Source organism: Akebia trifoliata, chromosome 13 (assembly GCF_017979445.1).
Source record: "Akebia trifoliata isolate Shusen 1 chromosome 13, ASM1797944v1, whole genome shotgun sequence".
NCBI classification, from domain to species: domain Eukaryota; kingdom Viridiplantae; phylum Streptophyta; class Magnoliopsida; order Ranunculales; family Lardizabalaceae; genus Akebia; species Akebia trifoliata.
Genome location: NC_141387.1, coordinates 22931565 through 23003653, shown reverse-complemented (window position 1 = coordinate 23003653; position 72089 = coordinate 22931565). Strand labels below are relative to the sequence as shown.

The window sequence follows — 72089 nt, the reverse complement described above, 5'->3', positions numbered from 1 at the left end:
TTTCTAGACTTTTGAGGTTATATTTTCCTAGCGTAGTGTGGTTTCTATAGTTTTGTTAGTTTGAGATACTTCATCTGAATTTTTGAAACATATCTAGTAACAAATAAAGCATTGAAATAATCATCCATCATTGGGAATCGTCGCGATCAGGTTGACGAGTTGATTAATGAGACGAGTGCAAAAATGGGGTGTCTACACCTGGTTAATCTGAGTTTGATTTTGATGGATTTGCTGTTTAGTTTGGATGAACTGTTGTTATTGCCTCATCAACTCGGTAATCATAGATTCTAAGAACTACTATTGTTGGGCAAGCTGCTGGTAATTGGCCATAGGATCTGGTATGATGGCTCTACAATCTGTAGATTTTTGGGATTGATAAGGAACTTGAGGAACAATGGCCTAGTTTGTGGAAGATTCAGATTGCCTAGGAAAACTCATATTATAACCTGACGGACCACTAGATTGAATAGGTTCGTTCTATCTATATGAGAAATTATGATGGAACCTATTATCTGGGTGATACGTTTGGCTAAAAAAATTCGGAGTTGACTTCCTAAAAGTACTATAGCCATTAATCGCATTTGCTTGTTCAGCTTTGATTTGAGGTAAGTTGGGACAACACTCGATCAAATAATCGTTGCCATCGCATATGATACACAAAGAACTCGGTTTGATAGTCATTTGTAAAACTATACGAGGGTCTAGGTGAGGTTTAGATACTGAGATGGTAAAGGCATCTAACTTCTTCGTGAGACTGTTTATCCCACTCACTAGACTAGACATGACATTTTTGAGATCAGGATCTGCCTTCATCTCATACATGCATGTCTTTCTAACCGGATCATCTTTATCAAACTCTTCCTGGTTAGTGTTTCAATTTTGAGCACTTTCAGCTAATTCTACGAGGAAATCGTACGCTTGGTTGGGAGTTTGGTTTCTAAACTGACCCTTATGCATAGACTTGACTAAGGTATGTTGATTTATTGTTAATCTTCTATAAAAACTTTGCACCAACTATGCTTTGTCAATGCCATGGTGTGGGCATTTGACCAATAAATCATTGAATCTTTTCCAAGTTTGAAAAAATTCATCATCAAGACGGGCTCTAAAATTTCTAATGAAGTATTTCATTTTCTCAATTTTGGCCACGGGGTAAAATTTGGCCATAAATTTATTAGATAGAACATTCTAATTGGCTATGGAATTGGGTGCTAGGGAGTTCAACCATGCAGTGGTGTGGTCTTCCAAGGATAACGGGAACATAATAAGCTTGATACTCTCCTCATCTATATTTTGATTTCTAAAAGTTTGACATATAGTCAAAAATCAATTAAGGTGGGTGTAAGGTTGTTTAAACTCTAAACTGTAGAACTTATGAAGTATATTGATGGTGGCAACCCCAATTTCAACCTGAGGTGCATTGTTCAATGGTAACACAATGCATGCAGGACGAGATACATAAGCTGGAGCGAAAAGTTCATTGAGAGTTCACTCTCGATCATCCATCATAACTACTGATGGTGTCTTGCGTATCCTACTAATGGTACGTTTGATCTCAGGATTAAATGATTCTAAAATGTTATTCTGTGAACATCTACCAAGTATGCAAATCACATAGTCGGTCAAACAATCATGAAAAGAAAAAACTAGACCTAGATAGGTTGCTTAAAGCTAGACAGCTCCTAACTGGGTAGAAATAACGCAATTAGCCTTCCAACTCGGTTCTATGAAGTCAATTTTGAATCATTTGGATCTCCAGATCGGAGGTGACGCACAATGCATAAGCAAGGACACTATTAAATCACCTTCCTTTTTTGAATAGACTGAGTTTATCCCCTCAAAGGGTATGATCTTACTAGATACAAAAGATGACCAAGAAGTACAATTGGCACAACTTGAAATGAAATTTCTCCTATTGAACTCCTAGGTCCTATAGTCAAGTCTAATTGATTTTATTTAATTTGATTGGATGACTAGTGAGTTGATTATCCTAATTAGAGCAAGGAATTGTTAATGACTTCCAATCCTTATCTTATTATGCCATCCCTTGGAGAGGGGTGCTCTTTACTACTTAATTAACTATTTCACATGTGTGCAAATTGAAAAAATAACACACAAAGGCAAGGAGTAACCCACTAGCATAAAGAGGCATGGGTACTTCGAGATTACCTCTCGTGCTAGACAGAGTGAAGACGATTTGAGTTGAATTAGGCCACCAATTCAAATTTTGGTGTGCGAACCTAAGGAGCCATGACGGTATTTTCCACCCGTCATCCTTCATTTCTTATCTGTTACAATCCAAGCCTTGTTGGATAATTAAAAAAAAATAATAAGGAATCCTATATAAGAGTTTCTAAAACAAAAAAAATAAACCTAACTAAATATTAAAAAAAATTGAAAGAAAAGAAAAAAAATATATACCTCAATGAACAGAACAGAAATGTTAGCAGAAATTATAGTAACGGACTCAAAAATAAATTATGACTTATAAAAATCTTGCTGACTTTGTCACATTTTATAAAAAATTTCGTTCTACCCCAAATCGATACACTATAATAGTTAATCGGAGATCAGAACAAAAAGTTAAAATTAGTTTAAGTTCTGTTGTCTGGGGTAAAAAACAAACGGGAATGACTTTTTTTTCAATTTTTTTCTTCTATCTTCTCTCTTAAACCCTCTAAAACACTTGAACTTATAGAAAGAAACCAAAAGAAAAAATAAAATAAAATAAAAATGAAATAAATAAATTTTAAATCAAAACTTACCACTACTACCTTTACTTTTCCCCAGTAGCAACGCCAAAATTCTGGTGGTAATATTGTTGTTCTTTCCACTAAAGTTAATATTAATATTACTTTTACCTTACTTATGGGACAAGTAGGAAATCGAACCCAAGAGAGAGGGGGAGTAGAGTTAAGCTAAGAGGATAAAATTTGAATTAATCAAAAGAAATTAAAATTATTTTTCTTTGTATTTTTGAACTTATTAAGAAGATTTAAAGTTGCTAGAAAATGAACCAAAGTAAATGAAGTTAAAAGCAAGTAAACTTATGAAATTAAAGCATCATTAGATATGGGTCTACCTGGAATATGTTGATGAGCAATTCCTAGTCTCTAGCCTTTTTATAACTCAATCGTAAGGGCTTGGTGTTAGCTCCTTAGATCGAAAAGTTTAACAAATGAAATTAAATAAGGGAACATAAGCAAAGCAGAATTCCTTGAACTTTCTACTACCAATTATCTAGTTTAAGTATATTTTATCTTAATCTAATCTGAGCATAAAGTATCTATATTAAGAATAAAATGCGCAAGAAATCTTAAAGAAAACTCATGAGCATTTTAGATAAAAAAAAGGCATGAAACTAGAAACAACATAAGAACTTGCTCTAGGCTTTTCCACTCTTTTAATGGAGGGGAGCTTAGCCTAATGTTATTGCAAGAGAGGGAAGATAAGAGATGAAATAACTTTTCTTCATTTCATGGAGAAACTTACAACTTCTTCTTCTTCTACTTCTTACAAGACTATTTAGTCAAAAGAAAATAACTAGAAAATGAATATATAAAAAATAAGAAAATAGGCTAAGAGCCTTAGATTAAAAGAATCTTGGATGAGAGAACCAAGATGGAGGATTTCTCTAGAGATTGAAGTTCTATTTATAGAGAAAAATGTGTATAAAAGAGTCCCAAAAGTAGTCTCCACTTTTCTTTGTATAAAAAGATAAAAGAGGAGAACATGAGTTAAGAATTAGGATATTCCAAAGGATTAGATCATTCCAATATGGGCCCAATACTTTTGCCTTGAGATTCTGATTCCAAAATGTTAATTTTCTGCATAAAAAATATACGTAATTAGATTTATCTAGTAAATAAATTTATTTATGTATAATTAGGCCTAATTAACATGCAACATGATGTTTCGAGGCTTATCATGATTATTACCTTAATACGAAGAAATAGGGACAAAAATCAAAATAATGTTCGGAAAACCTACATATAATTTAGTATTTTGAGACACTCATCACTTTCGACAGCTAGTTCGGTCGGCTTATGATGATATAAGTATGTTATCAACCTTATTAACATCTGATGGCCTTATTATTTTTTGAATTTTCCCATCTAACATCTTTTTGAGTTTATATTTTTAATCAGTTAACGTCGACCCGAACATTACTCCCTTTTATGTTCCAACTTACCCCATTCGTAACATGCCACTACTCTTTTTTTTAACTGATTTAGTAGTATATGTTGTTTATTGTAAAACTCTTTCATTTCTTGAATGGGTATTTCTATAGTCTCGCTTCCTATGTATGGTTGTTTTCCCCTTGACTTTGATAGTTTCGTAATTGTTAGCCTCTTATTGGGTCCTAACTGTCTTTCTTCAACTGGGCGAGGCGATAATTGTACTATCCATATTTCTTCTCGTAGTCTTCCCTGTGGTAGGATATTTACTTCTTATTCCTTTTGGGATTTATCCTTAAGATCGTGGTCGATCATTTCTTCCATCCTCTTAAATCTTTTAGTTTGTTGACCCATCATGATCATTTGAGCCTCAAACATCTCCGATTGTCTCATTTTCATGCGAGCCTAACTCTGGGATAACTTAGAGACTGCTTCTATCAACCGTTCTATCTTAATAAATTTACTAGACCTAAGTAGATCCTCCCCACCAGTTTGACTTCTTATCATAGGTCCAATTGCACATCTATTTTCTAGCATCTTTTCTAACCTACAAGTTTAGTGATTTACTATTTATAAAAAATAAGGTACTTCTCAGAACCACACCAACATCATTCTCATAGAAGCATTAACTACTATTATAATAAGGAATCTAGTAATGAACATCATTTTCATTACTGACAAAATGAACCTAGAATCTTATCTTAAGCTTATTAGGCTCTATGGACTTCTAGACATAGACGAGCTCACAATCCCAATACAGAACTACTAATGAGCTCGGATATCAGATTCCTAGTGACACTCTATGATTATCTCTACTGTTTGTGGTATCAACCTATTCTCCAAAACATGACAGATCTATATCCCATATGGATCTAATGCTATGCTCTAATACCATCTATGGTGTCCTGTCGAACGTTAACACAAATCCCAAGGTCAAACCTCGAGGTATATTAGGTGGCACCTCCAAATTTTGACATGGTTTCCTCTATTTATGTTAGCATTCCACGGAACTCAAAAACTTGAAAAGCCAATATACCACAAATCCTATATATAAAAATGTGCCAAAAATATATATAAGATGCGAAAGACGATAAATTTCAACAACATAAAGTTAGATCAGAGTTATGCAAGAAGTGAAATATACAGGATACACAAAATTTATCCTCATTCTAGCATAGTTCTAGCACTCGTCCCAAAATCTATATACATCCTAGACAAAATTGACAATACTAAAGGGTGTAGCCCTAGTGCTCACCATGCAACAGGCTCTGGTCGTCAATGTAACCAACGAGATACTCCTTACTTATAGACTCCGCGCTTGCCTTAGTAACTGCAAATTCTGAAGCTAAAAAAATATGAAGGAAATGATAAGTAACAATGGTTACCTAGAAAGTCCACAACTAATTCCTATTAATAACCTCTCCTAGATATGATCGGTTATGCATACTAAACATTTCAATACATGTAACGTTTTATAATGTAAACTATGATTAACTAGTATATATAGCCAATGATGAGCAACTTAACATTTTAAAAAATTCACATTACATCAACTGTCAGTACTCATTAAACATTTTCATTTTTATACAAATCTAAAGGTTAACATTGAAATAATAGACATGTTTTTTATTTTATAAATCAAAATAAAATAATAGATACATAATACACAATGGTGGAGTAGTGAAATTAGAGAATTGGGATTCACGACTATAAGCAATGGCTAGCCATAATATACTTACAGGATCATTTATTCGACTTAGACTAGCAATTTGACGTGATCGAAAGCAATGACTCTCTTTTCGACGTGTCAAAACATTTGATTACTCTAGATTGTTAGTAATCACTGACTAATCATCTTCATTTATGTCTATCAAGTATACATGTGATTCCCAAAATATACAACTCCATTCATATACGATCACCTTTACAATACAAGTTTACTGGTAAAGATAGAGAGGAATGGAATCAGATTATAGTTGTAACTCCACTTTCATACGCATCCTATACTACGTATGAGCTTAGTTGTCCCTACCATATATCTTAAGATAGTACAATACTCCGAATGATACGACGCATTATCCCTTCAGGCATTTACAAACTCTTTAACAACTCACAAAATAACTACATATATATTATTTTTCTTTAAAAACAAAAGAGAAAATTAACAGTACAAGGTTGATAATGGATATCCAGTTTCCTACCATACAACTGTGGTCATACGGCTTAAAATAAATAATAATGCGGAAACATAAACTGCACATTTCGCTACAAAAAGTAAATAAACATGCAACCAATATCATTATCCCTAGATATCTGTTCACCAACCTACACACAACACAACAATGTAAAATGCAAACATCACCCTTCGAGCATTATTTTTATATTTTATCATTTCAATTCTTTTCCTATTTTTTAGTATTTTTATTTTTCATCTTTTCGAGCACAACATCCCTTTCTCAATCTTTCAAATTCATTTTTGATTATTCACTCAACTACCAAAGTTTACTCAAAATGGGGTCCCAACGATGCATGAAATCAAACTATCAAAACGGTGAAAGCTGGTGAAATTTTGACTAAGTATTGAAAACTTAACTTTTTAAAGTTCTTGAAATTGAAAATGAATTTTTGGAAATGAAAGCCTTGAACACGAGATTTGACATTATATAATTTTAATAGTTCACTTTAAAGTAATGCAAAAGATATTCAATTTTAAAAATCTGACGAAAACATTGAAATTTACGTTTTGTTCTTGAAACCAAAAATTAGATTTTGATCCCTTGAGATTTAGATCTTGAAACGATTCACATTGTTCCGAAATAGGGTGTTAAATCTTAATTTAATTAAGAACTTAAAGTAAATGAAAAGTAAAAAAAATTGTTTCTGTCAACATTTTTCAAAGGACGGTAAGACCGTGGTCTTTGGACAGTAATATCGTCAAGAAGGTTGTTTGAGATGAATTTTGGATTTTTGTCAGTTTTTTTCGAGTTTTTTCATTCGTTCTTAGATCCTTTAACCCACCCACGTATAATTGTTAAAATAAAATGAAAACACATCAAACATAGAGGGCCTTGACGTGCATTTAAAATAAATGAAACAACATTCTACGATTTAAAAACATACCACAAGTTTTGTTAAAAATCTAAATGCAAGATTTTCAAAATCTATGACTACTAATGAGAATTTAGAGTCTTTTACCAAAATTTATAGTTGTTAGACATGATGAGCTAGCTCGAAAATCAAGGATTGATAGTGAAGAACTCGAGGTTGGGAAGACTTGGGGGCTAAGATTGGGTTAGTTGCGCAACCTTCGATGAAGGTGTTTTTCCTCTTTCTACGACGAAGAACGACAATTCCTCTACCTGGATGAATATCTGAATGGGTGTTAACAAAATCCACTTGCTAGTTTTTTTCTAGAGATGGAAGAAGCAGAAGAGAAATGAGGATCGAAGGTGATAGAAATGTAGCACTTGTCGATGCCGATAACTTCTTCTTCGTCGAGACTCAACGATTTCTCGTTCTCAACGAATCTTCAGGGGAAGAGAGTGGAAACCCTTGGGTTGAGAATCAGTTGGGTTTGGATTTTTTGGAGAAGGAGAGAATGAGTTAAAAAAAAATCAACTTTCTTTTATAAAAGGGACTGTGGGTATTTTTAGTATTTTTCACTTGTTTCTATTTTCGATGGTAACTTGACTATTCGGACTCCGAAAATGAAAAATGAATATTCCATTTTGAATAATATTTTGTTGTGGACTTAATGGTATGATCGAATTTTTCTGATTATTTCTTTAATAGAAATTCACCCTTTTTAGGTCCCACTCGACACGATATTCGAGGATTTTATAACTTTTTCATCCGAACTCGAATTCGAGCATGCTTACAGGATAAAGTATGTTTTCCGACCATTTTGAATCTAATGGCGGGGTTAATTTCTGTTAGAAATGAACATAACCATATCCAAGTATTTTACTCTAAGTCCCTCTTTCATAATTTTTATTAAAATATCACCATTTGATTTTTTCGAGATAAGAATTAAAAAACTCGGGGTATTAAAGAAAGTCCCTTGGAGATTAGAGCAATGGTGCACAAAGTAAGGTTGCTAATATCAAATCTGGAATGCAAGGTGTTTCATGTATGGAGAGAAACAAATGCGTCTACCGCTGCTGCAGTTCATTACTCCTCTTTTATGAGCTTTAAAGAAGTCCCAAGATTGTCTTTCATTGTCAAAAATGAGCTTATTTTGGTGATAAGCTTGATCTATCTCAGTTTTGAATAAATCATTAGGGAAATTACTCCTATGTACAATTTTTTCTCTATATTAATACAATCTTCTTGGTTACTTAGCAAAAAAAAAAGTTGAGATGAATGTGCTATTTTAATGTTATTGAACATTAAGCTAATCAGTACCCACTCTTTTTTGTGATCCATTTTCAATTTAGTCTCAAAACTCAATGCTAATTCTTAATCATTGGGTTGATAACTGTAGACACCCCATTTTTGCATTCGCCTGATTAATCAACTCGTCAACCCGATCGCAACGGTTCCTAATGATGGATGATTATTCCATTGTTATATTTTGTTGCTAGATATGTTTCAGAAATTTGGATAAGGTATCTCAAACTAACAAAACTGTAGAAACCATGCCATACTAGGAAAATATAACCCAAAAATATAGAAATCATTATTTTTCAAACAAAAAGAAGTTTCACGATAAAAATCACTAAAAAATAACCAAATTATCAAAATACCCATAATCTCAAAACATCCCTAGAGCCTACATTACGCTTAGGAAAACCCTTTCAAGCACATAAAATAACAAATCAAAATCACATAAATCATTTCGTCAATTTTCACAGAATTTGACAAAATTACGAAAATGACCCTCATAAAGTCCACGATCATTTCGCACAAAAAAATTTCATAAATGACACAAACCAATACTCCCATTGAATTCCTTACGAAAAATCGATTCTAAAACATCCTGGAACATCAAAACCCAACTTGAAACGCAAAAGTTCTCTTTAGGGATAAAACGATAATTTTTTAATTAAAAAATTTTAAAATTTTGAAATTAATAAATAAAATATTAAATAATGTAAAGTGAAACATTAATAAAATTAATTTAAAATTTTGAACAAAAAAAATCGATCAATCAGACTCTCAGGCAAAATTATTGATGGTTGCCTGAATATTTATTAACGGACCCCTCCAAAAAATTAAAGTCAATCAAATGAGACTAAAAGTCAAAACCCTAGGTAAAACCCTAATCAAGTCAATCTCATAAGACTAAAGTCAAAATCCTAATTAAAACCCTAATAAGACTAAGTCAATCTCATAAGACTAAAGTTAAAACCCTAATTAAAACCGTAAAGGAAGCCTAATTAAACACTAACTCTACCAAAAAAAATTTATAAATAGGAGCCTCCACACCCTATTTTCGTATCAAATAATAAACCCTAAGAGAAGCAGGTCAAAAAGCTTCCCTAGCCTCCCATAAACCTTAATTTTGAAGCCCTAACTCCTTACCTAACACCCATACCTCAATTTTAACTCGAAAAATACCTAGAAGCCCTTCAAAAATACCCAGAAATCCATAAACAAATTCAAAGAATCCAGATCTAAGAAAGAGATACATTGCCTCGGAGATTAGAAATCAGATCCGGAGATAGAACGAAGCGAGGAATACTGTACAAGAAATTACTCTATCAGATCTGAGGGAACAAGACCGTTGTCTTCAGAAAGGTATCTATTTCTTATTATTATTTTTATTACTTAGGTCTTTTAGCAATGTAGTTTATTTGGGAATTAGTAGAGACCGACGTTTGTCGGGTGGGGTTGGTGCCTAACACCTTCCAACTCTGTAATGTAATCCCCAGACTCAATATTTTCTGTAGTAAATTAGTTGATTTATTCGTTTAGAGTCCAAGTTCGGTTCCTAGATCGTAATAACTAGGTGGCGACTCCCAAACCTCAAAGGTCAAAAGCGGATCTGCGCACCCCGCAGATCGAGGGCGCTTTCAATAACAATATTTTTAGTCCAAATCCATTAACTATTAAGATCATCGTTTTGTTTTACCTTGTCATGGCATAGATTTCTGCTTTCCTTTTAAAGTCTTGTATTTGAAGGACAGATGCTAGTGCCAAAGTTATTCACTATGATGGAAGACCCAAGCCCCAAGCCCCAAGCCCCATGGTTATTTTGGTAAAAAAAAAATATGAATTATTGTTACTACTATTGCCACACCAACTTTTGCTAATGCCACACCAATTGTGTGCAATTCTTTAGTGATTTACATAGGAATTGGTGTGGCATTTGCAAAAGTTTGTATGGTAATAGCAGCTCTCTAAAAAAAATGGAGTATCAATTCAATCATTTTATTAAAGGGTTTGCACATTTTCTTATTTGGTGTGCCAATTTAACTAATTGGCGTGTTATTAATAAAACTTGATGTGCCAATACCAACTTTTTAACTATATCTACCTTGCAATTTTATTATATTAGGAAATCAAATATTGAAATTGAAAATTTTTCCAACTCTCATAAGCAACAAAATACGGAAGAAGAAAATTTTCGCAACTCTCACATGCAACCAAATAGTGAAGTTACAATTGATTTTCATTCCCAACTTTCAAGAGTTAAACTTTCAAAAGTCCATCTGTCAGAACTAACAGTTATCAAACACACCCAATGTGTATGATGATTGGCGACAACAAATTTCGTGATCCTTCCTTGAGTTCATGAACCAAGAATGGCAAATAAATTAATTTATTAGAGGGGTTGTTGATGGTCTTAGTAGTTAAATTATAAACTATGATACATCTTTCCTATAATACTCCTCAATTTTATTTTCTTTCCTCTTTTTCCATTTTTTCGATAGTACCATTCTAAGTTTATTGTTATTACTATTCTACTCCTTTTCTAATAATAACCTTATAATATTATTGTCTTTCCTTTTTTACCTTCTTAACCCCAAAGAAGATGAGCAAACTCTAGTATATCTAATAAAACATGATGGTGATCCCCCCTTCCTTTATAACCCATATAAAGAGAGATTGGGATTTATTGTCGATATGATTCTCGATGACAACTTTTAAATTTACTACCTTTACCTTTCTCTTCCTTTCCAATAAGGGAGTTATTATTGCCACACCAATTTAAAATCTTTAATAAACATTATGTAGTGTGAGAAGTAACTCCAAAAAAGTTGGAGCACCCTAGCTTCTTCATTATCAAGGGGGAGTGGCTTCTCAGACAATGGTAGATTTCAGATGGGTTTTAGAAACATCATCTCTCTTTCTTTCTCTACAACCATGGTCTCACCCTTTTCCTTTTCCTCTTCTCTTTATTTCTCTCCATTCTAATCAAGAGTCACCACAAATAATTACTACAACAAATCATAAAAGAGACCATCATAAACAAACAAATCACCAACTTCATCACCTTTGTTTCTTATTCCACGAATGTATGATTTCAGGCTAAGATGCATCCGTCGTCATCACCTTCCAAGTTTCAACACCTTCAACAAGTGAAACACTTGTAGACATCAACCTCTATCTACCAAGCGACGCCTTCAATGTAGTTGTTCGCACTAAAACCTCTTGAACTCGTCTCTCTCTCTTTCTCTCCATGTGTGTGTGTTGCATTATTACGATTTGGTGATTAGGTTACCTAGAGCTAAAAAGATTTTTTTTACAATTTTTTTATTTTTTATTTCCAATTCTCATTCCAATCACTAGAGATTCAAGTAATCTTTACTTGAATCTATGGGTAATTTCCAACAAAGAAGGTTTTATGGGTAAGTTTTTACTTTAATTTGTGTTGATTTAGTAGGCATCAAATGTATTCGATGAAATGGATGCAACTTGAAAATCCAAGAAGATGCATAAATAGACTGATTAACACATTTCTTTGTTGTTTGTCTACCTACTATTGTTATGTTTTTAGTCAAAATACTAATTGATTTTAGTTGTGGGAGATACTCTATTGAGCAAATGTTTGTGGTGATGCATTGGTAATGGAGATACTGGCCTGAATCTCATATAAATGTTGTGAGACATCAGTGATGGATTTAGATGTTGAGGTGATGCATTGATGATGGATCTATGATCCTACTCTGAATCTCATTTGCTTTGTTTTGCCTTAAAAAATTGGTGTATAGTAAAATAAAATGGTATGTAAATTTATTTTTTCAATAAATGGAGTGCACATTTCCTTTTTGGTGTGACAATTATAATTTAATTAATTGGTGTGGCACTAGTAGCTCTCTTCCAATAATAATATTTCAACTTTATTATTTTTCCTCTTCTATCCCCCTTTCCAAGATATCCCTACAACATTATTGCTTTTTTCCTCTTCTACCCTCTTTAACGCAAACAAGATGCCTGCCTATGCTAGGAGGATGGTTGTCCTTCTCTTTTATCTCAATCTTTATCCCCAGTAAAAAGCGGTTGAGATTTAATATCATCACAAATCTCAAGGATAACTCTCAATTTTATTGTCTTTTCTCTTCTCCCTTTTTTTATTTATAAAGAATATTCCTTCAAGTTTATTATATTTTATCTTCTACTCTCCTATATTATCTTTGTTATTATCCCATTTTTCGATAATACCCCCTCTAAAGTTATTATCATTTCTCTTCACCCTCCCTACTTTATTATCTGCCATCTTTTAGTCCTAAACCTTCAGATATCTCTACGCACGAGCAAACTACAGTTAAATTATAAACTTAGATATAAAATTAGAATATCACATTGGCAATCAACACAAACTTCTAGATTTCATGGAGAAATACAGCTTACAAAAAAATTCTATTCGGATCTTCATCCAAGGTGATGAAGATGGATGATTAACAAATTCCCAATTAAGATTAAAATTCAATTATGAAAATTAATTTTATTTCTTTCGATTTTTTTTTTCGAATTTCTTAAAATTTTGTCCTCAATACATCTCTATGTATCGGATCATGTTAGCGAGCACGACCTTAGTAAGATTTGAAATCTTACAAAGTTAGTCAGACTAGCCTGATTCATTACTCTTGTATAATTAGGGGTGTTTGCAATTTCGCATGCTATTCACTGGTATATAAAAAAAAGGCTGCCACACTAAGAAGAAACTGAGGAGAAAGAGAGAGACATGAGTTCGATATGCTTACCACGTGCCATCCGCTCCACGGTTTCATCTTTCTCCCTCTTCAAGCGCCCAAATCTAACCATGTCAACTCATCTCAATCTACCCATTTGTTCTTCTTCGAATTCATCGATACTCACTTCACCAAACCTTCAAATTCCTCTCTTTCTCAAGCCAGCAATCTACTCTGCCACTTCATCAGACCTCAAAAAATGGCAAGACTGGGCAAAAAAACTCGCCCTTTCTGTTGGCTCTAAGTTCTTAGACACAGATAACGGTCCAGACACCAATCACTTATGCAAAGAACTCAAATGGCTAATAGAAGACGCAGTTGAGGATTTCTCAGTTTCCTCCACAATGGGTTCATCTGAAAATGGCAGATTAGTGAAGTTGAGGAAAGATTTAGGTGAGCTTTACATTCTGTGGAAACAGAGGATTGAAGAAAGGAGGCCTTTTCAGTATATAGTTGGGTGTGAACATTGGAGGGATTTGGTTTTGAGTGTTCAAGATGGTGTTTTGATCCCAAGACCTGAGACTGAGATGCTTGTAGATTTGGTAGATGAAGTGTTGTTGAGAGACAAGGGGATGAAGGAGGGGTTGTGGGCTGATTTGGGTACTGGAAGTGGGGCACTTTCTATAGCTATTGGGAGGATTTTGGGGAATGGAGGGAGAGTCATTGCTACAGATTTGAGTCCAATTGCGGCTAATGTTGCGTCGTACAATGTGAAGAGGTATGGTTTGCAGGTAAATGATTTGGAATTTAGCTAATTCTTGTTTGAATTTGTTGATTCTAATGAATAACAAAAAAAAAAAAAAAAAAAAAAATGTTTTCTACTTCTTTTTCGGATTTTCGGGAACTTCAGCTGTTGTTGAATGGTTAACTCCTGCTCCTTATCATCGTTGTTCTGAAGTCGTCCACTTTCTTTGGACAGTTGGAATTGGGGACATCGTTGTTGAGTGTGGTTTAGTTTTCTTAGCTGTTGTTGGTACCTTGTATTGTTTTTGGAGTCTAAGGGCATTCTCATTAAGTGTTGAGTGATCACTCTTGGATGTATATGCACCCATACACCCGTGGCCCTCTTATCTTCATAGTTGTTCCCCTTTCCAAAAAATCAGTCTTTTGGACTAGTTGGTTATTTGACATGGTATCAGTGCAGGTAGTACACACAGGTCACAGATTCAATCCACCTTATGGGTGAGGGAGGATGTTGGTTGATCACCCTTGGGTATACACACACCCGTAAATCCGTGGCCCTCTTATATTCATAGTTGTTCCTCTTTCCAACTGGTCGGTCTTTTGGAGTAGTTGGTTGGCTGACATTAAGGAATGTTGGGTCAAAAAAATGCTTTTCGTCTCAATGGTGGAGAGAAGTAAGTGTCTGTTACCATGATTTTTTCGTGATTGAGGTTTCTAGGTCCATACTAGGGATTTTTATCTCTTAGAGGAAGTACATCCTTGATTTTTTGAAACGGCAAGTAAGCTTGGTTCCAATCTAGTTGACACAATAGTTGAACACAATCACAGTTTGAATGATTAAAAAGGGTATTTATTGACATCTTGGTTGCCTTTAGTGATTTGTAGGTGGTTTAATCTATATATCTCTTACTTGACTAGATATGGCCTATGGTGTAAGTGTTGTTAGTTAATTCATGCATGTTCCAAGATTCTCAAGTATCTTAAGTCCGTTCTAGGTTTATCTGCTGAGCATGGACATTAAAGATAAAAGCTTTTACTAATGCAAATTAGGTTGGTTTATATGTTCACTTCAAGCTATTGTTTTTGTTTTTGTTTTTTTGTGGTGGCAACTTAGTTACATGGAAAAGTAATTAGCTAATTGTTGTTGCTTGATCTAATGCTGAGGTAGAGTACAAGTCTATGACACATGGGGTATGTGAGTTATTATAGCTAAAGACTTTATCGGGGGAATTGAGGTTAAGGTAACAATGCTACAATCAACATTACCTATAACCCAGTTGATGGAGATATCAAATCTTGCAGAGTAGATTTTATTTTTTATTTAGATTTATGTTTTAGGGCCTTAATTTTATGTTTTTCGAGCTTATTTTCATGTTTAATTGGCCCATGATCTTAGTATAATATTTAGGGGCAGCTTAGTAACTTTAGTTTATCTTTTATTTAAGTTTATTAGGATTTGTAAATTAAGAGAGAAAGTTACGAAAATTAGGCTTATTTATTTGGTATTTTAGTTTGATTAGGATTCTTGATTTATTTATTTTATATAGGTTGTACTAGAGTTTTTTTAACAATGAACAACGAAGATTTTGATGAATAAATAATGAGTTTCTTTCAGGAGTGAAGCGAGTTCTCCACCATTCTTGGTGTGATTCAAGGTTATATCTTTCTATCCCTTCTCTTTTTTTCTTCTAATCTTTTTTATTTTATTATTTTCTCTTAATTTTCTTGATTCTTAACTTTTGATTCTTGATTCTTGAAACCTATAAACCTCAATCCTTAATTATTCCCCATTTTTTTAAACCCTTATTTCATTAAATTTTTTTTTTTTTTCCAAATCTAATCCAAATACCTTATACCTTCCCCTAATCATAATTTCAAAATGTTGTAATTGGGTAACTGTGTTTTACATTTCAACATATGGCCAATTGGGATTTTGGAAACCCTTTTCCTATTGTTGCCCAAATCCTTAACCCAATTCCAAAATCATACCCAATCATATTTTCCTAAACCCCCATATTTTCTTATCTCCCCTCATCGTTCTGCATCACCAGTTCAATATAATGATAGAATGAACATATTGAGTTTTATCGCCATTTTATCAAAGAAAAGCTCAACAGTGGTTAGATTTGTGTTCGTTATGTGAAGACTAGAATGCAATTGACATATAAATTGACTAAAGGAGTTAGCAAGAACCACATTAGAAATATTCTTAGCAAGTTGGGCATGATAGATGTCTATGCACCAACTTTAGGGAGCGCATGATGGGAATATTTCAAAAATTGCGGAAATACCCGATTTAAAAAAAAAATAGGTAAATCGAAATAAACCCAATAAAAATAATAGCCATTGGATCTTGAACACATCGACCTTAACATGATTATAAATAAAAAATAAATAAATCGAGATCTTACCTTGATTGGCTTAGAAATGAAAAATTATATGTAAAGAAACCCCTCCAACGATTTGTTCGAGATCCTTTAGCAAAACACGTTCAAGAGAAACTCCTCCCTTTATTTGAATCTTCTTCTCCAAGCAAGTTTGATGAATTTCCCTCTTTGAAAATTATTTCCTTTGGCTTTTCTCCAAGATTTGTCTTCCATACCCCTTAAAAGATCTTGAGTCTTCAACGTCAATGTGAGAATAAGAGAGAAATTATTTTTAAATTCATTTTAGAATAGTTAAGATCGTGTGGCTCTCTCCTTGATAGTCTCTTTTATTTATATGTATAAAACTCTAGAAAATCTTGGAAGTCAAACTTCCTTATGGGTTAGGATTTTTCTCAACCCTTTTTAGTAGCCAACGCACTAACCATATTTAGACCCTGTCAATTAAAATTCAAAATTATGGGGATTGGGTTCAACTATTTGTTTAGAATTGGGTTTACATGTTGATTAACTCATTGGATCATTGGCAGGCCCAATCAAGTTAGCTTCTAAAGTGTTTAGGTTCACTTAAATGTCATTACAAACTTGTACAAACAACTAATGAGGACATAAATAATGTGAAGACATAAAAGGACATAAAGGACAATACTACTCTTACAATGCTTTGTTAGAAATGGTGCCCAAACAAGTCAATTTTAAATATTTTATTTATTAATAAATATTATCATAGTTTTTATTTGATGTTCTGATGATGTGTTCATAGTTTTATTCTCATTATATATAAGGGTATATGACAAAGTTCTATTAATCATTAAATGATGCGATACTTTCAGATCCTCAAGTATTATTGTAGGATAACCAAGTGATTGACTAAGAGTCAACACGGGAGATTTAGTGATCCAGCTCTTTATACTTGAAAATGTCATAGTCAAGAATGAAGCTGGACACTTCAGTCTGTTGACTGTCAGAATGTTGGTGTGATCTCATTGGATGAGAATTAACTGAATCTTATGTTTAACACAATAGTGATTGTGCACACAACATGTGAGTGTTTTATTGTACACTGACTGATTGCATGTAAGAGGTAATTCATGTTGAAACCCACTATCAAATTGATTCCTCTTACATTACAATAATTTCAAAACTCTTTAGACCTAAGGAATTTATTTATTATTAAATGACGATCTAAGTACTTTGATCGCACCTAAGTAGACCCAATTATTAATGGTTCATGAAACGGTGTACATTGGGTAATTAATGAATCATTTGAGTAATGGTGAATATCCAAACATGAGATCCATACCCATTAATTTGGGGGAATATCCAAGATTGGGGTAAGGTGATCATTAGATATCGAAATCCTGTAGGTAGTCTTTTATTGAGTGTTTATTGATAAAGAATATTTTAGTAATAAAGATTATTCTTTATTTATATAGTGATTGATTTTTTTTCTCCAGAGAGTTTTTTGCCTTGTACTTTTGATGATCTTAGAGTTCCAATGAAATATATAGACTATGAATTAGATGGTGGAACGAATCTCGAGGGTCTCTAAATGGGATATTATTTAATAAGGAAGGAGAGTATTGATCAATGCATTTGTGAAAAAGGTTCCTAGTGTTAAATATTTAATTATGAGAGTCTAGCTGTAATGTAGATATCCTAAGTCACTTAGAATTTCCATAACAAATTGATCATGGTTCAATCAATCTGTAAAAGAGTAGCTTGGTATTGAATATCCCTAAGCAATTTGAGTTCACTCTTAGATCATTATTTTTCTTACCCAAGAATGTGATTTTGATGGGTCTAATTAAATGAAAATATTATACAAAAGTTGTTTAATATTATTTAATAAGGAAGGAGAGTACTGATCAATGCATTTGTGAATAAGGACCCTAGTGTTAAATATTTAATTATGAGAGTCTAGGTGTAATATAGATATCCTAAGTCACTTAGACTTTCCATAACAAATTGATCATGGTTCAATCAACCTGTAAAAGAGTAGCTTGGTATTGAATATCCCTAAGCAATCTTAGTTCACACTAGATCATTATTTTTCTTATCCAAGAACGTGATTTTGATGGGTCTAATTAAATGAAAATACTATACAAAAGTTGTTTAATATTCACTTAATATAAATTTCATGTAATTTGGTATCCACAAGGGCATTATAGTTATTTCCTAATAAGATTAGAGAATGATTAAATAATCCCATTGTTGGGACCATTGGATGAATGACTTTTGTTATAAGGCACTTATATTAAATATTATTTTTAATACTGGTATTAAAACTTAGGAAATAATTATAAGTGAACCCAATGACTTTAGAAGCCAACGTGTGGATTCCTTGAGCCTTCCAGTGATCCAATGTGTAAGTCCCAATTCTAAACAAATCATTGAACCCATCCCCATAATTTTGGAATTCAAGAAGTTTCAAATTTTAATTCATGCATTCTAGAAATTGTCAGTGTGTTGGCTACTAAAAGGGGTTAAGAGAATCCTAACCTATAGAAAAGTTTGACTTCCAAGATTTTCTAGGATTTTATACTTATAAATAAAAGAGACCATAAAATAGAGAGAGACACGATCATAGCTATCCTAAAGAGAATTTTAAAAAGGTTTTCTCTTATTCTCACATTGACATTGGAGGCTCAAGATCTTTCGAGGGATACGAAAGACAAATCTTGAAGGAAAGCCAAATGAAATAATTGTCAAAAAGAGATTCCTCAAGCTTGCTTGGAGAATAAGATTCGAATAAAGGGAGGAGTTTTTCTTGAATGTGCTTTGCTAGAGGATATCATTCAAATAGTTAGAGGGTTTTCTTTATATATCTTTTCATCCCTAAGCTGATCAAGGTGAGACCTCGACTTATCTTTTTTTGAATGTTAAGGTCGATGTGTTCAAGATCCAATGGCTATTATTTTTTGTTGGGGTTATTTCGATTTACTTATTTTTTAAAATCAGATATTTCCACAATTTTTGAAGCATTTGCATTACTTATTCACCCTTTCTTTTGATTCCCAATCCGATTTTCAATTTTCGGGTACCTGTGTACTAGCTGAGATTTAAGCTCTAATGCAAGAAAAAGAAAATAGAATGAGGGAGGTGAAAGTGGGAAGGGGGATGCAAATAAACAATAAAGAAATTAAAACCTTATTCTTACCTTGGTCTTCTTCTTCTTATATCTTCAAGAGTGGTCTTAAAAAGTGTTCGAGGTGAAAGTTGGAAAGAGTTTTGGGGTCTTGGAGACTTTTGAAGGAAGAAATGGACAAAATTTTTGGAAGGTGGAAAGCTTGCCTTTTCTTACCTTGGGAACCTCTTATGCTTATATGGTTATCAAGATCCTTAAGGATAAATAGTTCACACATGACAAGTTCAACTTATTTATAAAAATCCTCAAGGGTTGAACCTTGGTTACCTTTCATAAAATAGGCCTTTATTTTACATCTTAAGGAGTCTTACCAATCAAGATAATCAAATATTAATTGTATAAATTTTCCCCAAGGTCTCTAGAGAATTCTTTGAGGGATAGTGTTGTTCATATCATTGAGAAGAGCTTGTATTTCATGAAAAACCTTATTGATGGTATGCAATTATCTGAACTTAAGGGTTCTTAAGGGTCAATTACTCTCCCATGTGTCTTAACAGTTTGGGGTTAGGAGAGTAATTATCCCTTAAGAGCTCTAGATAATTTTATGTAGGACAAGAGTGTCCATACCCTTTGAGCTTAGTCAAATTTCAAAGAAAGTTTTGATGAAGGTCAAGAGATTATCCATGCAATAAGGGTATTTTAAGGGTCAATTATTTCCTTGTATATCTTAACAACTTGAGGCTAAGGAGATAATTGGCCTTTAAGAGGTTAGAAGAAAATCAACCTTGAGGAAGCCTAAGTTTTCTAGAAGACCTTGGTGAAAATTCTCATGAAATGATTAAAGGATGGGTAGAGAGGACAATTCACTCTCTTTTTATAAAAAAAAAGGGTAAACAAGATTGTTAGAGAGGGATAAGATGTAAAAACACCTTAACAAGATCTGTAATTGTATGGGGAAAAGATCCAAAACTCAACACAAAAACAAACATGTATGTAGTACATAGGGCAAGGACCTATGCAGGTTTGCACTGGTCCTTGCTCTAAGTACGAATCAGGCCTTTATATTGATCTTTGCCTTATGCACAAACTAGGCCAAATTAGCTTTGGTCCATGCTCTAATGTCACGGCCGTGTTCTTTCAAAGTGAGGTCTTGCGGTGCAAGGGGTGCTAATCCATAAGCAAGCCTGAAAAAAATTATTTCCACACACAAAATGTAGTCTGTAATACAAGAGAATGAGGGCAACACGAGGCAAAGTCCGGAGGCAACTTTATTGATATAATATGCAAATTACATGGAGTAACACGTTACAAAAGCAAAGAGTTGTGTTACAAGCAACTAGTGATCTATGACATGCGGGACTCCACGTAACTTGGCGTGAGGGCTTGAAGTCAACGTGGGTATAGGCCGGGAATTGGGACACTACACACCCTTCCTACAAAGAGTACGCTAAGTCTTTCTTAGGTTTCTAGAAGGAAACATCAAAAGTAGAGGCCAGTCATACTTTTTTTTTACTAAAATGCCACTAAGCTAATAGATATACCTTGGCACGGGGCTGATATGGCTTCATATGTGAGCCTTACATAGTATTATATGGGTGCTCCCGGGTGAATTTAGGGCGAGCTACACCTAACTCTAGGTGTTGAAGTGCATGGCTTTCACAGTCTCCCCCACCTATTTGGCAGACATCCTCGTTGCATTGTCCCTGAGAAACTCTTCAATCTTCTACTTGAAGATTTTGACATGTTCTTCCATCTGATGAAGTACTCTACGTGCTACTGCTGCTGACTTGACGCTTTGTGACATTCTGGCTGAATTGCTGAATGAGAAAGTGTTCGTGTTGGAATACTGCGTGCGGGATCTGCATGGCATGGCTTGAGACAATTGGCATAAAAGACAGGGTGAATGTTGCGTAACCAATGCGGTAACTTCAACTTGTATGAGACTTTGCCAATTCGAGAGAGGATGAGCATTGGACCTTCATAATGCTGTATTAGACCTCTGTGTTCTCGCTGAACTCGGTTGAACCTTCTCAACTGATCTTTCTTGAGTATAACTAAGTCACTAACTTTGAAAGTATCTGGTCAACGATGTTCATCAGTCCATTTTTTCATTCGTTTGGACGTTTTTTCAACGTAAGATCTGACAATTTCATTGTTGTCTTGCCAAAGCTTAGCAAACCTGAACGCCTTTGGACACTGTCCCTGTAGCCTGACATAACAGTGTGAGGAGTTAGAAGTTGTTGGTCAGTAATAAGTTCAAAAGGATTTTGGTTGGAGGAAGAGCTCTTCTGAAGGTTAAAATTGAACTGTGCGACATCAAGAAGATTCGCCCAATCCTCCTTGTTGGCATTGGCAAAATGCCTCAAATACTCCAACATAGCATTGAATCGTCCGTTTGCCTATTTGTTTGAAGATGTCCACTGATTGAGAAGTCAAGTTGAGACCTAAGTAATCTGAACAGTTCGGTCTAAAACTTCCCTGTGAATCTTGAATCTCTATCACTGACAATACTTTTGGGCACACCCCAAAACTTGATGACATGCTTGAGAAATAACTGAGTGGCTTCATCTGCAACCTAAACTTGATGGTAACCTGTTTTCAAATCTAACTTTGAAGAGTATTTGATTGCCCCAAGTTGATTAAATAAGTCGACAATCGGTGGGATATGATACTTGTTCTTGATGGTGATCTTGTTCAATACTCGGTAATCAACACAATGTTGCAATGACTCATCATTCTTCTTCTGGAACAAAACAGGCACCCCATAAGGTGCCTTGGAAGGTCTGATAAACCTAGATTCCAGAAGTCCATTAAGTTGCTTGTGTAGTTCAGCTAGTTTCGGAGGACTCATCTTGTATGGTTTCATCGCAGGAGGCGTGGTACCAGGTACTAGTTCAATTTGATGGTCAACCGGCCTATGTGGCGGTAAGGCCTTTGGAAGCTCATTCGGTATCACATCATCAAATTCTCTCAATACTTGTTTAACTAGAGTGGGGGTTGAACTATGGTCTTGATCATCAAGTTCAACTCGTAAGGTAACAATATACGTTTGCTTTCATTTCTTCAGTTGAAGGGTTGAAATCATCTTTCCCTCTTCTTTGCCTGTAGACGGGAATTAAGCTTGGGCATTCACCTAGCATGCCTAATGTGTTGGCAAATGACATTGGAACAGCCTTGTTCTGTCGCAAGAAGTCCATCCCAATGATAACTCTGAATTCATTGAGTGGAATTGCAAGCAAGTCAAGCTTACCCTTCCATGCACCTATCTTGATGGACACGTGGCCTGGGAATTTACAACTTTCATGCGGCTTTAATCTTTCTTGAGCCGGATATTGAGGCACTTCACCTCTACAAGGGAAATGAAGCTGTGCGTAGCTCCTGTATCAACCATTGCCTGTGTGGTCTTGCCACCAATCTTGTTGTCAACATACATAAGATCCTTCCATTGATAGTTCTTTTGAGTCTCAGAGGTCTGCTTGATTACATTCAACAAATGTATTGCTCTCATGTAAGGAGAATCATCATCATCTCGCTCACTTGTACTCTCGTGACTAGGGTTACTCTGGGAGGTTAATAGCGCGTTCAACTTGCTTCTCTTCGGGCACTTGAACGTCTTGTGAGGACCACCACATATAATGCACTTAAGCTTGTGGCGGTGCTTGGTAGGCGAGGTACTTCTATTCTTTGAAGGGGAGGAATCCCACTAGGAACCTTGGTTAGAACTATGTCTGTGCCCTCCATTCTTACCTTTAGAAGACCTATTGGTGTGCTCACATTGCGAAGAGTACTCTTTCGATTGTGGGTGTTCCTTATTTCTGCTCCCATCCACGAAAGTATAATCTGTCAACCGCTCGGCTGTGTCAATAGTAGTCGTAAGATCTTGCACATGTTGCCTTTGGAGCTTTGTCTGAACCCAAGGCTTGAGCCCTTCTTGGAATGAGAACAATTTGTCTTTCTCTGACATGTCACGGATATCAAGCATCAAGGCGGAAAACTGCTTGACGTAGTTGTGTACTGTATTTGTCTAGTGGAGTTGCCTCAACTTTCTATGGGCAATGAATACCACATTCTTTGGTAGAAATTAATTTTTCAGCTCTCGTTTAAGGTCGTCCCATGTATCGATGGAACATTGGCCACTTCCATCTTGGTGTACTTGGTTCGCCACCATAGTTTGGCATCACCTATGAGATACATAGAAGTTGTGGTGACCTTTACTTCTTCTGAATCCGAACGAGCTGCACGGAAGTATTGCTCTATATCAAATCGGAAATTCTCGAGCTCTTTCGCATCGCGAACACTACTAAAGGCGCGTGGCTCAGGGACTTGTAGGTGTGAGGGAGGAGCTTTACTATTGGTAGGCTGTTCATTACTGACGGCTCTAACCAGGAGACCTATCTTGGTAATGAGCTCCGTGATCTGTTCCTGTAAGTTTGCTAGGGATCTTCGGCTATCGTCTCAAGGTCAACTAATTTAGCATTGATGGTTACAGATTCATTATCCAACATGTTCTGGCGATCATCTAGTTGTGTAATACCATCAATGAGACTCGATAGCTGGGCCATCTTATCTTCAAGTAGCTCAATACATTCCTTATTTGTACGTGGGGGTGGTGTGGTTGGAGCGGGTTGGTCCACGGTACTTTTCTATACTTTTGCCATTGTTCACGTGAACTAAATGGAATTGGGGGAAGAGCTTGGTGCTGAAATCAACTTGGCTCTGATACCAATTGTCACGGCCGTGTTCTTTTGAAGCGAGATCATGCGGTGCAAGGGGTGCTAATCCACAAGCAAGCTTGAAAATTTTTTTCTCCAAACACAAAACGTTAGTCTGCAATACAAGAGAATGGGGGCAACGCGAGGCAAAGCCCAGAGGCAACTTTGTTGATATAGTATGTAAATTACACGGAGTAACATATTACAAAAGCAAATAAGTGTGTTACAAGCAACTTGTGCTTTATGACACAGGGGACTCCACGTAGCTTGGTGCGAGGGCTTGAAGTCAATGTGGGTGTAGGCCGAGGATTGAGACATTAGACACCTTTCCTACAAAGAGTACGCTAAGTCTTTCCTAGGTTTCTAGAAGGAAACGTAAAAAATAGAGGCCAGCCATACTCTTTTATTACTAAAATAGCACTAGCTAATAGATATGCCCTGGCACAGGTGAAAGCACCCTCGATCCGCGGGGTGCGCGGATCCGCTTTTGACCCTTGAGGTTTAGGAGTCGCCACCTAGTTATTATGGTCTAGGAACCAAACTGACTCTAAAATGGATAAAAAGAACTAATCTACTACAGAAAATCTGAATCCGGGGATCATGTTACGGGGTTGGAAGGTGTTAGGCACCAACCCCGCCCGGCCATTGCCGGTCTCTACTTATACCAAATAAATCTGCATTGCTAATGACAAACCTAGATTAAAAAATAATGAAAATCTTACCTTCGATCTGCAAAAGTGTTATTCCCTCAGATCTGGTGAAAACGGCTCCTTGTACCGTATTCCTTACTTCGTATTATCTCCGGATCTGATTTCTGATCTCCGAGGTAAGGTATCTCCTTCTTGGATCTGGGTGCTTCGAATTTGTTGTGGATTTTTGGGATGTTTTTGAGAGGTTTTTGGGTGTTTTTTAGGCTAAAATCAGAGCAGGGGTGTTAGGTAAGGAGTTGAGGCTCCAAAATTAGGGTTTTGGAGAGGTTGTGGAGGCTTCTTCACCTACTTTTCCTAGGGTTTTTTCTTTTATACGAAAATAGGGTGTGGAGGCTCCTATTTATAAAGTTTTTAGAAGCATTAGGGTTTAATTAGGGTTTCTTTTAGAGTTTTAATTAGGGTTTTGACTTTGGTCTCATGAGATGGACTTAGTCTTTAGGGCTTTGACTTAGGGTTTTGACTTTAGTCTTATGAGATTGACTTGATTAATTTAGATTAGGGTTTTGATTTAGGGTTTTGACTTTAGTCTTATGAGATTGACTTTAATACTTGACTTTAGTCTTACTTAATTGACTTTAATTTTGACTTTAGTCTTATTTGATTGACTTTAATATCTTGACTTTAGTCTTGCTTGATTGACTTTAAATTTTTGGAGAACCCCTCTCTATTATATCTTTAATTCTTTGGACCTCCAAATGGAAGGGTCATTAAAGAAATATCTTGCGAACCATCAACAATTTTTCTTGAAAGCCTGATTGATCAATTTTTTGGTTTAAATTTTAATAATTAATTTTATTAATGTTTCACTTTACATTATTTAATGATTTATTTATTAATTTCAAAAATTTTAATTATTAAAATTGTGAAATTACCATTTTGCCCTCAGAGAGGATTTTTTACGTTTTAAGTCGTTTTTCAATGTTCCAGGATGTTTTGGAATCAGTTTTTTGTAAGGAATTCAATAGGAATGTTGGTTTTTGTCATTTATGAAATTTTGTGTGTGAAATGGTAGTGAATTTTATGAGGGGTATTTTCGTAATTTTGTTGAATTTTGTGAAAATTGGCGAAATGATTTATTTGGTTTCGATTTGTCGTTTTATGTATTTGAACGGATTTTCCTAAGCGTAATGTAGGCTCTAAGGTTGTTTTGATGTTAGGGGTATTTTGGTAATTTGGTCATTTTTAGTGATTTTTATCGTGAAGCTTCTTTTTGGTTTGCAAGATGATGATTTCTATGTTTCTGGGGTAGTATTTTCCTAGCGTAGCGTGGTTTCTAAGTTTTGTCAGTTCGAGATACCTCATCCGGATTTCTGAAACATATCTGGTAACAAAATAAAGCATTGGAATAGACATCCATCATTGGGAACCTTTGCGATCGGGTTGACGACTTGATTAATCAGGCGGATGCAAAAATGGGGTGTCTACAACAGGGTTGACATGGCTTCATATGTGAGCTTTACATAGTATTATATGGGTGCTCCCGGGTGATTCTGGGGCGAGCTACACCTAACTCTAGGTGTAGAAGTGCATGACCTTCACACTCAGGCATGGATCTAGTTTAATTTTAGTGCCAAAACTTGAAAACTTTCTTTGGACTCCTCAGATTTTGGTTCTGTGAGCATTTAGGTTCTGGCTCCCTTCACAGGTTTCTAGGTTGCTCTCGAGACTGCTTGAGCAACTTTGAGGTGTTTACAAAATTCTTGTGACATAATTTTGAAATTCTTGTTCATGTTACAATTAACCTTTATATCGATTCACTAATGTGCCCCTTAATTATCATATTCAAGCTAGTTGTGACATAAATGTTGGCTCAAGAGCAAGGTTTAGAAATTTGGGGGCTGTTTGTTTTCCATCTTTTTCAGCACTTATTGTGAGCAAAGAATTTTCAACACTTCATAATTTTTTACACCATTTGTTTACAATCATTTTAAGTGTTCGTTGCTAAATTTGGATTGAAAATTTCAGCTACAAGTTTCGCTTATGTACCGTTAATCAAATTCTTGCATTGATCTACAATATTGTTCCAAAGTTCCTTAATCTCTCATTTTTCCCTTAGTTTTTCTTCTCCTTCCGTCACATTTGTTGATACAGGAGTTTTTGGCTCCTCATACCACATGAAAAAGCCGCAGTCATTTTTCTTGGTTAGAAGAAGATTCACATAAAAGAGCGTAAATCAATCCCTAAGATAAATACATGAAGTGTGCGTGATACTAAGAATTTAAATGATATTTTAAGTTGATTTAGGAAAACAACAAAATCTTTTCCATTTATTTTCATTTTCATTGAATGTGACGTTAGTAACTTGCACGATCCATATCCACATTTACACCATTTTAGTTCATCCATCCAAATCCAGTGTCCACATCTATTTATATTTTTAACTTTAAAGAGACAAACAAACAGATTCACATGATTTGAAATCATTATGCCTTATCCAATATTAAAAAGTCAAACTTACGGCATTTAGACATTTAAGATTAAGGTATCGAAGGTCTAGACTTCTTAAAGCTCTAAAAAAGCAAATTTGGCAAATTTCTTTGGCACAGGCACATAATTTTTTTACCTCTTTTGTAGTCTTTTTCCTATTAAAACAAACTAGATTCGGGCTTAGACAATCAACATTTGGTACAATTTATATAGGAAAAATACATCTTGATAAGAATATATCAATAACTTTGGCAACCTCAGTCCAAAACCATTGAACCATACACTTTTAAAAGCATCCACAATAGAGAATTTAATTAGATTTATGTAAAAGAAATTGAGGAATTAGGAATTGAATAGAAAATAGAGAGAGTAGAAAAAACCTCTCCGATCACAAGTGTTCAACCTTTTGGGGATGACAACCCCTTCAAGTGTTCAATCGCACTAACGGTGGCAACAAAAAAATTTGAGAAGAATAATTTTCAAGTCTCTTTGTGAGTTTGGTAGGAATTTATATTAATAAAATAGTCAAAAGACAAAAATGCCTTTACATATAAAAAATAAATAAATGTTATATCTAAAAAACAACTAGAGCTAAAATAACTAGATTATTTCCAATACTCTCCTCAAGTTGGGGCAAATATATCAACTAAACCCAACGTGAAAAGGTGAGAATTAGTGATAGAGGGATTAATAGACTTCGTAAGCATGTCGGCAAGCTAATCTGAAGAAGGTACAAAAACTGTATGAAGATCAACAGATCGAACTTTCAAATTGAGAAAGTGAATATCAACTTTAATATGCTTAGTTCTCTCGTGAAGAACTGAGTCAGAAGCAAGCATGATAGCAGACTTGTTGTCACAAAACAAAGTAGAAGAACCAGAGACAAGAAATCTCAACTCTGTTAGCAAATATCGAAGCCAAGTTAGCTCACATGTGCCAAGGGCCATAACACGATACTCAACTTTAGCAGAAGAACGAGAAACCACATTCTGTTTCTTACTTTTTCACTAGATAAGGTTAACACTATAAAACATAAAGAAACCAGAGGTAAATCTTCTATTTGTGAGAGAATCAACATAATCAACATAATCAACATCTGTAAAACTAGACAAATGCGACTTCAAGTAATGAAGAATACGATAAACGATATTAACATGAGAAGTACGCGGAGTATGCATGAATTGATTGACTACACTAATTGCAAAGGACAAGTCCGATCTAGTGTTAGTTATATAAATTAGACGACATACAAGTCTTTGATAAGAAGAAGGATCCGATAAAAGATCACAGAATTAGCATGAAAAAAATGATTTTAATTCATAAGGGAGGAAGCAAGATGACAACTAAGCATCCCAATGTCCTAAAGAAGATCCAATGTGTATTTATGCTTAGATAGCGAAATACCACGGTAAAAGTGGACCACTTCTATCCCCAAGAAGTGTTTGAGTGGACCCAAGTCCTTATCTAAAAAACACGACCCAATAACACCTTAACTCTGGCAATCCACTATGCATCATCTTCAGTTACAATAATATCATCCACATAAACTAGGACAATGGTGCAACGACTATCCACTCCTTGACTAACAAAGCAAGTATGATCTGAATGACATCTAGAAAACTTTATAGATAAAATAACCTCAGAAAATCATTGAAACCAAGCTCACGGGGATTACTTTAGGCCATACATAAATTTAAGAAGGTGACATATCTTCCCAGAATACTCCCCCTGAAGACAAGACCCAGGAGGAATGTTCATATAAATAACCTTAGTCAAATCATTATTCAGAAAGGCATTCTTCACATCAAGTTGGTGAAGGGGCCAGGAGTTACACGCAACTAGAGATATAAGAAGTCAAATAGTGGAGAATTTGGCAACAGGCAAATGTGGCACCAAAATCTTTCCCTAGAGTTTGTGTAAATCCCTTAGCAACTAGGTGTGTCGTATACCGATCAACAGTGCCATCGACAAGATATTTCACAGTGAAGACCCATTTACAACCAAAAGTCCGGTCCCCAAATGGGAGAGTAACGAGCTCCTAGGTATTATTTTTCTACAAAGCATCCATCTCAGTAGTCAAAGCTTTAGTCCATTAAGGGTCTTGCAAAGCTTCTGATACAGACTGAGGGACTCGAATAGAATTAATGGCTTCAAGGTAGGCCTGATAAGCGTAAGAAAGACCTTGATAGGAAACAAATTGGACAATAGGTAAGTGAGTCAGAAATAAAAGGGACAAGACTAAGTATATGTGTGGAGGTAGGAGATGATATACCTGAATCCAAGGAGGAGGTTGGCAAGGGTGTAGAGGGGCGAGGGCAACGAGTGTAGACTTTAAGTGTCAACGAAGATGGAGGAAAAACTGGAGACGGTAACACTGTAAGAGATAGGTCCTGTAAAGTAGGAGAGTCCTGCAAAATAGATATGGCATGCAAGTATAGAACATTTCCAAAGAAAGTAACATCAAGATAATGTATGACACTATGAGAAACTGGATCATAACACCGATACCCCTTTAACACAGAGGATTAACCCAAGAAAATGCATCGAATGGCTTTGTTATCCAATTTTGTGTAATTGGGAGTCCTGTCTTAAACAAATCACATGCACCTAAAGACTTGGGTGTAATGGGGAAGAGAATTCTATTAGGTTGAAAGACATGAAGAGGCACCTATCCCTCTAAGATGCGACTTGGAACACGGTTAAGGAGAAAAATCGCAGTGAGGGCTGTCATATTCCAATATGCCTTTGGAACATGCATTTCGCGAAGAAGACAACGGACAATGTTCATGAGGTGGCAATTTTTGCATTTCACCACCTTGTTCTACTCAGGAGTATAAGGACAAGTCAATTGGTGAAGCATACCATGCTTAAGAAGATGGGAGCGAACCCCATCAGATATATATTCCCCCATTACCAGACCTAAGAGATTTAACAGTGATACTGTACTGAGTCTGAATCATTTTAAGAAAGTTAACAAAAATAGGGAGCACCTCAGTATGAGAACGCATTAGATAAATCTAAGTGCACCGAGAATAGTCATCTGTAAATGTAACATTATATCTATGATCATTAAAGACAGAAATCGGGGAAGGCCCTCATACATCAGAATGAACTAAATCAAATATTGTTTTAAATCGATACATAAGAGAAATATATGAAGTACGTGTGTGTTTAGAAAGTTCACACACAAAGCACTGAAATTTATGTCCATTATAAGTAGTTTTTAAAGTAAGAAATGAAGAACATAAGTGTTGAAAATTGATGTCTTAAGTAATCATACCCTAAATCTAGAGTCTGAGATGAAAATGTGCGGCTCTCAGAGGACGGCACAGAAGTCGGAACAACAGTAGGCTGAGATCCAAACAAGTACAACTCATTCCTTTCATACCCCTTGCCAAAAATCCTCCTTGAAGTCAGGTCTTAAAAAATATAGTGAGTAGGAAAAAAAGTAACTGAGCAATTTTCAGATTTAGTAATACTACTCACAGACAAAAGATTAAGAGATAAGTGAGTGACATGAAGCACAAAATATAGGGAAATCCCAGAGGATAAATGGATGATACTCTTGCTGTGGATAGGTGTAAAAGATCCATCAACAAGGTGAACCTCCCTATGGGTGGTGGGAAAAGTAGAAAAAGTAAAATGGCTAGACTCACTAGTCAAGTTGGCTGGAAGAGCCATCTAATTTGTAGCTAAAGGAGGAAAAATGTCCGGGACTTGAGTCTGAGAAGGAATAATATGACGACGACGCTCATAACTGTCAATGGTCGCGAATATCTCAAATAAAGGAGGTAAATGGGTGGTATTAAGGATTTGAGTTCGAAGTACCTCAAACTTAGGGCATAAACCCATGAGATACTGGTATGTTTACTCTTGAGCAATCCTCTTAATCACAAACCTAGCTACTTCTGCAGATAACTCAGCCATAGACTCATAATGGGAGAGCTCCTCCCAACGGGACTGAAGAAACTCAAAATAATCAACTACATTCTATGTTCCTTGGGTAGCCTAGGCAATGTCTTGGTAAAGCTCATAAATCCTCGAGTCATTTTTAGCGGGAATTAAATAATCATGATACATAAACATGGTATAGATCCGCTGCTCCATTGAATTAAATAATCATTCAAGAATAGTGTAGTTATCGATCTCTCATTGTTCAAATTTGGGATCAGTGAGAGGTGGTTTAGTAATAGTTCTCAAAGACCATCTAGGTTTACCTCTACTACCCAAATAAAGTTGCACAGACCGAGATTAGAACTGGAAATTCCGACCATCTAGTAGGGCATTGGTTATACGTTAGATTGAGGAATTTGCCCCAAGAGTTGTGTTGGAATCCTTGGCTCGTGAGTTGTTTTCATTGCGCACTATGAACAACAAAATTTTAGATCGAAGGGAGATCTCCGTAGTAGTACTGTCGAAGGGTAGCAACAAGGACAAAAATCTAGGGCTGCACCTCTCTTGTTGTCATATACCACCAAAGACCCACCTACCTGTTGTCTCAAGCTTAATTCACAACCTCAAAAAGTCACCTAGTTGTTGTCGACAACACCAAACACCAGCCTAGTTGCAGTCGCACACACCTAAACAACAATTGCTGCTATCGTAAGGGAAACACAACACCATAAAAATGACCAAGTTGCTGTTGGCAGCACCAAACACAGCCCCAAACACTGTTGCAGGTCACAAGAGAGGCTCTAACCAGCAAGTGCTGCTGTCATAGAGGTAATACGACCCCAGAAAAATCACCTACTTGCTGTCGGCAGCACCAAACACAGCCCCAAACACTTTGCAAGTCACAAGAGAGGCTCTACACAGCCACTGTTGCTTTTGCAAGGGTAACACAACCCTAGAAAAGTTACTTAGTTGCTCTCGCACAAACCTAAATAGCAATTGCTGCTGTCGTGGGGCAGAAAAACTACTAATGGGGTCGTCACAGGGCAGAATACCTCCCAACAGCACTACCAATTCCTATCACAACTATATTTCTTAATAAAAATCACACGGAACACCCATTTTATAATCAAAAGATGTGATGTACAACCAAGTCCTACCTTTGGCATATTCAAACCAAAGATTTGCTAACGCATCATTTAGAAGGGGGTTCGAGTCTAGGAATCTATCAATAGGGGCTGTCGCAGGGCAGAAATCTGTCCAATTGTTACTGTCGTAAGGCACAGAAACAGCCTAATTGGATGAACAAACTCAAGTGTAGGGTAGTAACACACACAAAAAAATTATCGCAGCATGTGATCAAATACCTATTGCAACATAAGATAAAAGGGAATAAGAAAAAAGAAATAAAAGACTCCCGAAGGGGAGAATGTCTAAGGAAGTTGCTTAAGGTTAGGGTTTAGTGAATAAAGAGGAGAAGAAAGCAAGGAATAAGGAGGGGAACCAAGAAGAGGGGACGAAATTCCTTGGTTTTGATACCAAGAAGAATAATTGTCAAGTTTCTTTGTGAGGGCTTGGCAAGAATTTATATTAATAAAATAGTCAAAAGATAAAAATGCCCTTACATATAAGAAATAAATAAAAGCTATATCTAAAAAATAACTAGAGCTAAAATAACAAATTAGATTATTTCCAATAGCAACAACCCTTTGGGGATGACAACCTCGATGGAAAGAAACATTGGCAAAGAAAATCAGAGAGATAAGGAGAGATTGATGTTGTGGAAAGAGTTGCAGAGAAGGGCTATTGTTTGTCAATGCTATAGGGAGGAAGAGTATAAACCTTCAAGTGTTTTGACTTTCAAGGGTGACTACATCACAAGAACCCTCTAGGGATGAAAACCTTGATTGATAGGGTTTTTTTGGATATGGTAAACTTGGTATTTTCAATTGTTTGTAAGGATAAAAATGTCCAAAATAAAGAAAAAGTCTGGTGCTAAAGTTGTAGATGTGTTTTTCTATGCAAGTTGTACCAAATGTTGATTTTCATAGCTCAATTTCTTAATAAGAAAATGAATATAGAAGAGGTAAAAATTTCATATGCCTTTGGTGAAGGAACTGCCAAATTTGCATTTCTGGAACTTCAAGAAATTCAGACCATCAATATCTTAAATTCAAAATACAGTAAGTTTCTTTGTCTTTTTCTGGTTGGAAATAATAATGGATGTGAGTACTAGATTTGGATTGATGAACTAAAGTGGTGTAAATGTGGATGTAAACCATGCAAATTAATAACTGTCACATCCAATAATAATGGAAATAAAGGGAAAAGGTTTTATTGTTGTCCTAAATCGACTGTAAGATATCATTTAAATTCTTGGTATTGCAAATAATTCACGAAATTTGAATTATATCTTAGGGATAGATTTTTGTCATTTTATGTGAATCATCTTCCAGGTAGGAAAAAAATGGTTGCGGCTTTTTCATATGGCATGAGGAGCCAAAGATTCCTATATAAACATACATGAAGTAAGGAGAAGAAAAAACTAAGGGCAAAAAAGAGAGAGATTGAGGAACTTTGGAACAATATTTTAGATTAACTTCAAGAATTTGAAAGAAAAATTAGATGATTTAAAAATTGATGAGTAGCATATTATGTATGTTAAAATTTGTATACAATGGTTTGTATTTGCAAATTTTAGTATTTCAATTTCATATATTATAAGAAATTAATTAATTTTATTATGTTTGAAGGGAAATAACCATTTAAAATAGCATACAGTGCATAGTGTGATTGAAAAGGTAAAACAAACAATTTACTAGTTTTCAACAGTATGTAACAAACAATATTCTGTGAATTTAGTGCTTAATTTGAATGAATTCAGACATGTAAATAAACATAAATTTTCAGTGCTTTAAATCTTTCAGCACATTTTTTCAGTTTATCAAACAACCCCTTGGTGTAGTTTTTTGCTCCATTTGAGTTGAACTAGTCTCTTTAGTTACTGAGTCGAACTGCTTGTGTTCTATCTAATAAGGGCATTCCAGTACCTAAGTATTTACTGTGTTGGTTACCTTGTTGTGGTAACCTTTTGAGCACATTCACTTTATTCAACTATTTTGTTTTCACCTATTTTTAACATTTTATATATTTATAATTTTAATGTATTCATCTTTAAACACTTCATTGCTACTATAATATATTATAAATTATATCTGTCAACACATGGAATAAATTGCAAAGACGTACATGTTAGATTTGTGGGTGTTAAATATCTCATACTTCATGTGTCACATTGACACAAGTTTCCATGATGTCATAGTTAATTAGCTCATGCGACTCATGACCAACTGTGTAATGGAAAATTTACTTCGTTGAGTCTAATAATAACCTACTTGAATGAAGCTTGAACATCTTTGCGAGGAAGTCATATTTGGGTGTGATGCACAACAATGCGAACTTAACCTAAGATGATGATTTTGAGATCAAGAATAATTACCAAGAACAATAAAATTCATAAAATAAACTAATTCTAATTGAGATTATTAAAGAAAATCTAATCAATAATTAAAAAATGATTTTTTTGGTTAAGTTACAATCTTACATGGCTACTCCAAATATTAAAATTAGGGATCCTAAAGAAGATTGAATTTTCAAATTAACTTAGGGTTTCAATCTAATTGCCAACTTGAATTATCTTGATCCTTTCAAGGATTTCAAGAATCAGTTTAGGCCCAAATGAATTTTTTTGATTGGTGTTGTGAAGATTTCCACTATCCCAATGGCTATATGTTGAAAGGTAAAATGCTAAGTTTTGCAATTGCAGTTATGTTGTTATAAGGTTAAAGGTTTGGTATGAGATTATATTTGGTAGGGGTGGGTTAGGGTGATGATGGAACTAGGATTTAGAATGGGTTGGGCCAAGACAAGGGTGGCTGTAAATTCTGGAGAAAGAGTTATATTGACAAAAAAAATCCAGAAAATAAAAAAAATAGAAAAGAAGATCAAGAAGAGGGAGAAGATGCAGATAAAGGATTATTACCTTGGAATCACACAAATAAGACCCATGGCTTCACACCACACATCCAATCTTTGGAAAAAAACCTGTAAGTTTTATTCAATCTTGTTAGTGTTTAGAAGAGAAAGAGAGATTTAGAGGACAAGTTTAGAGAGAGGCTCAATAGAGAGTTTTCTATGAGCCTCCTCTCTTCTACTTATATAAGAGAATTAGGGCTACAGTTAAGTGGGACATGTGGAACTGAAAAAGGCCAGTTTGCCCCCACACGTCCTATACATACCAATAATAAATCTCTCTTCAATAATAATATTTGAAATAATGTCTTTACAAAATATCTATATAAGACCCAAAATCCCTAATGTAAAATTTGTCATCCAATAAACATTACAAGGTCTAATGGCTGTGAATAGAGCTTAAGTATGACAAAATAAAAAATATCATCTATGTCCCAATCACATAATTTTATCTCCCTAGAATTTTCAGAATATGAAAACTCATTAGAAAGACATGATAAAGTTACTAGATTTCCCCCAAATATCTATACTATGACCATGGACTATAAAAACATAAAAATAAGCCTAAATATTAACTCTAATCACTAAAAAGGACCCACCTAAGCATAAAACTAAATAAAGCACAACCTAACTAATGGCTCAATGGGAAGGCCCATGATCTTAGATGTCCTTATCAACTCTCCCTGGCTGAGAAAGTTTATTCTGGTGAACACACGCAACCCATTGGCATCTTTCTAACGTGGAGTCTTCATGATGTTATGCTCACGGGGTCTTCTAAGCTCCAATAGCAACTTATATGTTCTTCCTGGTGTGGGGTCTTCTAACTCTGAATCATCCGAAGGTGGGGTCTTCACGAAAGCCAAGTCCAAACATGCATCCTCAAACCATGAAGATCATATCTCTGAAATCCTACATGTCTGGTGTGAATCATGTGATCATCGACGTATCATCAGCGTCTTATGTCATATGGAGTAAATGTGGTATAAGAGGTAAAAGTTGTAGGCATTGGGTCAGGGAGTAATGTGGATCGTCGATCTAATTAGAAGTGAATCTGATAGAGACGTGGGTTAGGAATGATACTAATCTAATCATGGCTATGGTTAGAGTGATAGTTAAGATATAGGCCATGGGGTGCAACTGAGAGACTAATGGATGGACTGAAAGGATCATGTGTGAAACTTTTGGACCTTGAAAAGGAACAAGATCTTACTAATTCCCATGTCAGGTGGAAATACATAAACATTAGAATTTACCCTTTTCAATGTTTTGAAGGGTCCACACTATGGGCTTGTAACTTTTTCACGATTCCTTGTGAAAATTGTTCAGGTCTAATGTGAATCATCATATAATCAACCACTGGATTATCTTAAACCTACTTTGTGAATCAACATTGATTTTATATTTTTAATTATTCAAAGTATTATTTTTCTGATCTTACAGTGCAAATAAAGAATGCAATGTACAAATAATCTTGCTGACTCAAATACCTATCAGACTATGGATATTAGTATCCCATGTAAACAGACATCCTCCTAAAAAATAATTATGGCAACCCTAAAAGAATCAGAGGTGTTCAGAAATTCCATGTGAAAAGTCATGCACGAGAGGAGCTTTCCTGGTAAATCATCGGGAAACACATCTTGACATCCCTTTAGTACCAACTCCACACCTCGTGGAATCTCCACAAGAAGCTCCCTTGAATAGGTGATTTGAAAATCTTTAGATCTATCTTCTTTATGATACTCTCCACGCTTGGGTGGGAGATGATTCACCTGGACCTTGTGACCTTCATAACTGAATAAACACATATTCGAGCTGAGAATAAGACTTAAATATAACAAAATAAAAAATACCATCTATGTCCCAATCACGTATTATCTCCCTAGACTTTTCGGCTTATGAAAACTCACTAGAAAAACATGATTTAAGTTACCAGATTGCCCCCACACATTTAAAAGAGTTCCTCCTAAAGCGTAAAACTAAGAAAAACATAAAAATCTAACTAATGGCTCAATGGAAAGGCCCATGATCTCAGATGTTCTTATCAGTTTGTATTCCAAATGTAATTTGTTGGTGAAAAATGAGCTCTGAAGATTCTAATTCAACCAATTTTGGTAAATGTACCATACTGTAATCTTACAATCTTGACTGGATTGAGAATGTACACAAGGTTAGCCCCACATCGAGGAGTTTCCAATTTTTCCTATTCTTCCATTGTTGTACTTTTCGAAGAAAAGTTTTTCATGTTTTCTTCTCTCTTTGTTTTATTTAGTGTTCTCTTATAATTCTGCAAAATTTTCCTTCCTTTTTAATGTGTCTTTCAGGATAAAGTTGAGATAAGGCTAGGATCTTGGTTTGATCCTTTGGAAGATGTTAAAGGTGAGATTGTGGGCCTTGTGAGTAATCCACCATACATACCAAGTGATCAGATCATTGGACTGCAAGCTGAAGTTGGCAGACACGAACCAAGACTTGCACTAGATGGGGGTGAAAATGGCATGGATGATCTTATTCATCTTTGTGAAGGAGCTGCTCTAATTTTGAAGTCTGGTGGATTCTTCGCTTTTGAGGTACCCGTCTCCTTTTCTCAAGATTAGAATTGCTCCACTTTGTAGGAATTACAAACACTTCAAATTGCCGAATCCATTAAATTGACATTATAATCATTCTAATTCTGTTAATCAAACAGGAATTATAACTGTAAATTTACTTGGACTTGATGGGTATGCTGGTTTACAATTGAGATCGATTGGCCTAGTGTTGTACATCCAGATAAACCATCAATAGAGGAATATTTAACATATATCAGGTATGGTCATTCACTTGATATGAAGTGTTTAATATAATCCTGGAACTAACATAGATATGAAGTGTTAGGCACACTGATCCTCAAAAACCATCCTGGCATCTTTGTACAATTTATTCCATGTGTCATCCAAAATACCTCAGGTCATGTTAAGTATTTCAATAGAAAAAGAATGTCTTTCGATAAATTAATATACATTAATCATATAGACAAGACCTTATAGTTAAAAGAAAAAAAAATAAAGAATGTAGTTGCATGGAAAATTCTTAAAAGATGGACTGTATCTATAGTTAAAATTAGAGAGATTCTATTGCCGCACCAACTTTTGCTAACAACGCCTCAATTCATACTCAAATCACCAAAGAATTAGCACACATCTTGGAGTGCTGTTAGTAAAAGTTGGTGTAGCTAGAGGCATAACTAGCCCCCTTTAAAATTTCTAAAAATATTTTAAAGTATATATAAAATATTTTAAAAAACAATTGTGGGGGACAAATCTGCCGCTACAGAACTATTTATCTGTCGCTGCAGCCTACAAGTCCATTTTTTCTCTAATTTTTTTTCTTCTATTTGAGGAATCATTTTCCTTATTTTTTTCAAGAATCGAAACTAAGCAAATTGAACTCTACTCTTTATCAATTCTTTCAATCTCTCGATTGCATTTGTGAGAATGGTTCGGATTTGGTGATGTTGAAAATTGATATCGATCAATTTATTTACTCTCCTAATTTTATTTTATTTTATGTTTTCCTTGTTTACTCGGTTTGTTTTCAAGATTTGATTTTTTTAACATTAGTTGTTGACTAGAAAGTTTAGGCTAATACTAGATAAAAAAGGAAAAAAAAAAAAGAAATAAATAAAATAATATGATTTTTTGTTGGTTTTTTTTTGTTTTTTTTGAAATTAGCGCTTTTGATTTCTTTATAGAATAACAAGAAACTAGGTGGGATTTTTGGTACTTTTTGTCGTTTCTTTCTATTATTTTTCTCTATGTCAATTTCTTCAATTCTTCAAGCATACAAGCAATGAGAAAAAAGTCAAAAGTTGTATGATTTATGAGTTAATGAAAAAATATAGCATAATTAAAAAATTATTCTAGTTGTAACAAAATTTTGAATTCTCGAAATAAGTTTCTTAGTTTCTATATCATCAAATGATGGAAATTCTAGATCTTTAGTTCTCTTCTGATTTTCAGATTTTGATTCATTTACTCTTTCTTACATAATAGGAACTTAATGAAAAGCATAACTAGTAGGATTTTTTATTTTTTAATTCTTTGAGTTTAAGAGTAGAGCAACTCCAAGGGAGATACCCATACCTATTTATGGCTCATCAAATGCTTATGGGTAGCCACTTTGGATATCCATGGGGTATTCACTCCAACTGTTCTACCCAAAAATTGTTATCCATAAATATTTTAATATCTTTTTAATTCAACTCAAATTTGAATTAAATTTGCTTATCAAAAAGCAAACTCAAATTTCAAACTGTCTGAAATTCACTTATTTTCAGCTAATTGTTTGAATTTTCCCCTCTGAAAACGATGGGTAACCAAGTGGAGCGAGACCTATTTTGGGTTATGAAAATTTCATGACTCAAAAAATGTTGCTGGATAGGTAGTGTGTTGGAGATACCTATTTTGAACTCTACGACCCAATTGCAATTGAAAGGGATGGGTAGTGGGATAGGTCATGCGATGGAGAGTTGCTCTAAAAAAAATGTCTTATTCAAAACTGTCTATTATTCTTTTTATGGAGAGTAATAATAGAGAGTTGATGTTAACTGTACTTTAGTATTATGAATATACATTAAATCAAGAATGAGAAGTAAATGATGCTCGAAGGGGTTTTGACAGTTTTGGCATCTCTACATTTTGTACAAAAAATCTTACCTTAATTCTTGTTTTACAGTAAGAATATACAATAATACTTTTATTAAAAATAAATATATACATTATTATTTCTAATTTTATTTTATACTAGTTCAGCCCCTGCAAATGAAACTTTTTGGGTCCACCCCTGGGTGTGGCAATAGAAGCTCTCTAAAATTAATTAGTTTCCTTGCCAGTCACTCTAACAGTCTTGTGCCCAAAGAAAGTAGGATGAGTTAGCATCAGGTTGACAGTTGGTGTAAAACTTCTGCTATACCTTTGTACATGAATATTGGTGTGTTGTTTTGCTGTGCAAAAGTTCATGCTATGTACCTAGATATTGGTATTAGGGAGTATAATGATATAATAGGTCATGTTTCATGGTAGTATTGCTAGTTGGTGGTTTGATCAGGATTAGGATTCTTAGTTGAGATTTGGATTGGATAAGGATTAATTTGAATTTAAGTACGATTTATCTATAAATATTTCATGTATTTAGGCTTTACATATCAATGAGAAAATTAATCAAAATTCCTTTGGATTTAGGAGATTGACCTTCTTGGATTTGTGTCCGAAGTACCTCGAACTCAGGACGTAAACCCATGAGAAATTGGTATGTCTGGTGTCTAGCAATATGCGTAATAAAAAACCTAGCTTTTTCTGCAGACAGTTCAGCCATAGACTCATAGTGAGAGAACTCTTCCCGAAATGATTGAAGGAATCCAAAGTAGTCAACTACAATCTAAGTCACCTAAGTAGCTTGGGCAATGTCTTGATAAAGTTTGTAGATCCTCTAGTCATTCTGAGCATGTGCATATGTCTGAGTGAGGGTTGACCATAACAAAGAGACAGTTTCTTGATACATGAACTTGGTGTAGATGCGTTGTTCCATGGAGTTAAAAAGTCATCTAAGGATAGTGCAGTTGTCAATCTCCCATTGTTCAATTTTGGGATCAGTAAGAGTTAGCTTATTAATCGTGCTAAAAAACCATCCAGATTTTCCTTTACTTCCCAAATAAAACCTAACTGATCGAGACCAGGACTGAAAATTACAGCCAGCTAATGGGGCATTAGTAATGTGTTCGGCTAAGAGGTTTGCTCCAAGAATGGTATTGGAGTCTTTGGTTTCTTGATGTGATGTCATTGCTTACTACGAATAAAGCAGTCAGAACTTTGGTTTGAAGGGAGATTACTATGGTCCCAGACACAAAAAAAGTACTTATAGTCGAAAATTACCACAAAGTAGCTGTCGTAGTTAGTTATACAGCCCTAGTAGTTGTTGTCGATCACCCAATAACAGACCACCAAGCAACACCAATAGTTGCTGTCGAAGGACTCTACACAACACCTTGCTGATGATAAAGGTCACAGAACAACACCTATTGCTTTCGCAGGTCACAAAACAACACATGCTGTTGTTGCAAGGCCACAAAACAGTGCCTTGTGTTGTCGCAGGTCACAAAAATAGCACCTAGTTGCTGTCGCACGGTTAACACAACCTCAAAAAGTGTCACAGGTCATAGAAAACAACACCTAGCTATTGTCGTAGGGTTAGCACAACCCCAAAAAGTGTCGCAGGTCACAAAACAACACTTTGCTGTTGTCGTAGGGCCCAATCGTATTTTGTTGCTGTCACAGGTCTTCACACAGCCCAACAATCCTGTCACACAACTCGCACCACCTAGAAATACTCTCGTATGGCAGCAACAAGAGTAGAAACCCTATCAAAGGCAAAAAATCGAACCAAACCACTTACGAAAGGTAGAAAACCCTATCGTAGGGTAGAAACACAACATAAAAATCTATTGTAGCATGTAAAAAAGAACGATTGAACCCTATCGCAACACCCGATTAAGAGAATAAGAATCAAAAGAAAAAAAAAAAAAAAACTCCGAAGGAGAGACCTCCTAACGAAGCTGCCGTTAGGTTATTAGGTCTCAAGATCTAGAGGTGTTGGTGAAGGAAAAAAGAGAGGAAAAGTGAGGAGAGGAGACTTTAAGATCCAAAAAAGCCAAAGAAGGGTCCTCTAGGGCTTTGATACCAAGAAGAATAACAGAAAAATAATTGTCAAGTCTCATTATGAGAGCTTGGTAGATATATATATTAATGAGGAAATTAATATCCCTTTGGATTTAGGAGATTGACCATCTTGAATTGGTCGAGGTCCGATCTACCTCTAATCAGATCAATCTCTAACCTCATTCACTTTTTATTCTTTATTTTGTGGTTTGATTATCATGATACGATTTAGGATCATATCAGTTCACGAGCCCCCATAAGTGAAAAGAGGTCCTACTACAAGGCTTGTTAAGGTGTTTGGGAGATAACTTTGGATAAACTTAAGAGACAAGTATGCTAAGAAGGAACCTAGAAGGGTTGAGAGGCTAAAAGGTGAAGGTATATATGACAACTTAGACCAATAAGTTGGGTACAAGAGTATAATATCTCTACCGAACTGTATAATAAGGACACACGATACAAAGCCTTTGAGAAGCACAAAACAATGACAAGTACTGTATGATATTTTAGCTATATTATATCAAGAAGTTTTTGAATAAAAATAAATAAAGAAATATATGAAGAAAACATTTCTACACATCATAATTTAGTAAAACTAAAGAATGACATATGGAATGTTGCAGCGATGGATGAGCGGCAAAAATAGGAAAGATAAAAATTCAAAATGACTCTTAGGAAAGGCAACCCTAATAGGTGATAAAATAAAGGAGAATCGTTTATCTTGATTTAGCCATTTACTACAATAACCATTGAAAGCAGTGCAATGACATTGGGATTGGAGTTGAAGGCTTTAAGAGGATTTAAGGAAAGAGAGGATATGGGTTTCAAGTAGTGAAGAAAGTTTGAAGAAGCATGCTTTACAAGAAAATATGACTGTAGTCGGCCCTAACATAGTTGGATAAGGACTTATCATTTGATTTCGTAAATTTTCAGTATAATTTGTTCTTGGGAAAAGCTAATGAAATTGCTCCATTTTTTGTTATTTTTGCAGACAAATGGCGAAAAGCAGTCCAAGTTTCTTGAAGATTTCATGATCAACAGATCAAAAAACAGCTTTCGAGATGTAAAAATAGTATCCGACTTTGCTGGTATCCCGCGGTTCATTGCTGGATTTTGCAACTGACCATAAAATTATTTAACACAATGCCCACTTGGTTGGGTGGTTGATTTCTTCACTTCCCTTGTTGGAGGTCATGATTTTCAGATTCTCTTACAAGTGGTGGTCTATTATACATTGTTATGATGCTTCCACTCTCAACATGGAGCTGCTTCTCGATGATTATAGTAATTAAGGCTTGAGCACCAAACTAGGTTGTCCAGTCTTCCAATCAAAGGGAAAAATTGATACAGCATGAATTGTGAATATCATGATATTCAGGTGAATGGTATATATGCTGCTAGCATTTTCAATGAATAGGAGGTTCTTTGCCAGACTCAATGAAAGAAAGACTTGTATTCTTGTGAATTTGAAAGAACTGGGATTTTTTTTTTTTGCAAAGACCTTGTTATATATATATGTAATAAGTGTGTTAAATAAGTTTTTATTTTTCAATTGAGAAGTTGAACTTTGCCCATTGTTTCTGGAGCTTGTTGCTACTGGGTCAACCAGGTTAAGTATTCCACAGTTTTTGTCGGTTGAGCTGGTGTTATGTACTGGCTAGGAAGGGGCTGAGTACTGTTAATTTCCTAAAGGAACTCACTAGTTGCACACCACACATTATCAATTGCACTTCATAGCTTAAAATTTTTTCCTTGCACTTAATTTGGATGATTACACTCCAAAAATAAAAAAATATATTACTCCTTTTCTTCTTCCCCAATCAATTCCACAAATTATTGTTACGGTCTAATCCATTTGCAAACATTACAAATCCCTTGTAATCACCATGTATCCGATTTGACAAACTTAGAAAGGGTTGGTTTTGACAATTTTAAATCCATTGTGAGGCTTAAGAAACTCGTTGGAATCCATGTTGATGGATCGGATAAAGAATACGTTTAATTGTTGCCAAAGAAAACATGAGCAAAATCAATCTCAAGTACACAAACCTAGAATAAGCCATGGGAAGGTGAATAAGCCCATAAATTGTAATATTATGTAATGAAGTGCAATTAGTAGGTTAAAAGTGAGATTTAAAACGAGGCATTTATTTTTTCAAACTACCATTTGGTCATCCCTTTCCTAAATTCCTTGGTGGCATAGTCACAAAGTCGGAGTTTGAGAATAAGTTGTCAAGAGGAAAAATTCGGTAATATCGGCATAAAATAACAAGTGAGTATTAGGATTGTGTAATTGTTCCTACTAAGTCAAGATTCTCATGTTTCATCATTAAATACTGAATTATAATAATCAATTACCAAACCCCATATTGATTTCATCCATGCATGTACAACAAGTAATCACAAGTCCACAATATAGTGATTTAAATAACAATCATGAGTCTGAGTTAGAATTCATCTTGTCAAGACAAACTTAAAAATCATTATTGTCTTATGTTTTAGTGGTAAAATAGTCCCCATCATCTTCATCAAGGTCATAATCTCGTACTAGTGCATCAATATTATATTTTAAAAAATCTTCACTCAGTCATCGGAACCATAGGTCTTTTTTCTTAGGATACACCACTCTACACTGTGCTTAATCCAAGGAGTTGAAAATAGATAGCAACCAAATTACTAAATTTAAAATTAAATTCAACAGTTTTTTTTTTCGAACTAAAAACTTAGACGTTTATTAGTTGAAACTATCTTAAAATACCCTCTATCCTCAGCCTCTATAAAAAGAGAATTGAAATCTTGTCGTTTTGTGATATATATATATTTATGTCAAGTCAAGTAATAATTCCCTTATCTTTGAAACCGTTCCCCCATTGTACAACTTGGCATTTACTAAATAAATTCATTTTTAATTATTTATCTTTTGTTTTTTTTGTTTTTTTTTAAGATTAAGAGGGGAGGGAGGGGGGGGGGGGGGGGGAGGGGTTTAAGCAGACCCCTAACCAGAAAAAAAACAAGACTACATTCTGTTATGGGCATGCCCAATCGTTTACTTACTTACAATACCTTGTAGCTCTCTAGGTAAATTCATAGGATCCAAAACATTTGCCCCTGGCATGTTAAGAAGAGATGCTAGGAAATCAGTCGCTTGATTACTCCCCCTATGACAGAAGGAGAATTTTATTCGTCAAAAGTGTGTTGCTCCTATCTTGATTGCTTGGACGGCTCTTTCTTCTCTCTAAGGAGAGTTAGCTATCCCATTAATGCAGTCTATGGCAACTTTGGAATCAGCTTTACCCTTCAAGGATCTAACATTAAGAGAGGCAGTCATGTTCATTCCTTTTAGGATAGCCTGAAGTTCGTGAAAAAGGACTAATCTTTCTTGAGTGTTTTCTGCAAGAGCCCCGATCGTCAAACCTCTATTGTCTCTTATAATGGCACCTTCCCCTCCAACATTTCCTTTTAAAGAGCCATCTGAGTTTAACACGTGGAAGTCTTCCGGAGGCTTGACCCATTTACAACTGATAGGAGTTCTCATCTCAAACCTAGGCTGCAGGTTCCATGAGCTCATAAGCTCATAAAAGCTCTTGATGAGGCATTGTCTTTTATCGACGCTTCAACACTTTGAATCCTTAGTTGCACGTCCTGAATTATGATAGCTTTAAGAAGGTTTGGAGGGATGTAGTTGTTCTTGAATAGCCGTCTACACCTCTCGAGTCAGATATGGTGGATAAACGCATTGAAAGCTAGTTTCTTGACTATAGTGATGAGATTATTTCCTTTAGCATTTCTGCACAACCATTCAATTTATACACTTCAGTCCCTGTTTGTATGGCTCATGTTAGACTTCCTAAGTAGATTCTGCTAGATCTCATAGACTTAGTTGCACCCTAAGAAGATATGGGCTTCATTTTTGGCCTCTATTATGCAAAACAACATATTGAATGTTGAATGATAGCTCTCGTCAGCAACCTATTCTGAGTCTTGAGGCCTTGCATAACCCCAGTCACGTAGTTGTGTTATGCCTCTTTATGTTATTTGAGAACCATACTTGATGATGCCAACTAACTTGGGTGTTGGGCTGATGCATAGCCTCATAAGCTAATTTCAAAGTGAAGAAACCTTTAGGCGTAGGCATCCAGACTACCTTTTCCTTAAAAGTGATATCAAGGTCCAAAGATCTGATCTAGTCCCACATTCCCCCCAAGCTGGTGGCAAAATGTAGCGGAAGATTCCAAGTGTTTTGCTTGATTAGATCACTAAATTTAGCCTCTCTACGAATTCCTGACTCCAGGGAAGCATCCTGTTGCAAGTTGTTCGACAAAACTCTTTCGGGTGTCCATGGGTCATGCCATATAAGGGAGTCTCTCCCAGCTCCAATTCTGTGGGTCACGAGATGTTGGATGGTTCCCCTAGCTTGAAAGATCTTCTTCCACATCCAAGAGGCATCTTTGGGAATTGGGATTATCTAGAAATGGCCTCCCTTAATCTTATTATTTTGGATCTAATCGACCCAAATCCTGTTTTTATTGGATACTAAGTCCCAGACTTGTCTTGCAATGTCGACGTTATTCTGGATTTCCAGGTCTCTTATCCATAAGCTTCCTTCCTTCTTATCTCTAGTAATTTTGCCCCAACTGAAGCAATGCATATTTTTCCCCATATTTGGGCTTACCCATAGGAATTTTGCACAAATGCTTTGGATACCCTTTAAAACTTTTATAGGAAGCATAAGAACACTAGTCTAGAAAGTTTGCATATTGCTAAAGACTGATTTGATCAGCTCCATCCTCCCAGCTATAGATAAAAAACTTGTTTCCATGATTGGATCCTGTTAGTGATCTTGGTTATAAGGGTCTAATAATTTGCAAATTTCAACTGAGTAGAAATAAGAGGAATGCCTAAGTATCTTACCGGTAGGGCCCCTTCAATTATGTGCAAGGTTTTGATAATGTCTTTTTTTTTCTATCCTTAATGCCTGAGCAGTAAATGTTATTCTTTCTGACATTCATTTGGAGCCCTGTGACATTTTCAAACCAATCCAAGGCTTCTTTGACAGCTTCTACTGAAGTTTGGTTTCCTTTGAAGAAGATCATGAGATCATTCACGAACACCATGTGGTTGATTTGGGGGTTTTTGTAGTTAGACACAAGCTCCAGTCTACCCTCCTTGTGAGCTCCATGAGCTTAATAGATAATAATTCCATTACTAGCACGACCAGGTAAGAAGATATGGGGTCTCATTGGCGGCTACCTTTTCTGCCAGCAAAATAACCCTTTAGGCTTCAATTAATGGAGATGGAGTACATTGGAGAGGAAATGCAGGCCCAAACCCAAACAATGAAAGTATCCAGAAACTTCATCTTTTCCATGCAATAAACAATGGCTTCCTAGGAAATGGAGTCATACGCCTTTTTGAGGTCTATCTTGGCTGCACATTTTGGGGTACCTTTGACTCTGTGGAAGTTTCTGACCAGTTCATGGGACAACATGATGTTATCTTTGATGGATCTACCTCCGATGAAGACTGATTGGAAGGGGCTGATCAGATGATTTAAGGTGTTTTTTATCCTGTTGGCTAAGATTTTTGATATACACTTGTAGAGAACATTGCAGCAGGCTATGGGTCTGAATTCATCTATGGTAATTGGTTTATCTAGTTTGGGGATGAGGGTGATGGTAGTGGCATTAATCTCTTTGACCAACTTACCTTTCTGAAAGTAGAACTTGATAACAGCTACTATATCATCCTTTGTAATAATCCAAGTCTTTTGGAAGAAGGTTGCAGTAAAGCCATTTGTCCAACGAATCTTGTCTCCATCCATAGAGAAAAGAGCCAACTTGATCTCCTCTTCCTCAATTGGGAGATTAAGCTCATTGGCTTCAACATCTTCTAACTCCTTGAAGTGAACTTCTTACTCCATGATGTCAGTCCTTGAGCATATTCTATATAGATTTTTATAGAACTCGAGGATTTCCTTTTCGAGGTCTTCTTCCTTGTCTAGCCATGCTCCATTGCTATTTTGAAGGGAGGTAATCCTGTTCCTTGTTCTTCTAGCAATCAAGGATTTGTGGAAATATGGGATGTTGGAGTCTCCAAGCTTCAACCAATTTATTTTGGTCTACTGTCTCCTGGTTGCTTCTTGTCTTGTAGCAATCTCGTAGTATTCATGAGCAAGTCTATTTTCCTGGCAGCAAGGTTCCTATTGAGAGGTTGCTCTTGGATGGCTCGTTGAATGTCTTCCAGCTTTTTGGAAAGTGTGTTCGGCCTTTCTGATCAAACCAATCAAGATAAAATGTTTAACTTAAAAATTAAGCCAATTGCCACGACCAATTGATGAATTAAATTCCACCTTAACAAATTAAATTTTTGATTAATAAATTGAAACACAAATGCATCGATGAAACCAATCCATGATCCAACTAAAAAATCTCGATCAATTGACCAATAGCGATAAGTTGATTCTAAGCCACCAAATTACCAAAAGTCACGAGATGTACTAGATCATTGCTCTTTCCATTCTCTACACTCATACACAAGTCCCCATATCCTTCCCTAATGGATCGGCTGACAAAGGAAAAAAATTAAAAAGAAAATGAAAAAAAATAGAAAGAGAAGGAAAAGGAAAGAAAAAAATCTATAAAATGGGGATTCCTTCTCACAACTTGGACGGTCTTCTCTTTCATTTGGATAAACAGTAACACAACGCCATGGAAATTTAAAAAAGAAAAAAAAAAAAAGAGAAGAGGAAAGATTTTGGACTAACTTGGGATTCAGGCCTATTTTCTCAAGCTCTCCTTCAACGCCTCCATTACAACAACAACCACCCTTCCCTCATCTTTATCACATTACAACACCCCTCTCTCATGACCTTGAATTCAGTCTCCTTTTCTGACATCGTCAAGCTTTCCCTCACAACTATCATTTTCAATCTTTCTCCATTACTAGCAGCATCAAGATAAAAAAAACAAAAGAAGGAAAGAGGGGAAGAAGAAGAAGAAGGATAAGGTGATAACTTACCTAATTCACCTCCCTCGATAACAGTCCTTCATCCGTCTCTCTTTAGCAGCCCTAAAAAATTGTTGGAAATATTGACTTTTAAATTGAAAGTAATTCAATAAAGGAAGAAAAATAACTTCTAGGCTCGAATCTGATTCGATCTCTTTTAGACAAATATTCTCCCTTACTGATTGAACCACAATACACAAGGGGTCAAAGAACAAATGCCTTCAAGATACAAAGAAGTCTATACTCAAGTTATTTAATCGGATTATGTACGATTCGATTTACTCTAGAATACTCGAAAACATAAAAAATTGATTATCCCAATTTTGAACATATCATCCACGTTGGGGGATTTTGGAGTCGCCACCATTCATATTTGAAATGGGTGTGAATGGTCGCCCGGATTGTATTTTTTGAAAAATCATGTTTTTCAGCATTTGATGACTCTCGTACGAATATGGTTCATTTGGTCCAACTTTTGATTCAAGGTAAGGGGGTCCATTTTATGGAGTAGAGAAGGTGTTAAGCACCATACTCCATCCACCATTGGTGGTAACCTCGAACTCGGTCCATCTTGAAAATAAAAGTAAAATAAGAAAAGGAATTGAATAATCCTATGTGTGCTCTCAAGTATGAGGGGCTTTGATGTTGGTTCAACCCATTGAGGGCACCCTTATTGAAAAATGGGCCCTTTGATGGTTTAAATCATGGTGGTGTGTGTGAAAGTGTGAAGAAAGTGACAAGTAGAAGAGGGGAGTTGGAGGGCGTGTTCTTTTGTCCAAACCCACCTTGCTCCTTTGTTGACTTTCTTTGACTTTTTCTGATGAATTCCTTTGACCTTCTTGAATTTTCTTGAGAAGAAGTTGAGAGTTGAGAGTTGAGAATTGAGGCTTTGAGAGTTAAGGGTAGTGAGGTGAGTATAGAGTTTTTTTTTAGAGAGTATTTTTCTCAAATTTTCATTAGGTAATGAGAGTTGAGAATGATGGGGGTTTTATAGAGTTTGGGAGTTATTTTTAGGGGTAAGATGGGGTGAAATAAGGAGGAATGGTAGAATGGTGTAGGGTTTAAGAGAAAGGCAGGGATAAATTAGAAGTGTTTGGAGGGTATTTGTGTAAGAAGTTTAAATGAGTTGTTTTACAACCCAAATGGGTTGGATCTTTCAACCCATTTGGGTTGAGTGTTAGGTGAAGGATAATAAATGGTGAGGATGGGGTGTAAGAGAGTGATGGATGGGTTGAGTGTTTGGGGAGTAGTGTTTGGATTTGAAAGAATGGGGGGTGTAAAAGGGTGGTTGATGATATTTTGGGAGGGTGTAGGAGATGATGCCATGTGTTAAAATGGGTGGAAATGAAGGGTTGAGATGAATTGATAGGAGAGTATGAGTGTTTGATTTGAGAGGATGGGTGTGGGTTTAGAGTGTAGATGTGGGTTTTGTAGGGAAAGATGAGGGTAGATTAAGGGGAGGTATATGTTAGGGGTGTGGGTAGATTAGATTTTTTTAGAGAAAAGGTGATGGGTTGATGTGGGTAGATTAGAGGGAGGTATAGGATAGGTTGGGGATGAGGGATGTGAGTTGGGGTTGTGACATGTGTCCCACTTTGATGATTGTGGTGATTGTTGTGATGTTGGGTTGGGTTGAGAATTAGGCTTGGGTAATGAGTTGGGCTTGGGTAGAGTGTTTGGTAGGTATAGTGTTGGATTGGGCTTAGGTTGTGGGTTGAATATGAATGGATTTGAGTTGAATTGAATGGGCTTAGGTAATGGGTAGAATAAAAATGGGTTTGGACTTATGTTGAATTGAGTCGAAGAATTTAGAAAGGTGGTGAGGAATTGGGGTCCATGGGCTACGTGGGAAGCCTTAGGCCATTAATTGAAAGAAATAGAGGGCTTTTGGAGGTATGGGCTTTGAGGGCTTAATTAGTTTTTTATTATCTTTTTGGGCATTTTGCGTCGAGGGCCCGGTCAAATTTCGGTGTCTACAGCTGCCCCTCTTTGTAGGAGTTTCGTGCAAAGAACTGCAAAGAATAGACGAAACCCTGATTTGTTCGGGCCTGAGAATTTTGCTCGGAGAAGTTTGAAAACACCAATTTGGTTTGACGAATTTGATAACAAGAAGTGACTGCCCAAACACGGGGTCTGACAGGGTGAGCCTCTTGATTTCCTCGACCTCGTGGCACGGAGCTCGTGTGAGGTATCAGATTTGTGATAGTTTGGAAAAAAACTTTGAAATGAGAGTTTTCTAACGAGTCTTGAACAAATTTGAATTTCACTTTTGCGAAAATGCTATTTTGTCGGTTTGTTGTTTTTTTTTTCAACCTAAAATCCACTCTTCTTTGTCTTACTTTATTTTTACCACAAGTTAATATTCCTTATTCATGCCTTGTCCCTTGTAATGGTGCCTTTGATCCTTTCAACGGTGCAAGCAATAAGGTTGTTAACAGTTGTTACAGATCCAAGAAAGAGTTTTGTTGTTGGAGTTGAATCAACTAAGATCTGAAGGCAGGAGGGCTACATAGTCTGAGTCACCCACATTTTAGAACCATTGCAACAATATCAACAGGAGCATAAACTACAAACGAGCCTGTTGCATCGGTGCTACTCTCTTGTAATATCAACATGTTCTTTTGGTTTGGAATTTGGAGTATTTACTCGTAGTAGAGATACACAGTTGCCAAGATCAAGAGATCGGCTTGGGTCTTTTGAGGAGTAAGGAATCTTTCATTTTGAAGGCTAAGATTGGTAATCTACGGGAGAGGCTTGCCTAGGGTCCCTGCTTCGATGCCTTCGCGTCTTACCTGGTGAGTCATGATGCTTCGGACGCTGAAGTGGTGGTGATGGGGCAAGCTGCCCGAATTTGTGCCTTGGAAGAAATACTTGATTCTTTCTTCATTTCTCGTTGAAACATATGATTGGCACCATGTATTTTTATATATTTTTTTAAACGACATGTAATATGATGAAAAGAAAATAAGTTTTTTACTTACTTGGCCTCAGGTGTATCTCTTGCTTTGAAAACATGAAGTTTAAGTAAATCTTAGATTTTTCATCATCGGCCAAAATATTAGTTTTGAAAACGTTTGAATTTTTGTGATTTGTCATTGTCGAATAGATATTGTAGATATAGAATATGAAGACTTTTGAAAATCCTTTGTTACTTTGATAATATCTGTGCTTTCGCCAACTACTGAGGATATAGATGTCAGTAGTTCTTAGGTTCCTTTTAGAGTTATCCACAATGCCCCATTACTGGGTGAATATCGATTGAGCATGAGACTTGGGATTTCGGAAAATTTTTGCCGTTCACAGTTTATACTAATGCGGGCCAGGAGTTAATTTTTTTTTTATTTTTTTTATTTTTTTTGTGTTTTTCCTTATTGCCCCTGGCGCCAGTTACGGTTTTCACTAGACCCGGTTTCCACATTTTTGCGCATCGACACCCTTTTGGATTTTCATCGTGCCGGTGGCTTTGATTTTGCCATAGTTTGATTTTTTTACTCATAGCGCCCTTTCGGATTTTCACTATGCCCTTTCAGACTATGCTTGTATTTTTTTGGATTTTTACATTGCAGTTCTTGCTTTGCGTCTTTATGGCTTGGTAACTCAAGTTGAGCTGAGAGATCGGCGACTCTACTCTTGTAGTGGTACTCTTCTTGAGTAATAGATCTAGATTCCCCTCTCAAGTTTGCTGATCACTATTCATGGTTTGGCAACTCAAGTTGAGCCGCGAGATCGGCTACTCTACACTTCAAGTAATCTTTTTTTTCGAATATCCGACCTAGATTCCCCTCTCGGGTCTTCCAACGACTAACAAGACTTTGAGGTCCGGACCAAGTCGCAAGATCATTGGTGCTGCCATTGTCCTTATGTTGCCATAGAACATTCCCTGATAAAAAAGGACTTTAAGTAGGACGAAACGTTGGCTTAGGCTTATGGTAGTGGAAGGTTACAAAAAGATTAAGGTCTAGGTTTGTCTAGAGTGAGTTAGACCTGGGGTCTGTCTATTTTTACTTCAAAAGGTGATCTATGTCTCCTCCCAGCGTCTTTCGAACTTGTTTAGGTTAGAGATTTGGGTCGAGCTCAGATCAAGTATCCGAGTTTTTTTTTTTTTTTTTGTATTTTTAGCCGTTCACAGTTTATCCTCATGCGGGCCAGGAGTAGTTGGATGTTTTGCTTATTTTGCTGATTTTCTCCTCTTCTATTTTTTTTTTTACTTGCCCCAGTCTTAGGTTAAGAAATGAATGTGATGGCTCAAAAGGGTTGACTAGGGTGTGATAATTAGTTTGGGATAGCAAAGATGGTCTTTCGTCATCTTAGGGTCAAATCTTAGGCGTAATATTTCTTAATAGTGTCAGCATTGATCAGTTGTGGGAAGACTTGTCCATCCATTTATGTGAGAATCAGAGTTCCTCCCGTCATTACCTTTTTCACGATAAATGGTCCCTCATAGTTTGGTCGAAAATTTTCCCCGGTGTCTTCTTGGATTGGCAAAATTTTCTTCAAAACAAGGTATCCTGGTGAGAAATCTCTAGGCTTGACTTTTTTGTTGTAGGCACGAGCTATTCGTCATTGGTAAATTTTCTCATGACAGATAGTTGCAAGTCGTTTCTCCTCTATCAAATTCAACTGATCGAACCGAGCCTGAACCCATTCTATTTCGTCTAGCTCTGCTTCTTTTAAGATCCGAAGGGAGGGAATCTCAACCTCCACGGGTAAGACTGCTTTCATTCCATATACCAAAGAGTACGGAGTTGCCCCAATTGAGGTTCGAAATGAAGTCCAATAGGCATGAAGGGCGAAAGGCAACATGTCGTGCCAATCCTTGTATGTGATTGCCATCTTCTCGATGATTCTTTTGATGTTCTTGTTGACAGCCTGAACTGCTCTGTTCATTTTGGGTCTGTAAGGTACAGAGTTGTGATGAGTGATCTGGAAGTCTTCGCACATCTTGATCATATCCTTGTTCTTGAAGTTCTTGGCATTGTCCGTTATTAATCTGTTGGGGAGCCCATATCGATAGATGATGTTGTTCTTGACGAACTTCAATACATTGCTTTTGGTAACATTGGCATATGATACAGCTTCTACCCATTTTGTGAAGTAATTGATAGCGACCAAGATGAAGCGATGTCCATTTGAAGCTTTTGGAGAAATCTGCCCAATAACGTCCATACCCCAAAGTAAGAAGGGCCAAGGAGTAGTCATGCTGTGCAATTCTGAAGGTGGAGCGTTGATCTTATTGGCATAGATCTGGTAGAGATGGCATTTACGAACGTGCTGATAGCAATCGCTTTCCATTGTAGTCCAGTAATATCCCATTCTCATGATCTTCTTGGCAAGCATGTGACCATTCATGTGAGGTCCGCAAATTCTGTCATGTACAGTCTCGATCAATCGTTTTGCCTCTGCTTCTGTAAAGCAACGGAGAAGAACCTCGTGATGTGATTTTTTGAATAGAGTCCCGTTACTTAGGAAAAATTGACCTACCAATCTTTGAATAGTACTTCGTTCATTTACCGTTATATCTGATGGGATGGTTCGATTTTCTAAATATGCCTTGATGTCTGAATACCACGATTTCTCCTCGGGCTCTACTATATCCACTGGTAAACAATAGGCTGGTTCGTCATGGACGCCAATTTCGATAGGATCGATGACTAGGTCTTTTGAAATACTGATCATGGAAGCAAGCATGGGCAGTGTATTTGCAAACTGATTCTTGGCTCGCGGCATGTAAGTGAATGAGATCCTGGTGAAGTTTGAGTTCAGTTCTTCCAAGTACTCATGGTAAGGGATTAATATTTGTTCTCGAGTCTTCCATTCTCTAGTTGTCTGATAGATCACTAGACTTAAATCCTCGAATACATCGATTTCGTCAACTTCCAAATCGATTGCTGCTTTTAACCCTACGATACATGCTTCATACTCTGCCTCATTATTGGAACATTGGAATTTCAATCGGATAGCTCAGAACATAAGATCCATCCAGTTTGATCAAAACTGCCCCTATTCCATTTCCTTTCTAATTTGTAGTTCCATCGAAATACATCTTCCAACTTTACTCTTCGTCACTATCTTCAACTTCTGTCAACAGGATGGCCTCATCTAGGAAATTCATTTTTAGTAGCTCATAGTCAGGTAAGAGATGCTCGGTTAAGTGATCGGCAATGGCTTGTCCCTTGATGGCCTTTTGAGTGACATAGGTGATGTCAAACTCAGATAATAGTAATTGCCACTTCGATGTACGACCTGTTAATGTCGATTTCTCGAAAAGGTACTTCAGGGGGTCCATCCTAGCGATGAGCATAGTCGAGTAATTGAGCAAATAATGACGTAGTCATTGAGATGCCCAGACTAATGCGCAGCAAGTCTTTTCAAGCATTGAATATTTTGCTTCGTATTCGGTAAATTTCTTGCTGAGATAGTAGATGGCCTGTTCCTTCCGTCTTGATTCATCGTGTTGCCCTAGCACACACCCCATTGACGTTTCTTGCACTGAGATATACATCAACAGAGGTCGTCTTGGAATAGGAGGGATTAGGACTGGTGGATTGAGCAGATATTTCTTTATCTTGTCGAAGGCTTCCTGACAGTCCTTATTCACGCTTTTGATACATTTTTTCTCAGTAGTTTGACGATTGGTTCGCAGATAGGCGTGAGTTGTGCAATGAATCTGCTAATATATTGTATTCTGCCCAAAAATGCTCTGACGTCCCTTTCTGACACTGGTGCTTTCATTTCAAGAATGTACTTGGTCTTTGTTGGATCTATCTCAATGCCTCTTTTACTGACGATAAAGCCTAACAATTTTCTTGATGTTGCCCCGAAGACTCATTTTGCCGGGTTTAGCCTTAGACTGTATTTCCTTAGTCGATCGAATAACTTTCTCAAGTTTATCAAATGATCTTCCTCCAAGTTAGACTTTGTAATCATATCATCCACATAGACCTTCATTTTCTTGTGGATCATATCGTGGAATAAGGCCGTCATTACGCGTTGATAAGTTGTCCTGGCGTTTTTGAGTCCGAATGGCATGACTTTGTAATGAAAAGTACCCCAGGGGGTGATGAATGATATCTTCTCCTGGTCTTTTTCGGCCATTTTTATCTGATTGTAGCCTCAGAAACCATCCATGAATGAGAACATACCATGCCCTGCTGTGCTATCGACTAGAGTGTCGATGTGGGGTAGTGGAAAATCATTTTTAGGACTGGCTTTGTTTAGATCCCGATAATCGACACACATTCGTACTTTCCCATCCTTCTTTGGTACCGGAACGACATTGGCCAGCCATTCGGGGTACGTGGAGACTGCAAGAAATCCTGCTTGAAACTGTTTCATTACTTCATCTTTGACCTTGAGTGTCCATTCTAGTTTGAGTTTTCTCAACTTTCCTTGATCGACTTGCTCCCATGAGCAATCGACAGTTTAGAACAACGAGATCTGTGTCTAAGCTGGGCATATCTCTGTAGGACCAGGCGAAGATGTCTTGATAGTTATGCAGTAGTTCAATCATTTCTTCTTTCTGCTGAGGGGTTAACAAGGCTTCGATTTTTATAACACGTGGGTCATCTCCAGTGTCGAGATTAACTGAGTCTGTATCCTCAATGTTTGGCTGAACACCTTTTTCATGTCGTTCTAGAAGGTCTTTGATTTCTTTAGGAGGATATTCCACTTTGTCCTCAAACTCTTCCTCGATTCCCATAAGATCGAAGTCGAGTTCGAGATCGAAGTCATACTCATCCCTTTCATATTCTGTTATATCCAAAGGTCCATTCGATTGAGACAAATCCCTTAAATTATGAGAAAAGTCTTTTTTTGGTTTTTGGAAGATATCTATTTTTTTGAGATTTTGAAAGCTTTTTGATTTTTTTATTTTTTGAAGAATTTTTGGTTTTTTTGATTTTCAAAGACTATTTGATTTTTTTGATTTTTGGGTGCTATTTTGCGGACACCTGAAATAAGAAGAACAATCGTGCAAATTCATTAGTAAAGATAGAGAGCCCTCAAAACAGTCTTTACCCGAGGACGAGGGCTCGTTATGATCCTCAGGCAAATTGATTTTGCCTAACGGTATTTTTTTTGAGGCCTCAGCAGCCTCAAGGGTTAGAGGGAATTCTTCCCAATTGTTCAAAATCTCTCCTTCCTTGATTGGGTAGATGAGGTAAGAAAGTGGTTTGTTTGGTGGTTCGATGATGACCATGATCTCTGGTGGATTGTTGTTAGAATTGGGCATAGCTCCTCCCAAGCTCGGTGGGATGCCGATTGATGCCTAGTCAATGCCAGTGGAGAAGGGTGAATCTTTCTCTTTGTTCACGATGATTTATACTTTTGTAGGTTTTCTTGTCATTTCTGTTAGATTCTCGTTGAAATCCTCATTAAATAAGATATCAATGCCCTCCACGAGGGATGGTCGGGACTCAAAAACTGAGTCTTCTCGAATGCGTTGGGGTTTGAAACTTATTGTTTTCTTCTTTCTGGCTGACTTTGTTGGCAGTGGTTCCGATAGATTGTCGGGTCTGACTTGTGATTTCGGGAAGCTGATGCTGATGTAAGGAACCTTGCCCAGATTCCAAACATTTGGCTCTCAGTTCTGTCGTCTTATTAACCGGAGTTCTCTTTTCTTTTCGTTCATGTCAGCAATGTCTTTCTTTGTAGGTCTGAAGTCGAGACCGAAGTAAGGCGTGTGCTTGTTTGCAATGATTGGCGTAGCTTTCCCTCTTCCCCCTGGTCCCAACCCTTGTCTGGGTCGATAACTTGCTTTCTTCAAAACTCGTCCAACCATCAGATTTGCCCTTGACAGCTCTACTTTTACCTTCTCCTTCCCCTTTTCAACATGATTGACAACAGTGAATTGGTAGGAATGGTAAAGTATTTTGTCCTTCGTCATCTCAATGTCAATAAAGGGGATGTCCGGAGCTCTCCCTATCGGGATGAGATTTTCTGCTAGTACTGATATCATTCTCTGCCCCATGATGAATTTGACTCTTTGGTGCCACGAAGATGGTACAGCCCCTGCTATATGGATCCATGGCCTACCCAGCAGCAAGTTGAAGGTTGTAGGTATCTCCATGACCTCGAATGTTACCTTGAAGGTGCAGGGTCCTATAGTGATTGGTAAATCTATCTCTCCCAGAGAGTCCCTTCTCGAGCTGTCGAAACCTTGGACAACCTTATTTTTGGGTTTAACATGCGACCAGTCCGCATTAAGTTTTCGAAAGGTTTCGAGAGGACAGACATTGAGGGCTGAACCATTATTGATTAACACCCTAGCAACTATCATGCCTTTGCACATGACCATGATATTTAGTGGCTCGACGTGCTCCCATCCCTCTGGTACGAACTCACTTTTTGTGAAGACGATGGGGTTGGGAGCCATAATTTGACCCACTGTTTGTTCTAACTGTGCTAGCGAAGTAGTTGTAGGTACATGCGATTTTTCCAGGATTCTCAGCAGTGCTTCTTGATATTCTCCTAACTTTTGTAGCAGACCCAGGATGCTGATTTGAGCCGGCTGTTTGTTCAGTTGATCCACGACATTGTGCTCACTCTTGCGAATGAGCTTAATGAAGTCTGCTGCTTCCTTGTCTGTCACCTTCCCTATTTTCTCTTCCTTTTCCTCTTCGTTTATCTTGCCCTTCCCCTTTTCCTTTCTTTTCTCCTCATCCATTATTTCTTTTGCCTCCTCCCTGATGCTTACCTCTTTTATCGGTACCCTCTGACACTTCCCTACTCTTTTCATATGGCCAATGTCGGCCACCATTGCCCGTTTCATTGTTTTGACCCCTACGGTCGTATTAACAGTTGTTTCATAGCTCCAGGGAATCGCTTGTTAGAGTTGTATGGGAATGGTTTTGGTGAGCGTATAGTTATTGGGGATGGATTGGACTTCACATTGAGGATGAGAGGTGGTGGTTGCATTTTGGATGTCGTGGGGATGGGAGAAGCTACTTGAAAAGTCGATGGAGTGTATGGAATGACGAGTGGTGGACATGAGGATGAGGTGTATGGTATATGAAGGGGGGGTCAAGTCATATTTTGAGGACTTGGCAATGTGTACGGTATGATGAGAGGTAGCCTGGTAGAAGTATTTTGATGAGTGGGATGGATGGTGAGATCAACCATTTTCAGTGGCGGTCGTGTATTTTGATGCTGGTTTGTTGTGTATTGGTTGACAGTGCTGACTGTTGATGTCTCTGACTCCCTTGTTAGGTGGTTTCTAATCTTCGACCCGATAGGAGCTATCAAAGTTGATGGATTAAAATTGGGTTCCCCAAAAATGACATTTACTCTGTGCCCACTTCCCCCTCCATTGTGGGTAGGTAGGGGGTTTTGGTTGATGTTCTACTGCTGAGTGGGATTTTCTGGTCCATCCAGTATTAGTACTTTTTTATCTATCAAATTTTGCACCTAGTGCTTGAGTTTCCAGCACTGATCAGTAGAGTGCCCCGGTGCACCCATATGAAATTCACAAAATAAGCTGGGGTTATACCCTGGTCCTTTCGTAGCCTCTGGATTTGGTGGTCGTTTTGTGAGGTACTCTCCCCTAAGCAAGATCGAAAGTAATTCTGTCAGCGTCATAGGCAATCTGGTGAATACCCTGTTTACCCTGTTGGGTTGTGCTTGTTGATTTTGCCCATATTATGGTGCTGGTTGTGCTTGCCGAGGAATTGTCTGAAGTGCTGGAGCCCAAGCAACTCGAGGTACTGGCACCCAAGGGACTTGTGGTGCCTGTGGCCTCTGAACTGGTGCCTGAGTGAAAAGAGGTTGGCTGGGTTGTACATTGTTGACTTGAGTTTCTTCTTTCTTTTTGACAAAAGGCACTAACTTCTTCTGTGTCGATGTCCCTGCTACTATACTTAGGGCTGTGAAGTCAAATATTAAACCAGTTCGGATCCCGTCCTCGACCCAATCTACTACTTGAACAAGATTGGAGAAAGTGCCCGTGGTATGCCCTACTAGATGAGTGTAGAACGAATATCCCAATGTAGAGATAAACATGGTATTCATCTCTCTTTCGATCATAGCGGGCTGTACCTGGGAAGCTGACTCACGTCACCTTTGGACGTATTCCTTCACTGTTTCCTTCTGTTTCCTCGTCATTCTAGCCATATCATTCCGGTCTAGACCTACATCTGTGTTGAATCGGTAATTGTGCCAGAACATTTCAGCTAGGTCTTGCCAGTTCTTGATGAGCGTGTGATCTAGTCCTGAAAACCACTTGAGGACCGACCCCGTTAAGCTTCTTTGGAATAACTGTACCAGTAGCCTGTCATCTTCGCCATATTGGCACATAGATCCACAGTATAATTTCAAGTGTGACAGCGGACACTCCGTTTCATTATATTTCTCAAATTCCGGGCATTTGAACTTAACCGGCAGTTGGGCATTGGGATAGAAGCAAAGGTCCCTGAACCTTGTCCCTCCTAAAGTATTTGTACCTTTCATTCGTCTCATTTCCTCTTGGAGAGACTGTATCTGCTGGGCCATTTTGTTATCAGTGACATTTTTAACCTCGGGCATCCTGAAGTCACACTCATCATCTAGGATTACCACCGAAGGTGGTTGATTCTGTGCGATGTAAAGTGGAGGGCCCTGATACATTGGCACAGTAGGAGGTGGGTTGGTCTGTTGATCTAGTCGTGTCTGTTCAGGGGGTTCCAGATTTGATCCAAATGCTTGGTGCTGAGCGGCTTGCGCTTGTAGAAAGTTTGTACTATTAAAAACAGCCATCAACATTTGTTCCTGTCTTTCCGTTGTTTCTACTAGCTTCGCTATCATTGCATTAGCTTCGACAAGTTCACTTGTCGCAGGTTGTGGGTCCTCTGAGTTGCTCATAGTTGATATAGATCGAAGGAAATACGGAAGCTTCTCAGGGTGTTTGTACTTCTTTCGTTTGGCCACCTTGTGTGTACAGAAGACCAAATGTTACTGTCTTGTTTACAAAAGGAATATGCATGATGTTTTATTAAGTTTGAAAATTATTCGGGATAACACCCAAAAGGAAAATTTTAGTGAAAAAAACGTGGTTTGTCAGCGCGAAGCTGGATCGTTTGAGAAAAAAAATTACATCAGCGCGAAGCTGGATCGTTTGAGAAAAAAAATTACATCAGCACGAGGCTAGCATCAGCACAGAGCCAGCATCAACACGGAGTTGAAAGAATATTTTGAAAAAGAATTTCATCAGCTAGAGCTGGCATCGACACGGAGTCGGTATAATTAAAAAATGATTACATCATCACGAAGCTGGCATCAGCACGAAGCTGACATCAACACAGAGTTGGTAAAATATTTTAAAAAGAAATTATATCAGTCGAAGCCGGCATTTACATGGAGTCGGTAAAATAAGAAGCAATTACATCAGCACGGAGCTGGCATTAACACGGAGTTGGTAAAAATATTTTGAAAAGGGAATTTTGTCAGCACTGGATTGGCATCGACATGGAGTCGGTAAAACATTTTGAAAAAAAAATTACATCAGTCGGAGCTGGCATCGACACGGAGTCGGTAAAATTTAAAAACGATTTCATTAGCACGGAACTGGCATCGACATGGAGCCGATAAAATTTAAAAACGATTTCATTAGCACGGAGCTGGCATCGACACGGAGTCGGTAAAATTTAAAAATGATTACATCAGCACAGAGCTGGCATCGATACGGAGCGGTAAAATTAAAAAGATTTCATCAGCATGGAGCTGGCATCGACACGGAGCCGATAAAATTTAAAAACGATTTCATTTGCACGGAGCTGGCATCGACACGGAGTCGGTAAAATTTAAAAATGATTACATCAGCACAGAGCTGGCATCGATACGGAGTCGGCAAAACTTTTGAAAGACGAATTCCACCAGCACAGAGCTGGCATCGACACGGAGTCGATAAAATTTAAAGAAGATTTCATCAGCACGGAGCTGGCATCGACACGGAGTCTGGTAAAATTTTTAAAAATGATATCATCAGCACTGAACTGGCTTCGACACGGAATCGATGAAATTAAACAATGATTTCATCAGCACGGAGCTAGCATCGACACGGAGTCGATAAAATTTAAAAACGATTTCATTAGCACGGAGCTGGCATCGACACGGAGTCGGTATGACTGATGGGTCATGGGCTTGATTTGTAATCGGATATGAGTAGTGGACCCAAAATGAGATGGATATTGGTAGTAGACCCATTTGAGGTGGATTATTAATTGTGGTGTTACCCCCTTTGATAACATTTTGGTGAATCCTGAGATTGAATTTTGTACACCAACCCATTAAATAATTCATTTATGCAATGATTTTTCACAAAGAAACTAAAGGAAACTTTATTGAACTATTGAAAATTATTTGACAGATAAGATTTTTCTTGAATAAAAATTTTCAATAACTCTGTTTTAGATTTTTTTACATGGACGCTTGAATTTATTTTGATCGTCATCAGGATTACTAGGACAATTAGGCTTGCTTCTCTTGGTTCTAACAACTAGCTCTTTGAACTCTGCTGGTCCATCTAGATATCTAAGGTGCGCTTGTTCCAAGCCTTCTCAATGGGATGAACTAACTTTTTAGTCAATGGTTCGGGAGGAAAGAAGTCTTTGTGTTGAGGTAGCAAAACTCTATAGGTACTCCGTACTGTTCTAGGATAAATGTAGGTTGGTAAAAAAATGTCTCCTCCAGTCCAATCAAACGGACATAATAGGATCCTTTAGTACCTAAAACAGGGTAGTCAACCATTCACCAAGGGCATCTCAAACCAATATGACGGGCAAGACGAGAATCCAACCATTTGCTCCAAGCCTTGACTGAGTTGTGACGCACTGATATGTTTCTAGTGGAAAAGTGCTCTGGCCTATACTCGAGGGTTGAAGGAATGTCCACAATTTTAAGATGGTCGTAGAGCCACATATAAAGTAGGTGAGCTTCCTTTGAAACCTCTTCCCATACCATTTTTTATGGCATCCAAAGCTGAGAAGGTTTCAGTTAGAATGTGAGGTACAGGGTTGACTTTTCTGGAGAGCTGGGAGGCTATGTCTATGAAAGACTCAGGAACAGTTTGACCATCACTTTTGGAGGTCAGTATGTATTGGGCTAAGATCCCTAAATATAACCGATAGTCTCTAGTGGCTCGTCAGGTTTCTGGTTTTACATTGATGGGATGACTGCGGGAGTGGTATGGACTCAATAAGGATACTAAATCCAATCTCCTATTATGGACTAAGGCTTTGGCTTCTTTTTTTGAAATGTTTAAACTTGTGGTGAGGTCACCAGAATATCCCGTCTTCAATGAAGGCCTGACTAGAGGACCTGAAGTAGATATCCCCATGATGCCACAATAATCTTCATGAGTAGGACACAAGTGCATATGCCCAATGTCGAAGATGTGAAGATAAGGATTTCAACGATTAGCCATAGCGCGCAAAAGGTTCCAATTTATCTCAAATTCGTGGAAGTACAAGACGCATCTCAACATGAATTTTCCAAAGTTGAATTTCTCTATGGTGTGCATCCCCGTGATGGTTGTTTTGATCAACTGGTTGATTGGGTTATTGCCTGCAGCTAGCATCCTGAGTTGACACAAAAGAATAGTTCAGTACATTTCCAAGGTCCATGTAAAATTACTTTTCTTTTGAAAAATTTTATTCATATGAAAAATACTTTCTTGAAAACATTTTTTTTGGAAAACATTTTTTCTTAGAGAACTCTTCTTTTGGAAAACATACTTTCTGGAAAATATTTTTCTTTTGTAAACCACTTTTCTTCTTTGAAAATTTGATTTCCATTTTGATTTAAATGGCCCGGTCTATTATGATTGTTGGATCGAGATGGGCTGGGTCATTATTGAATTTTTGCAAGAAATGGATTCTTTATTGGGTCGGTGCACCCATTTTAATTTCTAAAAACAAAATTTTTGATCCTTGAGGATAATCATACACTCTGATCTCATCATTCACATCATTCACATACATCAATCATAAGGTTCCATTCAATGAACAACCCGGGAACACCCACGATAAGTTCGAGTCGTGACCTATAGGGAAGGTTTGTAGACTCTAAGCTTACTACGTGCAATGCATTTTTATCTGGCCATCCTTACCCAAACATACCTATATACCTCTCAAGCGTACTCAATCAGATGGTATGTGGTGACTTGGTTTGATATACCGTATAGGTGATAATCTAAAACTTCAACTCACTTCTCTGAAGCCAAAAATAGCCAGTTTGATCCCCAGTGTAGAGGTGGCGCACGATGCTAAGCAAGGGCCCACTTAAATACCTCTCATGTAGAATAGATGTAATCTATCCCCCTCGTACAATAGGGTATAGCAGGGCAGGATCTCGCTTAGGCACTAGTTTTGACCAAGAAGTGCAATTGATGTACTTGAATTATCTTTTATATACCTACGGGTACGAGTTAATAGTTGTAGCTTTCATAAATGATTTTCGCATACCGCGAAGGGACCGACCACATACTAGTACTACGTTGGCAATCGGGACATGTGACCGTGTGGCTTACAATAGGACAGGGGCTCAGGTCGCTCCAACATGGGTGTATCAATATACCTTTCAGAATCACCCGATCAAACGGTATTGATGCCCTAGTTATATATACCTCACGGTATGTGCTTGGAGTTGTGATTTTCATGAATGACGTCGCATCTCCGAGGAGATCGAGCCACACTCTAGTGCCACGTTGGCTATTAGAGACATGTAAGCGTGCAATACAGTAAAGTAAACGTGCTAGTGGTGTGTGCAAATAGGATAGGGTGTGCCCAAGGCATTTTCCAGATGAGTGGGCCCGTTGGCCAGATCAAACCATTTCTACATGGATGTCACATAGCTCAAAGACTACCAAATCTATGACATCCGCATTACGATCATGTAGGCACATTAAAATATACCTATAGAGACCATGGCCTTTTAGATAATTAGTCCACAAGGATAGCACATTCATAGTTACGCATCAACCAATCGATTTTTTTTTTCATCATTTTTTTTAATTTTTTTAACGAATGAACTAATAACAAAAGGACTTTTCTTTTTATTTTAATTTTTTTAATAGTCTAATCGATGATCGCTTTGAATTTTCATTTTGATCAATCAATAGGTGGTGAGCGGTACGCCCTGAGTTTAACAAAATAAAATGATCCATTTGATCTTTTGAAGTTTTAAAACTCGAAAAAAAAATTAATTTCAAGAGGAAAGTTTTCAAGACTAATGTAAGGAACAAGCTGATCAAAAAAAAAATTTAAAATTTTAAAATATTTTTTTTTAATTTTAAAAAAAATATATTTTTTCAAATTTTTTGTGCTCATTTTGAGGCACATTGCCTCTGATTTTTGTCTTGGGCCAAATGTTTTTTTTTTATACTTTTTTTGTTCTACTCATTTTGTATCCCGACAAGACGTCAACCAGAAATACTAGCGCAAACGATAGTAAACGAGCTCAAAAACCAATTCTGACTGTACAAAATCTTGCTGATTGTATCATATTTGGAAGAAAATTTTGTTTTACCCCAAATCGATATGCACTAATAATTAATCGGAGATCGGACGAAAAAGTTACAATCAGTTTAAGTTTGACTGTCCATTCGGCAAAAAAAAAAAACGATTTTTTTTTTGTTTTTACTCATTTTGAGGCACATTGCCTCTGGTTTTTGGCTTGGGCCAAAAAAAAGAAATTTTTTTTCATTTTCTTGATGATATGCATGCTTAAAAGACAAAATTGGATAAATAAACTAAAAATCGATTTTTTTTCCTTTTTTTTTCTACTTAAGGGAGTAAATGAATAAAAAGAAACTACTTAAAAAATAAATACAATAAATAATGTTAACTTGCAAATAAGAATATTTAAAATTTTTTTTTTCAAAATGACCGAGTTGACACAAGGGTAAAGCCTTCTCTCCCCAGTGGAGTCGCCAAGCTGTGGACACGTGATTTATTCAATTTTGAACATATCATCTACGTTGGGGGATTTTGGAGTCACAACCATTCATATTTGAAATGGGTGTGAATGGTCACTCGGATTGTATTTTTTTGAAAAATCATGTTTTTCGACATTTGATGACTCTCGTACGGATATGACTCATTTGGTCCAACTTTTGATTCAAGGTAAGGGGGTCCATTTTATGGAGTAGGGAAGGTGTTAAACGCCCTACTCCATCCACCATTGGTGGTAACTTCGAACTCGGTCCATCTTAAAAATAAAAGTAAAATAAGAAAAGGAATCAAAAAATCTGATGTGCCTTCAAGTATGAGGGGCTTTGATGTTGGTTCAACCAATTGAGGGCACCCTTATTGAAAAATGGGCCCTTTGATGGTTCAGACCATGGTGGTGTGTTAAGGTGTGAAGAAAGGGATAAGTAGAAGAGGGGAGTTGGAGGGGGTGATCTTTTGTCCAAACCCACCTTGCTTTTTTGTTGACTTTTTTTGACTTTTCTTGATGATTTCCTTTGACCTTCTTGAATTTACTTGAGAAGAAGTTGAGAGTTGAGAGTTGAGAATTGAGGGTAATGGAGGTGAGTTGAGAGTTGAGAGTTTGAGAGTTGAGGGTAATGGAGGTGAGTTGAGAGTTGAGAGTTTGAGAGTTGAGGGTAATGGAGGTGAGTTGAGAGTTGAGAGTTTGAAAGTTGAGAGTAGTGAGGTGAGTAGAAAGTTTTTTTTTAGAGACTATTTTTCTCAAATTTTCATTAGATAATGAGAGTTGAGAATGATAAGGGTTTTATAGAGTTTGTGAGTTATTTTTAGGGGTAAGATGGGGTGAAATAATGATGAATGTTAGAATGGTATGGGGTTTAAGAGAAATGTAGGGATAAATTAGAAGTGTTTGGAGGGTATTTGTATAAGAAGGTTAAATGGGTTGTTTTACAACCCAAATGGGTTGGATCTTTCAACCCATTTGGGTTGAGTGTTAGGTGAAGGATAATAAATGGTGAGGATGGGGTGTAAGAGAGTGATAGATGGGTTGAGTGTTTGGGGAGTAGTGTTTGGATTTGAAAGAATGGGGGGTGTAAGAGGGTGGTTGATGATATTTTGGGAGGGTGTGGGAGATGATGCCATGTGTTAAAATGGGTAGAAATGAAGGGTTGAGATGAATTGATGGGAGAGTATGAGTGTTTGATTTGAGAGGAGGGGTGTGTGTTTAGATTGTAGATATGGGTTTTGTAGGGAATGATGAGGGTAGATTAGGGGGAGGTATAGGTTAGGGGTGTGGGTAGATTAGATTTTTTTAGAGAAAAAGTGATGGGTTGATGTGAGTAGATTAGAAGGAGGTATATGGTAGGGGTGTGGGTAGATGATGTTTAGAGAAAAGGTGATGGGATAAGTTAGGGATGAGGGAGGTGAGTTGGGGTGGTGACATGTGTCTCACTTTGATGATTGTGGTGATTGGTTATGATGTTGGGTTGGGTTGAGAATTGGGCTTGGGTAGAGTGTTGGGTAGGTATAGTATTGGATTGGGCTTAGGTTGTGGGTTGAATATGAATGGATTTGAGTTGAATTGAATGAGCTTAGGTAATGGGTAGAATAAAAATGGGTTTGGACTTATGTTGAATTGAGTTGAAGAATTTAGAAAGGTGGTGAGGAATTGGGGTCCATGGGCCATGTGGGAAGCCTTAGGCCATTAATTGAAAGAAATAGAGGGCTTTTGGAGGTATGGGTTTTGAGGGCTTAATTCATTTTTTATTATCTTTTTGGGCATTTTGCATCGAGGGCCTTGTCAAATTTTGGTGTCTACATACAAGGGGTCAAAGAACAAATGCCTTCAAGATACAAAGAAGTCTACACTCAAGTTATTAAATCAGATTATGTACGATTCGATTTACTCTAGAACACTCGAAAACATAAAAAATTGATTATGCCTATAGCTTAAGCTTAGAAAAAGAAGAACAAAGAAATTTTCAATCAAGAAATCTGATTTCTGGTTGACTTTTTATAGTCATTTTTGTGCTTGTTGACCAAGAGTCATGATTTAATGTCTCTTGGTTTAATAGCCATCAGATTGTATTTGATCTCAGATCTAATGATCTAGATCGCACCTTATCGAATGTATGTGTCTCATGTCTTTTAACCAACACCTTTTTTTGAATATTTTCTTTTGAAAATATTCAACAAACCCCCACTATTTCAAGATATAAATAGATAAAATATATTTATAATATTAAAACAGCTACACCACTTAAGTGGTTGCCTATGTACCCAAATAGGGATGAAGCTTCCGTAGTTTTTACAACTAAAGAACGATTAAACAAATACATCGGTTTACAAAATTTGGCATCATCGTAGAGACTAGTACATAGATGAGAGGTATCTTTTGGATTTGAACATTCACTTAGCGTAAGTAACCAGAGCTTTGTCAATGTGCTATGGTGAACGTATCTTGAACCAAGGACCCTTAGAAACGAGCTGGATTTTTCACACATACTTTTTTCCATGAGATTGAGTGTTTTATTTGCTTTGCACATTAATGGCCATGCGCTATATCCTATTTTCATGAGTGCTTTTAGAAACGATTTAATTTTCATAAGAAGCGGTCTGATTTCCTCACTCATATAGGTAAGTTCACCTGAAGTGATTCTATGAGTTACTACTTAAAATTTTAAAACTTATTAAGAATTTGTATCCATTCTTTATCTTGTAGAAACCAACACTAGATTTAGAAAATGGGGTAAATTAGTTCTAGTATCCTGCTAAACCACTTATTTGACTTGTTTATACCCATTGAACCTTGTCTATCTATTTCAAGACAAAGGTTGGGTTCTTATCAAAGGTGGTTGATTTATTTTATAAACCTTAGCCCCATTCCTTTTGAAGTTTTAGATATCATATCTCTTGAAAATTCTTTAGTTAAAGGATCCTCTAAATTCCTATTGGATTCCACATAGTCGATTGTAATTACTCTACTTTTAAGTAATTGCCTCACAAAATTCTGTCTAAGAATTATGTGCCTTGATTTTTCATTGTACGTTTTACTTTTAACTTTGTACAATGTTGCCTGGCTATCACAGTTGATCATTATAGCTGGAGTGAGCTTCTTCTATAATGGTATATCCATTAATAGATTTCTAAGTCACTCTTCATCTTTACATGAATTTGCTAATGTTATCATTTATGATATCATGGCAGAGTCTAAAATACAAGTCTGCTTCTCAGATACCCAGGAAATAGTAGTTCCATCTAATATAAAGATCCAGCTAGTTGTAGACTTTGAATTTGACTCGACATTATTCCAACTTGCATTACTGTACCTTTCAAGTACATTTGGATATCCTTGATAATGTAGTCCATAGTCTAGAATCCTTTTCAAGTACCTTAAAACTCTACATGCAACATTTCAATGATCGGTACTTCGATTACTAGTAAAACGATATAACACACCTATTACGTGTGCAATGTTAGGTCTTGTGCAATGCATGGCATACATAAGACTCTCAATAATACTGGCGTATTCTAGTTGAGGTTTAACACGACCAATGTTCTTCATTAACTTGATACTAGGATCTATAAGGGTAGGTGTTGGTTTATGATCAAAATGACCATATTTCTTTAGAATTATCTCAATATAATGAGATTGAGACAAAACTATTGCATTGTCTTTCCTTAGGATTTTAATTCCTAACATTATGTCAGCCTCCTCTAAATATTTCATATCAAAATTAATAGATAGAAATCTTTTGGTTCCTTCCATACATTCAATGTTAGTTCCAAAAATTAACATGCCATCAATAGAGAGACAAATAATGACACAAACATTATTTTCTAATTTGTAGTAAATGTATTTGTCAACATCATAAACTTTGAAATCATAAGACAAAATTATTTTGTCAAAGTTCTCATGCCATTGAAGAGGAGCTTGCTTTAAACCATAAAGAGATTTAATTAGTTTGCAATTTTTTTTTTCTTGACCAAGTTTGACAAAACCTTCTGGTTGCTCCATATAAATTTCTTCTTTTAAATCACCATTTAGAAATATTGCTTTTGCATCTATTTGATGGACAATCATTTTATGAATGGAAGCAAGAGAAATAAGTAGTCGAATAGATGATATCCAAGCTACTGGAACATATATGTCAAAATAGTCTATCCCGTGTCTTTGTTTAAAGCCTTTAACAACTAATCTAGCTTTAAACTTATTAATCGATCTATCTACATTCAATTTGTTCTTAAAAATCTATTTACACCCTATAGGTTTCGCACTTGGGGGTAAATCTGAGAAAAACCCAAGTTTGATTTGAGATAATCGAGTTCATCTCATCATTAATGACTTCTTTCCAAAATGATGAATCTCTATAATTCATAGTCTTAGAAAATGTAGAAGGTTCATCTCTCTTTACATTTAATATGAACCTAGTAACATTTTTGACTTCATATTTATCTCATTCAACAAGATAAACCAGAAAGTTAGGTCTAAAATATGTGTTCAATTTTTGGTCTCTTACTTCTCTTAGGTTCAGGGTCTTGTTGATTAGAACCTGGGTCACTACTAGTGTTATCCTGAACATGTTGATAAATCTGTTTAGGAATAGAATTTTCAGAAATTGGATCATGAGGACTTGACTTAGTTAAATCCTCAAAAAATTTTGCATCTATAGACTCAATGATATCACTAGTTTTTAGATCAAGAAAATGATAAGTTAGGCTATTATGAGAATAACCACTAAACACATACTTGTAGGTTCTAAATCTTAATTTTGGTATCTTAGGGCTTGGTTTTCTTACATAGGCAAGACACCCCTATACTTTGAAACGATTGAGATTAGGCTTCATTCTGAACTAGAGTTCAAAAGGAGTAAAATTATTTTTCTTTGTTAGAACTCTATTTAAAATATAACAAGCAGAAAGAATTACTTCACCCATTAATGAATAAGATAATCCTGAATTAATAATCATAACATTCACCATTTCAACTAAGATTCTATTCTCTTTTTTTTCTGCAATTCCATTTTGTTGCAGCGTGTAAGGAACCGTAACTTGATGGATAATGTCATGAGTTTCACAAAACTTAATGAACTCACTTGGATAGTATTCACCATCTCTATTAGAACGTAGAATCTTAATTTTATGGTTCAGTTGATTTTCAACTTCTGTCTTAAAGATTCAAAATTTATCAAAAACTTCATTTTTAGTTTTCATTAAATAAATATATGCATACCTTGAATGATCATCAATGATGGTAGCAAAATATCTATTGCCTCCACGTGTTTAACTCTTGAGGTCACATACATCATTATGAATAAGCTCTAAGATAGTATAAATTCTTTCAACGGATTTAAAGGATTTTCTAGTTATCTTAGATTGAACACAGGTTTGGCATTTAGAAATATTCTCTAAATTACACTTAAGAATAAGTCATGCACAAACATAACGAATCAACAATATACACAATAGAAGAAATTTTATTATGTAAATTTAGGCGAATCATGCCTCTACAAGAATAACTATGTCCCACAAATACATTGTTTTTGGACAAGGTAAGCCTATATGATTCATACACAAGTTTCAAACCTAATTTATTAAGCAGGTCTCCTGACAAGAGATTCTTGGTGATATTTGGAACATGGAAGACATTGAAAAGAAGGATAGACTTTTCAGAAGTGAATCTAAGATTTACGTCCCAACTCTGAGAATGTTGGAAAGAGAACTGTTTGCCTTTTTCACTTTTGTACCTTCATCACAAGTTTCATAACTTGTGTAGAGACTTCTATCATTACAGAAGTGTTCTGTTGTTCCAGTGTCAAAACACCAACTACTGTTGTTTGACACAACATTTGCTAGTGAACAAGCATATGAAACTATTGCTACCATTACTTCCTCTATTACTACTGTATTTGCCTCTTTCTTGAATTCCTTTTTTCTATGTCGACATTGTCGTGTATAATGATCAGGTTTATTACAATAAAAACACTCACTATTTTTCTTTTTGTTTTTATCAGCTTTTTTCTTGAAGGAGGAAGTTTTCTTAGGTTTTAACCTAAAATAAATCTTTTTTTGGCTTATCACTCTCAATCATGTTTATTTTGGTTTTCTTTATTTCCTCATCTTTTTTAAGTTCTCTATTATGAACATCTTCTTCAATACGAAGATGACGTTGTAGAGATTCCAAAATATACTTATTCTTCTTATGTTTCATCTTTTTCTTATAACTTTTCTAGGATTGAGGAAGCTTTGAA

The 72089-nt window shown here is 36.4% G+C and overlaps 1 protein-coding gene across 2 annotated transcripts; it reads left to right on the top strand.

Annotated features, from left to right (window-relative positions):
- Positions 1–13240: 13240 nt before the first annotated feature.
- Positions 13241–43765, top strand: LOC147388086 (RNA methyltransferase family protein). 2 transcript variants are annotated; one of them, XR_015171201.1, is made up of 4 exons: positions 13241–14046; positions 37568–37813; positions 37933–38052; positions 42930–43065. XR_015171201.1 is itself a non-coding variant. In XM_086420444.1 (3 exons), exons 1-3 carry the CDS (start codon positions 13309–13311, stop codon positions 43059–43061), a joined length of 1116 nt encoding a protein of 371 aa, XP_086276570.1. In that variant the 5' UTR covers positions 13241–13308; the 3' UTR covers positions 43062–43765. The 2 variants fall into 2 exon arrangements, 1 of the variants encoding a protein (XP_086276570.1); XM_086420444.1 differs by lacking the exon at positions 37933–38052 and having other exon boundaries at positions 42930–43765.
- The last annotated feature ends 28324 nt before the right edge of the window (positions 43766–72089 follow it).

Excerpts from the sequence above, each read along its gene's own strand:
- LOC147388086 (XM_086420444.1), top strand. The coding sequence starts at position 13,309 with ATGAGTTCGATATGCTTACCACGTGCCATCCGCTCCACGGTTTCATCT. Across the intron at positions 14,047-37,567 it reads TGAAGAGGTATGGTTTGCAG|GATAAAGTTGAGATAAGGCT; the intron begins GTAAATGATTTG and ends TGTGTCTTTCAG. Across the intron at positions 37,814-42,929 it reads GTGGATTCTTCGCTTTTGAG|ACAAATGGCGAAAAGCAGTC; the intron begins GTACCCGTCTCC and ends TTATTTTTGCAG.